The following is a 72,089-nucleotide window of genomic DNA, read 5'->3' on the forward strand; positions in this document are numbered from 1 at the left end:
TGTAAACACAAAGAAATTAGACTTAAAATCCATGTAAATATATACACGTAGGCAATGCACACATATATTTCTTACTCCTAGAGTATATTTATCCATTATAAAGCCTTATACCCCCTCTGTCAATTCTAAATCATATATTAATGCAAATGTAATCCTCCTCCCCCAAACATCAGGAAAATTAGAACTGTCATAAGCTGGGTATTAGACAATATAGTGCTGATTTCATTTATCTAAGAAGCACAGGTAAGGAGGAATACCTGAGTGTCAACTCTTACACTGAAAATGATACAAGATTTCCAATTTACATGTAAAACACCAGACTTGTTATGCATTTCAAACTTTGAGATTAAAGTATGCACTAGTTTAGCACACAGTTCTAAGAGTTTACTTCAATACTTGAGACAATTAGATAAACCTGCCTGGAACTGAGGATATGGCTCAGGAGTTAAAGGCTAAGCTTTCAAATACAACTACAAACCTGTGTGATAGATTATCCTTATCCTTGTCAGAAATGGATACTGTAAGTTTGACTCAGTAGGGTTTAAGTTAAAGCCACCACATGTTCATTATTATTTCATTATTAGCCACCCATATATTTAGTCACTTAATTTCTTTGTCATTGTATTTTTTAAAAAATGTTTTAGTATCTTGTTTTAAAATGCCTTTCACATAAATTAATCAAACAAACACTTGAGAGTTCACAATTTACTGTCCACAAATGTATTCATATGTTTTTTTAAAATAATTGTTTTATTTATATACATTCCAAATCCCCCCCCCCTTTCAGTCCCCCTTCCAGGTTCTTAACTGCATTCCTCCTCCAGTTGCCTCTGAGAAGGTGCTCACCACTCTATCCCCCCAACCGCCAAGCAAACTTCCCCTTTCCCTGGGCATCAAAACTCAACAGGATTAGGTTTGTCCCCTCTCACTGAGACCAGACAAGGCAGTCCTCTGCTAAATAATGCCAGGACCTCAGAACAGCCTGTCTTAGTAAGGGTTTCTATCCTGAACAAGCATCATGACCAAGAAGCACTTGGTGAAGAAAGGGTTTATTCAGCTTATTCTTCCACATAGCTGTTCATCACCAAAGGAAGTCAGGACTGGAACTCAAACAGTGTAGGCAGCTGATGCCTAAAAGATGGCGCTGGTTTCCAGTACACAGTGGCCATAAACAACACCACTGCGCAGGTGCTAGCCAGAATCTGGTGCCAACCCCTCCTGAGCAGGTGCATGCAAATTAAGGTGCCAGCAGACTGACCAATCCCAGGAGGACACAAAGCTTTTCCCTGTGCTAGGGTGTATAAAAGCATTCCTCCCTGGGTTCCTGGGGTCCCCATAGCAGCATTGAGGCGTTCATACAATAAAGCTGTTGAGAAGAATCCGACCAACTGTGTTGTGTCTTCCTTGCCGGACGAGGTGGGTGTGACAAAACAGGTTAGGAAGCAGGAGCTGATGCAGAGGCCATGGAGGGATGTTCTTTACTAGCTTGTATCCCCTGGCTTGCTAAGCCTGCTCTGTTATAGAACTCAAGACTACCAGCACAGGGATGGTCCCACCCACAAGGGGCCCTCCCCCCTTGAACACTAATTGAGAAAATGCCCCACAGATGTATCTCATGGAAGCACTTCCCTAACTGAAACTCGTTTCTCTGTGATAACTCCAGCTGTGTCAAGTTGGCACATAAAACCAACCAATACACAGCCCTTATATGATCTTTGATTGGTGGCTTTTCTCTGGGAGCCCCCACCAGTCCAGGATCTTGGACACTGTTGGTCTTCCTACAGGATTGCTATTACTTTAGGCTCCTTCAGGGCTTCCCTAATTCTTCCATAGGCATACCTGACCTCAGTCCAATGGCTGACTGTATCTGCATCTGCCTCAGTCAGTTTGTAGAGGTTCTCAGAGGACAGCCATGCTAGGCTCCTGTCTGCAAACACAATATTACAATATTACATCAGTGATAATATCAATATTAGGTGCCCATCCATGGAAGGGATCCCAAGTTGGCCTTTCTTTCAGTCTCTGCTCCATTTTTCTCCCTGTATTACTTTTAGATGGGAACAATCCTGTGTCAAAAATATGAAGTTAAGTTGGTGTCCCATCTCTCCACTGGGGACCCTGACAATCTACTGGAGGTGGTATATTCAGGTTTCATCTCTGCACTGTGGGACATTTTGACCAAGGTCACCCCCAATGAGTCCTGGGGACTTCTCACATCCCTGGTCTCAGAGACTTTCTAGAGGATCCCCTCGAACTCCCACAACCAGCAGCTGCATATTTCCATTCATTCAACAGACCCTCTGGGCTTCTCTCCTCTCTCTCCACCATACCTGGTCCACCCCTTCTTTCCTCTACCCCTCCCCTCACCCACCCAGGATCTTCATTCCTTTTGCCTCCTGTGATCATTTTGTTCCCCTTTATAAGTAAGTTTAAACCATTATCACTTTGGCCTTCCTTCTCATTAAACTTCTTACAGTCTTGGGTTCTTTAATGTTTATTCCGTACTTTTAGACTAATACAATGCATTTCATTATGCATCTGACACCTCAGTAAGTATGATAAATTTAGTCCCATCAATCAGCAAGCAAAATGCATGTGTCTGCCTTTTTTATAGCTGAATATTATTTCATTGTGTAAATGGATGACATTTTCTGTATCCATTCTTCAGTTGAGGGACATATGGATTGCTTCTAGTTTCTGGCTATTATAAATAAAGGGGCTATGAGCATAGTGGTGTACATGTCCTAACAGTATGGTTCAGCATCTTTTGATTCTTCTGTTGAGAATCAATGTTTAAGAGAATTCTCAAGGAGGAATCTTGAACAGCTGAGAAGCACTCAATATAGTACTCAAAGTCCTACACAGAGCAATTGGACAACAAAAAGAGGTCAAAGGGATATAAATTGGAAAGGAAGAAGTCAAAATATCAGTATTTGCAGATGATATGATAGTATACTTCAGTGACCCTAAAAATTCCACCAGAGAACTCCTAAACCTCATAAACAACTTCAGCAAAGAAGCTGTATATAAAATTAACTCAAACAAATCAGTGGCCTTCCTCTACTCAAAGAATAAACAGGCTGAGAAAGAAATTAGGGAAACAACACCCTTCACAATACTCACAAGTAACATAAAATACCTTGGTGTGACTATAAGCAAGTGACAGATCTGTATGACAAGAACTTCAAGTCTCTGAAGAAAGAACTAGAAGAAGATCTCAGAAGATGGAAAAATCTCCCATGCTCATGGATTGACAAGATTAATATAGTAAAAATGACCATCTTGCCTAAAGCAATCCCAATCAAAATTCCAACTCAATTCTTCAGAGTTAGAAAGAGCAATTTGCAAATTCATCTGGAATAACAAAAAAACGGATAGCAAAAAAAAATATTCTCAACAATAAAAGAACTTCTAGGAGAAGCACGTTCCCTGAACTCAAGCTGTACTACAGAGCAATTGTGATAAAAACTGCATTGTACTATTACAATGACAAGCCGGTCAATCAATGGAATAGAATTGAAGACCCAGAAATGAACCCACACACTTATGGTCACTTGATCTTTGACAAGGGAGCTAAAACCATCCAGTGCAAAAGGACAGCATTTTCAACAAATGGTGGTGGTTCAATTGGAAGTCAGCATGTAGAAAAATGCAAATTGATTCATTCTTATCTCTGTGTACAAAGCTCAAGCCCAAGTGGATCAAGGACCTCCATATAAAACCAGACACACTGAAACTAACAGAAAAGAAAGTGGGGAAGAGCCTCGAGCACATGAACTCAGAGAAACAATGCTGAGGTTCCACCTCACACCAGTCAGAATGGCTAAGATAAAAAACTCAAGTGACAGCAGATTCAGCCGAGGTTGTGGAGAAAGGAAAACACTCCTCCATTGCTGGTGGGATTGCAAGCTGGTACAACCACTCTGGAAATCAGATTGGGGGTTTCTCAGAAAATTTGACATAGTATTACTTGAGGATCCAGCAATACAACTCGTGGTATATTCACAGAAGATGATCCAACATGTAGTAAGGACACAAGCACCCTTGAGTTCATAGCACCCTCATTTGTAATAGCCAGGAGCTGTAAAGAACCCAGATGTCCCTCAACAGAGGAATGGATACAGAAAATGTGGTACATTTACACAATTGAGTACTACTCAGCTATTAAAAACAACGACTGCATGAAATTCTTAGGCAAATGGATGGAACTAGAAAATATCATGCTGACTGAGGTAACACAATCACACAATAACAGACATGATATGTGCTCACTGCTAAGTGAATATTAGCACAGAAGTCAGAATACCCAAGATACAATTCACAGACCACATGAAGCTGAAGAAGAAGGAAGACCAAAGTGTGCATACTTCAGTCCTTCTTATAATGAGAAACAAAATACCCATGGGAGGAGATACAGAGACAAAGGGTGAAGCAGTGACTGTAGGAAAGGCCATCCAGAGACTGCCCATCCTGGGGATCCATCTCATACACTATTGTGGATGCCAAAAGTGCTTGCTGACAGAAGCCTGATATAGGTGTCTCCTGAAAGACTACCAGTGCTTGACAAATACAGAGGTGGGTTCTCTCAGCCAACTGTTGGACTGAGCATAGGGTCTCCAATGGAGGAGCTAGAGAAAGGACTGAAGGAGCCATAGGAGCTTGTAGTCCTGTAGGAGGGACAACAATATAAACCCACCAGTACCCCTAAAGCTCTGAGGGACTAAACCACCAACAAAAGAGTACACATGGAAGGACTCAGGACTCCAGCTGTATATGTAGCAGTCAGTTATCAATACAAAGAGAGGCCCTGGGTCCTAGGAAGGCTCAATATCCCAGTGTAGGAGAATGCCAGGGCCAGTAAGCAGGAGTGGGTAGGTTGGTGAGCAAGGAGAAGGGAGAGAGAATATGGGTTTTTCAGAGGAGAAACCAGGAAAGAGGATAACATTTGAAATATAAATAAAGAAAATATCTAATAAAAAACAATTAATAAATTAAAAGAATGAAAAAAAGAAAAAAAGAAAAGTTCAACATTCTTAGTCATCAGAGAACTACAAATCAAAAGAATCCTGAGATTCGACCATACTCCAATCAGAATGACTAAGATCAAAAAACACAGGTGACAGCCAATATTGGGGAGGATGTGGGAAGAGAAACACTCTCCCATTGCTGGTGGGAGTGCAAGTTGGTACAACCAATCTGGAAATCTGTCTAGCGGTTTCTCAGAGCATTGGACATAGTATTACCTGAGGACCCAGCTATTCTACTCCTGGCATATTTTGTTTTCTAGTTGCTTTTACTAGTACTTCAATACTCTATTGAATTGATAGTGAGAGAGTGGACAGACTTGTCCCTGATTTTAGTAGGATTGCTTCAAATTCCTCTCCTTTTAATTTGATGTTAGCTGTTGGTTTGCTCTCTATTGCTTTTATCACTTTTAGTTATGTGTCATGAATTGCTGATCTCTTCAAGACTTTTAACATGAGGGGTTTTGTATTCTGTCAAAGACTTTCTTAGCATCTAATGAAATGATTATGTGCCTTTTTTCTTTGAGTTTGTTTATATTGTTGATTTATTTATTTATTTTTATTTTTTTAGATTTTTTTATATTGAACCACCCTGGCATCTCTGAGATAAAGCCTACTTGATCGGGATGAATGTTGTTTCTGAGGTGTTCTTTGATTTAGTTTGTGAGAATTTTATTTAGTATTCTTTCATTGATACCCATAAGTAAAACAGGTCTGAAGTTCTCTGTCTTTGTTGGGTCATTGTGTGTTTCAGTTATCAGAGTAACTAACTGTGGCTTCATAGAATGAATTAGGTAGTGTTCCTTTTATTTCTAATTTGTGGATTCGTTTGAGGAATAATTGTATGGAGTAATTGCATTAGCTTTTCATCGAAGGTCTGGTAGAATTCTGCACTAACAATATTTTGACCATCTTGACCTGGGCTAGCTTGCTAGTGCTCTCTCTCTCTTTCTCTCTCTCTCTCTCTCTCTCTCCCTCTCTCTCTCTCTCTCTCTCTCACACACACACACACACATTTTTAATGACTTTCTATTTTTTTGCAGGGTGGGGTGGGTTATGGTACTCTTTAGATAGTTTACCTGACATTGATTAAACTTTGGTCTTGGAATTATCTTTTCTTTTTAATAGATTCTCCAATTTTGTCAAGTATAGGTTTTTTTTTGTTTTTTTTTTTTTTAGTAAGGTAAGATAACTTGGTGAATTTCATCAGTTTCTGTTGTTTCGTTTAGTTTTTCAATTTTGATTTTGCTTTGGGATATTGTCTCTGTGCTCTTTAGTTAGTTTGGTTAAAGGTATTTGTATCTTGATTTTCTCAAGAAACAGCTGCTAGTTCGGTTGATTCTTTTATCTTTTTCTTTGTTTCTAGTTGGCTGATTTCAGCCCTGAGTTTGGCTATTGCCTTCTGTCTACTCTTGTGACTATTTGCTTCTTTTTGTTCTAGAGCTTGCAGGTGTGGTGTTAAGTTGTATAGGGTATCTCCAATTTCTTTATGAAGGCACTTAGTGGTATGAATTTTGCTCTTCACACTGCTTTCACTGCATCCCATAAATTTGGTAATCCTGTGCCATTATTTTCATTGAATTCTAAATAGTCTTTAATTTCTTTATGTTCTTCCTGACCAAGTTATCATTGAGTAGGGAGTTGTTGAGCTTCCATGAGTATTTGAGCTATCTGTCGTTTTTGCTGTTATTGAAGTCCAGCCTTAGTCTGTGGTGAACTAATACAATACATGGGATGATGTTAATCTTATTGTACCTGTTGAAACTTGTTTTCTTTCCATATGTTAGATTTTGGAGAAGGTTTCTGAGGTGCTGAGAAGGTTTAGTCTTTTGTTTGGGGGTAAAATGTTCTGGAGATATATGTTAATTTTTTTGTTTCAGAACTTCTACTAACTTTACTTTGTCTCTGTTTAGCTTTTGTTTCAATGACCTGTCAATTGAGAAACATGGGGTGTTGAAGTCTCCCTTTTATTGTGTTTGGTTGAATGTAGGTTTTGAGTTTTAGTAAAGTTTCTTTTACGACTCTGGGTACCTTTGCATTTGGGACATAGATGTTCAAAATTGAGACTTCATCTTGGAAGATTTTTCCTTTGATTAGTATGAAGTGTCCTTATCCACATCTTTTGATTACTTTTGGTTTTAAGTATATTTTATTGGTTATTTGAATGGCAACTTCAGCTTTCTTTGGGGGACCGTTTTCTTGGAAAACTTTTTTCTAACCCTGTGCTCTGAGGTAGTTGCTCTCTTTGTAACTGAGGTGTACTACTTGTATGCAGCAAAATGATACTTCCTGTTTTCTTATCCTTTCTGTTAGCCTTTTTTTTTTATTGGTGAATTGAGGCCATTGTTCTTGAGAGATAATAAAGATAAATGATTTTTTGTTTCTATTAGTTTTGTTGTTGAAGGTGGTATTGTGTGTGTGTGTTCATGAACATGTGTGCTCATGTGTGTGTGTTATTTCCTTCTTTTGAGTTTTCAGTGAGATGATTAATTTCTTGGTTTGTCCATGGGTATAGTTAGTCTCCTAGCATTGGAATTTTCCTTCTATTATTGTCTGTAGAGCTGGACTAATAGAAATATATTGTTTAAATTTGTGTCTGTCATGAATTATCTTGGTCTCTTCATCTATGATGATTGAGAGTTTGACAGGATATAATAGTCTAAGATGGCATCTGTCGTCTGTTAGGGTCCACATGATCTGTCTTTTAAAGTCTATTGAAAACTCTGGTACAGTTCTGATAGGTCAGCCTTTATGTTACTTGGCCTTTTCCCCTTACAGTTTTTAATATGCTTTCTTTGTTCTGTACATTTAACATTTTGATTATTATCTGCTGAAAATATTTTCTGATACAATCTATTTGGTGTTTCATTGGCTTTCTGTATGTTTATGGCCATCTCCTTCCTTAGGTTAGGGAAGTTTTCTTCCATGAGTTTGTTGAAGATGTTCTGGCCTTTTGAACTTGGAATCTTTACCCTTTTCTATTCCTACTATTCAAATATTTGGTGTTTTCATAGTATGCAAAATTTCCTAGATGATTTGAGTTAGGAACTTTTTATATTTGGCATTTTCTTTAACCAATGTATCAATTTTTTCTATGTTGTCTTCCACACTTGAGATTCTGTCTTCTATCTCTTATATTCTATTGGTGTTGCATTCATTTGTAGTTGCTGTTCTTTTTCCTAGGTTTTCCATTTCCAGGATTGCCTCATTTGTGGTTTTTAGGCATTTTTTATTTCTATTTTTATGTATTGGATCACTTTGTTCAATACTTTCACCTGTCTGATTTTATTTTCCTGTATTTCTTTAAGGTATTTATTTGTTTCCTCTTTAATAGCTTCTACCTGTTTGTCTGTGTTTTCCTCTATTTTTTTAAATATTTTTTATTACATATTTTCCTCAATTACATTTCCAATGCTATCCCAAATTCCCCCATACCCCCACCCCAGTTCCCTACCCACCCATTCCCATTTTTTTGGCCCTGGCGTTCCCTGTACTGGGGCATATAAAGTTTGCGTGTCCAATGGGCCTCTCTTTCCAGTGATGGCCGACTAGGCCATCTTTTGATACATATGCAGCTAGAGTCAAGAGCTCCGGGGTACTGGTTAGTTCATAATGTTGTTCCACCTTTAGGGTTACAGATCCCTTTAGCTCCTTGGGTACTTTCTCTAGCTCCTCCATTGGGATCCCTGTGAACCATCCACTAGCTGACTGTGAGCATCCACTTCCAGAAAATCAAATAACCCCATTAAAAATGGGGCTCAGAACAGAACAAAGAATTCTCACCTGAGGAATACCGAATGGCAGAGAAGCACCTGAAAAAATGTTCAACATCCTTAATCATCAGGGAAATGCAAATAAAAACAACCCTGAGATTCCACCTCACACCAGTTAGAATGGCTAAGATCAAAAATTCAGGTGACAGCAGATGCTGGTGAGGATGTGGAGAAAGAGGAACACTCCTCCATTGTTGGTGGGATTGCAAGCTTGTACAACCACTTTGGAAATCAGTCTGTTGGGTCTTTAGAAAATTGGACATAGTACTACCGGAGGATCCAGCAATACCTCTCTTGGGCATATATCCAGAAGATGTCCCAACCAGTAAGAAGGACAAATGCTCCACAATGTTCATAGCAGCCTTATTTATAATAGCCAGAAGCTGGAAAGAACCCAGATGCCCCTCAACAGAGGAATGGATACAGAAAATGTGGTACATTTACACAATGGAGTACTACTCAGCTATTAAAAAGAATGAATTTATGAAATTCCTAGGCAAATGAATGGACCTGGAGGGCATCATCCTGAGTGAGGTAACACAATCACAAAGGAACTCACACAATATGTACTCACTGATAAGTGGATATTAGCCCAAAACTTAGGATACCCAAGATATAAGATACAATTCCTCTATTTTTTTAAAGGAGTTATGTATACCCAACTTAAAGGCCTCTATCATCTTTATTAGATGGGATTTTATATCAGAAGTTTGTTCTTTGGGACTCTTAGTGTATCCAGGGATTGGTGTGGTAGGAAAACTGGGTTATGTTGGTGCCAAATCACATTGGCTTCCATCACTTATATCCTTGTACTTGCCTTTTGCCATCTGGTTATCTCTGGTGTTAATTGGTCTGGGGGTCTGTGAGTGGTGTACATCTCTTTGGAAGCAAGTACAGCTGTTTGACCTGAGTTAGAGCAGGCTGTCAAACAGTCAAGCTTTACAGGTTTGTCCTGGGAGTCAAACAGTGCCTTCTCTGCTTAGCCAGGCCTCCTGGATCTCTGGTTAGAGCAGGTCCTCTCTGTCACTGATTAGAGAATTCATCCTGTGTTCGTGGTTAAGGCAGACCTCCTTGGGAAATCAGCAAACTGAGTTCCATAACTCTACATATTGATTGGATATGATTTTCTGTGGTGGTTTCCAACTATGGCAAAGAGTTTTTCTTTATTACAGGTGAAAACTACATTTATCTGTGGGTATGAGAACACATATTTAAAATCTTGTAACAGATTATGCTGTTTTAGTGAAATGGTACTGTAGGTTATCCTCTAAAATCCATGTTTTCACTAACATTGAGTACTTAGTTATCTAAGTTTCCAGTGCAAGACATGATTTCCCTCTTGCTAGGGGGAGGGGCAATTTTAAGTCCAATTAAAGAACTTTTGGGTACTGGAAATGTATACATGCTACTACTCTACTCATAGAGTTACAATACTCTGTTGGTCATTGTTGTGGTTCAAGAAGGTTTGCTAGATAGAACTGTTGGTTTCTCTCATTCTTTGGAAACATGAATGGTGCCTTCTAGTACCATGAAAGATAGTCTTAAGTTTATATATTATTTTATAGATTTTTATAGCTATTTGTATATATTTAAGTTTAAAGAATATTGATATCTTATAAAATATTTATATATTTAAAACATTAAACATGGCTTTGAAAGTATTACTAAGTTTAGATAAAATTACAAACAAACAAAATATCACATGGGGCTTTGTTTCATCTAATTGTTTGATTTAGGCCTCCAGAGAAACTCTGCATTTGCATTCTCTAGGGTTCACATCCCCGAGGTATCTATGACATAAATGTGGGACACAGTTTGATGCTAAGGTTCTGGTTTTTTTATTACCCTTTCTTTCAAGTATCACTGAGATGTTTTCATAAAGGTTATGTAGTAGAAGTTATTTTTTTCTAAAGTATTCTTTGACATATACAGTAAAACCCATATTTCCCCACATTTTGTATTATATCCTTAAAAATAAATAAAATTTCTAGCAGAGGCAGTCCTAGAGCCTATCATTTTTATAAAAGTCTTAAATGAATACATCAGAAATTTCTGCTTTGTGGTGAGTTTATTCAACTCTTTTATTTTATTTTATTTTATTTTATTTTATTTTATTTTATAAGAAAAATAACATATGACCCTAATTTTCTCAGGCTTTAAATTTTAGCTGTAACTATAATTACTATGATGAGCATTTATGATAATCATCCTAACTAGATAAATTTACCATCATGTGTGCCACTGTATTTGTTATTATTATGTGGCCAATATTTCTAGTAAATAGGTACTTATGTATTTCTTCTTTATATATGCAGTCAGTTTTTATCAATTAAAAGTCATGTTGTATATGTTATCTCATAATAATCTCATAGAAAAACTAAGGATATAAATTATATTTTATAATTCTGTAGTTTCTAAAATACTCAGTATGGTATTTAAAACATAAAGGAAATGTAATGAGAAAAGCCAAGATGTAACTTATAAGAAATGAAAGAATGAATTTGTTTATTACAGATACATATGCACATTGTGTATGTAGGGTATTGAACCATCAACAACTGACAATAGATTACTGACATTTCCCAAGGCAAAATGATTGATAAGTGAGCCCTAAAGTTAAGTATGTTGAAAAGATGTGTCAGAACTTGCTGAAGCAATATTTGTTCTTGGTAGGATAATAATCAACCATACATTACTCAAATTTTATGAGAAAAAAAGGATAGGAGAAAGAACAGCGATTTGGGTCAAGTTTTTAAAAGTCTAACTATAAAATTTGGACTGAATATAATTTGCCTGAAATATGTAAGTGTATTCAGGATATAGTAAATTCAGTAGATAGAATGAATAAAATCTAAAGTAATAGTTGAAGAAAACTTGTACATATATGTTAATGTCATTTTTATATCAAGGACGCAAGTCTAGTATTACCTCAAAGAAGATAATCAAAATATAGTGAAAACTGTAGGGCTTTTAATCTTGGCACACAGACATATCATTCTTATCTTAAGTGTAATAGTGTTAATTTTATCTTGAGTAATAGTGTAATTTTATACTGAATTAGGGTCATTGAATAGTTTTAATGTACTTCTAAGGAAAACATAATTAGATAGTAGTAAGTAGTAGTTGAGACAATTTGGAAGAATGTAGCACATGCAGAAATAACTCATTCCATTTTTCATAATTAAAATTGCTTTGAATAATTAGAAAATTAGATGATATCAAGTATCACTGTGACTGCTGTTTTGTATAACTAAGATATATTTTTAGATTTACCAGTAGTTTCCACTATACCTGCTACAGCAGGGAATATCACATTCTATAATTTTATGATTAGATTTCATCTAATGCCTGTTTGTTTCACCTTCAATCTTGTGAACTGTATTTCATTGTAAAATACATAATAGTAAACAACAAATGATTTAAAAAACATTTATTATACTATGTCAATTTGTGTTTTGAATTTAAATTATTGAAACTACTGGAAAAAATATATATATAGTTCTTTATGAGTAATCTTTTAACCTCCAAATACTTTTTGTCAGCCTATTATTTGATTGCTTCTCTCAATTATTCTATTTCAACTCAGGGACCGAGAAAATCAGACTTATTCAGTGATCTTCATTCTGTTGGGCTTCTCTGAATACCCGGATCTGCAGCTGCCCCTGTTCTTCGTGTTTCTGACCATATACACAATCACTGTACTGGGAAACCTGGGTATGATTGGCATCATCAGGATCAATACAAAGCTCCGCAGTACCCCCATGTACTTTTTCCTTAGTCATCTTTCCTTTGTGGATTTCTGTTACTCTACTGTTGTATCACCCAAACTATTAGAAAACTTGATCATAGAAGACAGAACCATCTCTTTCTCAGGCTGTATTATACAGTTCTTCTTTGCATGTACATTTGTGGTGACCGAAACGTACATGCTGGCAGTGATGGCCTATGACAGATTTGTTGCAGTGTGTAATCCTCTGCTCTACACTGTTGCCATGTCTCCAAAGCTGTGTTCCATTTTAGTGGGTGCCTCATACTCTTGGGGTTTAATCTGTTCCTTGACACTTACTTACTTTTTGCTGAGATTATCCTTTCAAGGGATTAATATAATTAATAATTTTGTGTGTGAGCATGCTGCTATTGTGGCTGTATCCTGCAGTGACCCATACATTAGTCAGGAAATTATTTTTGTCTCTGCCTCATTTAATGAAATAAGCAGCCTAATTATTATTCTTACTTCCTATGTTTTCATCTTCATCACTGTCATGAAGATGTCTTCCACTGGAGGCCGTAGTAAAGCCTTCTCTACGTGTGCTTCCCACCTGACTGCCATTATTATTTTCCATGGAACAATTCTATTTCTCTACTGTGTACCTAACACAAAGAGTTCTTGGCTCATGGTCAAGGTGGCCTCAGTGTTCTATACCGTCTTCATCCCTATGTTAAACCCCTTGATCTATAGTCTCAGAAACAAAGATGTCAAGGAGTCAGTCAGAAAGTTGGTGACCAAAAGTTTATAATGCAATATATTGCCATATGGTTTGCTTACTCCTTCATATTCAGAAATAATTATGCAGAATTTCTAAGATATTAAAAATAACTGAGAAACTAAAACCAATCAACCACCAACAACAAGAACCTTTGTTTTAATTCCAATTTAGCTGATTATTCAAAATCTACTTAATCTGAGGTTGGGTATTAAACTATAAAATAATAAGCAAGGTAGTAATAACTTTCTGGATTAAAATATAGATTTTATACTTGAAATTCAACAAGCACATTTTTAAGTTAGCACACATTAATGAAGAGACAAATTTCTCTGTTCTCAATGCTTGGAAAATAGAGATATGCATGCATAGACTTGATTGGAAAATCTCTTTCTCATTGATAGTCTACTTAATTATCGTAACTAAATGATTATATTTTTCTACTATCACTTACTAATCATAATTCATATCTTTTGGGATATCAAAATCTTGGTAAAATGTAATGTACTGCAATTTGCATTCTACTACGAATTGTAAGTCTTAGTCTTTTTTCTTCTGAATTCTTGCTTCTTACTTCCAAAAGAAATGCTGCAATTTGTTTTTTAGTAATGATTTAATAACAAAGTGATGCAACTAGAACTTTCTAAGTTTTTAAAAAATAAACATTAATGTATCAAAAATCATGTACTTTAGATATAGCTACATATCACCTACTTAATATCTGGGAGTCTGTAAATCAGAGATGCTAATGCATTTGACTAAATGCTCTGCCAAATAATATATACATATAAATAAAATAATATTTTGAACAAGAAATAATGTTTTGGGTGGTGAAATAACAATAAAAATGAACTGTATTTACCACATAAGACCTTATATTTTGAAACCCCAAAATTTTAAAAGAGTAGCTAGTAGATATAGTGTAAATTATAATTCTGACACTGTAATTCATGGGTCTGTTATGTAGAAGAAGACAGAAATACACACATAACTATATTAGAGGTAATCCACCCCTATAGAATTAGATTTGGGATCCACTTTATAGGAAGGAATCCGTATCTGGTAATGTAAAACTTCCAAGCTGTGTCAGTGTATGGTATTGTATCTTTAGGGACATTTAATCCTGATGCTTAGCATGAAATCACCTTTTAAATATATATGTGTATATATATATATCTATACAGAATAATCACTAACAGTCTTATTCAGTGAAATATCTTTTTCTAATTAACTTCAGTAAAGGCTGTTTTACAGCTATAAAATGTACAGAAATAAGTGATGGTTTAATATTGACAACTAAAGTTATATGTATTTGAGGGTAGGTATCTCAAGGTATTTCATGAGGTATAAATTGAAATGAATGGTGATCTGCATTGAGAAATGGATAAGCAGATCTTCATATTAGAATATCTAATTTGTTGGTTCCCTTTAAATCCTCTGTGGTTTTAGTCCTTGTAATTACTATAATGTAAAATAATGTGATAATGATATGTTAATGAATGTAGTCTCTTACATTGATGAGATGACTTGATATGAAGCAATACCACAGTTACTATACAAATAAAAGTCCTAAAGTGCTATGCTACTACACCAATTGATTATCTTTCTTACATCCTTCGTTCTTCAGTTGTAGTCCATTGATAATCTGTTAAACAAAGACAGAGGATACCTTCTTCAAGCCTTGAAACTTCAGAAGGAAAACAGGATGGAAAAGACTGGTATTATGAAAATCCCAGAGACAATTAGGTGGCAGACCTGTGCACTGTGGTATACCTTTCTACCACTGAAATCAGGAGGATGATGATAAAAATAAAAACACAGGCTGGGAGAGAAAAAAATCAGGCAATGCATTTTATTCAAGATTTAGAAGGAAATAAAACATTCTACTGTGTCATGCCTTATTCAGAACAAGATATGGTAAAAGTGCCATCAAGCTTACAGTAGTATTTTGTGACTATAGTCCTGTGAGAGGATCATGTGAGCAAATAGCACATTGGTATTTAAGAATCAATAGTAGCTTAAGAGAGGGACACTGACAAAGAAGTCACTATAACTTTTTAGAAATGATGATTAAGGATCACCACAAATTAGCCATAGCTCAACTCTGTCAACATGTATGTACCTAGTAACTGACATATGTACCCAGAAACTAGAGAGATAGGATTAAGAACACATATTGCTCTTACAAAGGATGTGACTTTGTGCCCCAACACCCACACGGGGCAGCCCACAACTGACTGTAACTCAATTTCCAAAGTATCCAACAACATCTCTGACTTCCATGCCTAAACCCACACTGTGACATAATAAAGTAATTAAAGATAAAATATTCTTTAATAACATACATCCATTGAAGAAATGCTTGGTGCATCCATGTGAAGGAAATGGCTCCATACTCAAAATTAGATTTATTAGCAGTTTATGAAGAGTAACAGTAGAGGAAATAAATCAGAAGGAGACACTCATATGTCTTTGAAGTACTTCCAAAAGGAAATAGTACAAGAAAGCTTTAGTATAGATAGGTATGTATTAAAAGCCATATAAAGGGAAGTGGTGTTTCACATAACATAAATACTGCTCTGACAAAAATCTATAACATTTTGGCTAGCCTTAGTATGTAAAAAGCATGATGCTTTTGAATGTATAAGTTTCAGGTGTATAGGCAAAAATAACTTTTATAATCTCTGAACCAGAAGTTAGACACTGTGGTTGAATGAAAAGTTATAAATGCTATAATTCCCACGGTGTAGTTCTTTCTTAGTGAGGGAAGATAGAAAAATTGGCACTAAATCTGATCATGTGAACTTTGTTAAGTGTAACTGGAAGTAATATTTTTTTTATTGTTTGCTGGAGAAAGAAACAAAGGGAATTATCACCCATGTGTACTCTGATATGAATGTAACAGTATTTATGCTGTTACAATTACAAACAAGCAAACAAGAGAGATGAATATAAAGGATGGAGAAAGGAAAAGAATTATATAATAAGAAAAAAGAAAGGTAAAAGGTGAGTAAAAATGAAAGCGAAATACAAAATCTAATTAAATTAAATTGAACATCATCAGAGAACAATGATTTAGCCCTCTAAATGCAAAGATAACATCATCATTTCCATTCTCTATAAAGTTATTTATAGGGAATAATGTAACTATTATACACAAACACACACACACACACATATTCAAACACACACATTCCCACAGTTTCTAAAAATATTTTACTTTTTGTTTCATTATTTTAATATTAGGAATTCAATGCAAAAAGAAATTAAGAAAATTATTTTAGCGGTGTGTATAAGTGTAGTATGTGTATCTATAATGACTGAGAAAGGATTTTCATATGAATTAACTTCCTCACAGTCTCTTTTACATCCTTATTTCTTAGGCTGTAAATAAGAGGATTAAGCATAGGGATGACCATACTGTAAAACACAGTGACTATCTTAACAAGAAGCAGTGAGCTCTTTGACTTGAGCACACAGTATAGAAGGAGAATAAATCCATGGCAGAAAGAGATCGCAGTCAAGTGTGGGGCACAGGTGGACAAAGCTTTTTGTAGTGCTCCTTTAGTGGGAATCTTGATGACAGTGGTGAATATGACAACATATGAGACAATGATGATAAGGAGGCTACAAATCTCATTGAACATACAAATTAACAAGCATGCTATCTGGCTGAGAGAAGAATCAGAACAGGCTGCAGAAATTATGGCAGAGTACTCACAGCAAAAGTGGTTAATGATGGAAGATCCACAGTAAGATAATGCCAATAGAAAATATGTTAGTGTGGTGGCACAGAGCCCACCCCATAGGTAAGTTCCAGTTACTAAGAGAGCACAGAGTTTATGAGACATAGCCACTGTGTAGAGCAGAGGGTTACAAATGGCCACAAAGCGATCATAGGCCATTACTGCTAACATGAAGGTTTGGGTAACCACACAAGCACAGCCAAAGTAAAACTGGATTATGCATCCTTTGAGGGACATAGATCTGTCCTCTGTTATCAGAAGGTCTAACAGTTTTGGGGCAATCACAGTGGTATAACAAAGATCAACAATGGATAAATGGCTGAGGAAAAAGTACATAGGAGTATGGAGCTTAGCATTGATCCTGATGACCAAAATCATTCCTAGATTTTCCAAAACAGTGATGGTGTATATGATCAAAAATATCAGGAATAAAGGCACCTGTAAATTCGGATACTCTGAGAATCCCACGAAGACAAATACGACTCCAGTACTCTGATTCACTTGTAGCTGCATTTGGAACCTTTTATAGGGAAATCAGAGAGCCCATTCCAGGCAACAGGATATAGTGGAAGATGTGGATATTATGAAGGGAGACAGAAGAATATATCTTAATTTATGATATAGCATATGCCAACAGGTATTTCAAAAGAACATGGCTTGGTTTTTAATCACAGATTATTTCTTAGATCAGTAGGAGTAAAACATCATCTCACTTAAATACACTGAGAAGACATGTACAACCCTGTTAAAACACTTTAATTTTATCACTCAGCAATAGGCTACACTCCAAACTGCATAGAAATTCCATTTAGCCAACTAAGTCTTAAAACCACTTTCTCTGATGATATTGGCACAGTAATACAGCTTTTAAACTAAACTGTTAATATACAAATATTCACAATGATTTTAGAGCCTCAAATAACTCTTAAAGAATATTTCAGATTTTCCTGAAAATTTTAAAAATCCTTTTATTCGTAGTATGATGATTGAGTTTTACTGTCTACTTCTGTGTTTCTGTCTTCCTGAATCTATGTGGAAGCTTTTTAGATTGAAAGTGTATTCACTATTAGTTACAAACATTAAAACTCTAACTAAAAGAAAAGAAATTACATAGATTCTTGTACATCTTGTTAAAAGTATATGCATGGAAAGTGATATGGTATAGAATCTTAAATTGTTTTAAAGTATAACGATATAAACAAAATGCAAAAATACTGAAATTTGCAAATAAATCTAGTGCCATATGCAAAATTTTAACATCTTGAGACATAAAGACTAGTAACAATTTAGCCTATACTATAATAATCAATACTCCATGGTCTCTCTTAATGTAAGGTAGGTTTGCAAGGTTAAATCATTTTCAATACTCACTCATCTTTGCCAGAAATCATCAATACCAAGGTAGAGAGCCATATTTATCTTTACTTGCTTATATGATTGAACAAAATGGCTAGGCAGTTAAAGAATAGACTTACAACCAAAAATATAAGAGTTAATTTTTAAATATAAATGTTAATTTAAATTATTTAGGGAGACCTTACTGGTTTGGAAGACAGAGGTATAATATAAACCACCATTTTATACAATGCAAACCAAAGAGTCCTGTTTTTTTCTTTAGTGTATTAAGCCATATGCAGTGTTTTTTGTTTTTTGTTTTTTCCCCTTTCTTGTTTCTTGGATTAAAATTGCCTTCTGCAAGATTCGGCATGGTATGGAGTCTCCTGTTGGCAATGCTTAGACAAAGATCACTCATGAATGTGATATCTCATACCGTATTTTATCGTCAAGCACAAACTCTTATTTAATCATTTGCAATCTTAGAATATTTAGATTTCTTAGTACTTGCTAGCAAGGCTGAATCTCTAAAATTAGGTTACTTGTTATTTTTGGACTGGCTTTAAATGTCTCAGCATTTTACAGTGTTTGGAATTTGACATTTAGAAGTCAAATTACTTTTCTACAGCTTTTCCTTGTACTTCTGAAAAATCATAACATTTGTAGATAAACACTACATTTTCAACAGTACATACTATAGTACATACTATACTTTTCAATATGTAAATATTTTAAATTCATTCCTGTTTCATATATAATACATTTTGAGATCTTGGATATCTGAGCCATCTCTCTTCTTTTTGCATTAATTTGATATTTAATTAACTTGTTCTAGAACTAAGATCATTCTATCCAATAATCTTGTCTCTGTTATGTACATAATATGGCTTACCACTCAAGCTTTAATAATAGGCCATGTACTGAGTTGTTTTCTATGTACAGATAGGACTTCTGTAAGATCTTTGACTGGATTGAGTCAAAATGGATTAAAATTGTGCCTCAGTAAACTATTCATATTTAGCTCCAACAAGTTGTTTAAGGTCTGTGCCCCATTTCTTTGCACATGAAAATATAATGAGGAATTACTAGCTCAACATCATTGTTGTTACTGTTATTATGTTATGATGTATCTTAAATTTTTAATTGTAGAGCCATAAATATTGTATTACACATTTCAGTGAAATGGCCACAAAACATGAACTTTTTTTTTCTCTCTATGTCTTCATTTCCTGAGTTTGCTTAGAATTTGTAATACATGAGAAACCAATGTGGAACTATTAACAGTTATTAACTTATAAATACTGTTGGTACAATTAAGAAACCGGAAATGGAAGCACGCTGGCAGAGACACACTAAAAAGAATGTTTTCCATGCCTTTGTTATGATTATTCCTAAGCTCTCAGCTATAACTTACTGCAACATGTCATCTATTGCTCATTGTTTTTAATCTTTTCATTTTATCCCAGTAAGGGGAAATACAAGAATTACTCAACATGCACTCTTGAGTGGATTCTAACTTCACATAATTTTTATTTATCAAATTAGCAGTGTCTCTATGAGAATCATTTATGTGTTCATGCAGTTAAAGTATTTTAAAATTGAAAGTTTAATTAATATCATTTTAATTCCACCAATGGTGCATCAATAAAACTCATGGACCAAAATCAAGTCAAGATTCTTACAGATGCAATAAATAGTTCAGTACCTTGTATTATAAATCTCAGATGAATCATATGGCGTCACTGCCACTAGCTTCACAGAGCTCCTTCTCTAACAAAAATATACTTTCATCTTTGAGTTTCACATATCCATCCAAAACCAACAATATTCTGTAGGCTCATTTATCAATGGTTTCTGTAGACAGTCCAGTAAATTATAAAATCAATGAATTTTACAAAAGTTTGACTAAAGTCAACTAATTTGAAATTAAGCCATAAGAGTTTCCTATTTAAAATGTGTTACTAGAAAAGCCAAGAAAATTTTATTCATTATTAAAGAATAATAGTCAGCATAAAAATGTCCTCGATGTGAGTAAGGCTCTGAAGCCAAATTGGGAGATCAAAGAGTGTGTTTTAAGTCTGAATGCATGGCCTCAGGGAATCAAACAACAGCAATCTTGAGCAAATATTTACCATTAACTAGAAACAAGATTACTAAGAAAACACTTTTCCAATTATGAGCATAATTAATCTAAATCACCAAATCATATGGGACACTTTAATAGGTTGATTATCTTTAGTAGAAAAAGTCTACCAATTTATAGCAACCATTGTGCAGTTCAGTATAAATTTAGTGCTGAAAGTATGACACCTTAATTATATCTTGCATTATTTATCAGCTTGGTTTATTTTATTAAATTAATAACAAATTGCAGCATTATTTTCTCTTAACTTCTCAGTTCAAGCTAATTGTTCATCTTAATAAAGCTGCTTATCCATATACACATTTATCTGTCAATTAATAGATCTTTTCAAATATATTCTTTGTGTGTGTGTGTGTGTGTGTGTGTGTGAATACTTTTTTTAATTAGGTATTTATTTCATTTACATTTCCAATGCTATCCCAAAAGTCCCCCACCCACCCACTCCCGCTTCTTGTCCCTGGCGTTCCCCTGTACTGAGGCATATAAAGTTTGTACGACCAATGGGTCTCTCTTTCCACTGATGGCTGACTAGGCCATCTTCTGATACATATGCAGCTAGAGAAACGAGCTCCGGGTGGTACTGGTTAGTTCATATTGTTGTTCTTTGGGAAGCTTGTTAAATTGTGTTATTAAAAAACTAGCAGAAATTTTAAGGTTATATCCTTATAGTTTGTTGTCATTTACAGTACGTTTTAGGCATAACATGCCAAATCTTATTTTGTTAAATTATTGCCATAATGCATGTCTTGCATTGTGCTTTTATAAGACTTAAAACTTGGCTCCAGTATAGGGGAATGTCAGGACCAGGAATGGTAGGTTGGGGAGCAGGGGGAGGGGATAGGTATTCAAATATTAAACTCACCCCCCCCATCTATGAGATGAAGCCCACTTACTCGAGGTAATTGTTACTTTTGATATGCTCTTTGATTCAATTTGTAAAAATTTTATTGAGTATTCTAGTCGTTTCTGTTGATTATGTTCTTGCCCTTACCTTTTGCCATCTGGTTGTTTCTTAGGTTAGCTGCCATGGCAGTCCCTGGATATCCAGGGTTGGAGCAGGTCTTCCAGGTGACAGGCTGAGCTGTTGGGTGCACAGCCTGATCTGTGATTTCAGGTGAAGATACAGCCTGAAAGAAATTGGAGCTCTGATAGGGTGTGGCAGAACTAGCAGCTTCTGTAGTGCTGTGGTCCCAGCAGGCTTGTGGATAGGCCATGGTGGTCCCTTCTATTTGTCTCAGGTTGGAGCAGGCCTCCCAAGAAGCAGACAGAGCTATAGTGTGAAGAGTGGCCTACCCATCTGTGATTAAACATGGAGGTATGGACTGAAAGAAAAATGGAGCTCTAAAAATGCAGTACAGAGCTCCTGGCTGCTGGGCTTTCTGTGATCCCACCAGGTCAGGGGATTTGGGCATGTGTGTCTCCCCTGTTTCCTGAATTGGAGCTGGCCTCCTGGGAGACACTTGGAGCTGTGGGGTGTGGAGTGGTATGCCTATCTGAAAATTGTCCCTGAGGTCTTTTTTGACCTCTACTTATAACAGATCTAGTATTGAGATTTACTTTTTATATACAATATGCAACTATATATTTTTTTAAATTATGTATATGCTGAGTAAAATTTCCTGGGAAATGGTCAATAGTGTTTGTTTATCTCAGATTGGTCCCTGGGGAAAAAAAATAAATAAATAAAGGGAAAAAAAAGGAAAAAATTCTCTCATGTCTAGGTTGTTGAGCCAATGAGTTTACTGGCCTTTCTTAAAACTAGATGGTACAAGGGTTACTTATAATGCAATGAGTGGATTGAAATCATAATCAGAGCTCACTTGAGCCTGGAAGATGGTTCGCAAAAGCTGCTGTTTTGCAGATACCTGATGACCTTGTAAGCAGCTAAATGCATACAGGTCTTTTATTTATATTTAGAAGAAATTGGTTTCTCTTATTCCATTCAGAAGGCAAAAATAAAACAATAATAAAGCAAGCAAAAACCAAAAATAATAATTACAACAAAAATGTGTCTTTCTGAGGGAAAGCCTGTGGGCTCCTGTTCTACTGTCTTTTGTTTCCTTGTGAAGATTCCCTTACTCACTCTTAGATAAAATCTCCCCATAGTCACTGTTACTCATATGAATACATAAGTTTCCAAAAATATAAAATGAGAAAAAAAATCCATGATGCATATTGAGAAATTGTTTACATTATATCTTCAAATGACATTTCAAAGAGTTTTTAAGTCTTGTACTAGAAGAGATATACACAATCACTAACTCTACAAGAGACTTTATAGCATCAATAACATATGAGCCAAAAATAAACAATAGAAAGACATCATATATAGAGGGGCCATAGCATATTCTTTTCATAGAACAATATGAAGCAGTGAAATAGAGAGATAAACTACTAGATGGCAAGTTCAATACTTAATATCTATGAGTTTCAAATATAGACAAAATTAAATTTTTTATTTCCAAACATCATGTGTGTGTGTGTGTGTGTGTGTGTGTGTGTGTGTGTCTGTGTGTGTGTGTGTGTGTGTGTGTGTGTGTGTGTGTCTGTGTGTGTGTGTGTGTTTTGTAGTACAGTGCAACAAGTGAAGAATGTCACAGTTTTCACCATGGAGTTCATAAAGTTCCGACATTAGAAAAGTGTTAATGTGCTATGCACAAGTGAGAAATTTGAAAATGTGCTAATACAGAAGATTTTCATCGTTAAAGAAAAAAATGGAAAGGGAGAAGAGGATGAGAAGAATCTGAAAGGAGAGGAGAAAGAAAAGGGGAAAAAAGTATAAAACATCTAGTCAGGAAGAGTAAAAATATGTGAAAGTATTTTAAAAAGTGTTTAATGCATTCAATCGTTAGGTAAGTATGAACACTGTGACTGGAGTTACTAAGAGTCATACCTTGGTTATGACAGCTTCAATAAACCAGTTTCATCCATCCTCCTTTAATGTGACAATCAAAAATAGAATTATGAAACCAATAGGTGATACTGAGAAAAATTAAAAACATTATTATATTATGCTAGGTTAAATATTTTTTATTTAAAAAATTATTCAATATGCTCACACTGAAACAGTGAGAAGAGAACCAGTAACTCAATTCATGCATCTTTAGGATCTTAGCATGTGGTGTAGATTTTAAGGAGTATTATTCAAGGTGTAGTTCTACCCATGATTGACTCACAGCTCTCTTTTCTGCAGTATCTCCTTGTAGCACAATTGCTATTTTTTTTTCTATTAGATATATTCACCCCGAAACCCTGCTGGCTCCAGTGTCCTCTTTTGGTGTTGTCAGTCTGAAACTCCTGAAGATGATTACAATGTCTTGAGGGTATTTTCTTTTAATAGGTGGATAGAAGAATCATGAGTGTCTCTGTAGAATATATCTTTGCTTGTATGGATCATTGCAAAACTACTAAAGAGCAAACAGTTAGCTTGCTGTATCTACTTCCTAAACCATATTGGGACTTTCTCTTTTAAGGAAATGCGATTTAATAAAGTATAATCCGTATAGGTAATATTAAATATGTGTGTATTATCTATACACACACATATATATGCATATATATACACACACAAAATCATATATATAATTTTTTTCATATTTTTAATTGGGTATTTATTTCATTTACATTTCCAATGCTATCCCAAAAGTTCCCTACATGCTCCCCCACCCACATGCCTACCCACCCACACACACTTCTTGGCCCTGGCATTTCCTTGTACTGAGCTATATAAAGTTTGCACGAACAATGGGCCTCTCTTTCCAATGATGGCCGACTAGGCCATCTTCTGTTTCATATGCAGCTAGAGACACGAGCTCCGGGGGTGGTGGTGGTGGTAATTGGTTAGTTCATATTGTTGTTCCACCTAAAGGATTGCATTGGGGGCCCTGTGATTCATCCAATAGCTGACTGTGAGCATCCACTTCTGTGATTGCCAGGCCCCTGCATAGTCCCACAAGAGACAGCCATATCCGGGTCATTTTAGCAAAATCTTGCTAGTGTATGCAATGGTGTCAGCATTTGAAAGCTGATTATGGGATGGATCCCCGGATATGGCAGTTTCTAGATGGTCCATCATTTTGTCTCATCTCCAAACTTTGTCTCTGTAACTTCTTCCATGGGTGTTTTGCTCCCAATTCTAAGAAGGGGCAAAGTGTCCACACTTCGGTCTTTGTTCTTCTTGAGTTTCATGCTTTTAGCAAGTTGCATCTTATATCTTAGATATTCTAAATTTCTGGGATAATATCCACTTATCAGTGAGTACATATTGTGGGAGTTCTTTTGTGATTGGGTTACCTCAGTCAGGATGATGCCCTCCAGGTCCATCTATTTGCCTAGGAATTTCATAAATTCATTCTTTTTAATAGCTGAGTAGTACTCCATTGTGTAAATGTACCACATTTTCTGTATCCATTCCTCTGTTGAGGGGCATCTGGGTTCTTTCCAGCTTCTGGCTATTATAAATATGCTGCTATAAACATAGTGGAGCATGTGTCCTCCTCACCGGTTGGAACATCTTCTGGATATATGCCCAGGAGAGGTATTGCGGGATCCTCTGGTAGTACTATGTCCAATTTTCTGAGGAACCACCAGACTGATTTCCAGAGTGGTTGTACAAGCTTGCAATCCCACCAACAATGGAGGAGTGTTCTTCTTTCTCCACATCCTCGCCAACATCTGCTGTCACCTGAATTTTTGATCTTAGCTATTCTGACTGGTGTGAGGTGGAATCTCAGGGTTGTTTTGATTTTCATTTCCTTGATGATTAAGAATGTTGAACATTTTTTCAGGTGTTTCTCTGCCATTCAGTATTCCTCAGGTGAGAATTCTTTGTTTAGCTCTGAGCCCCATTTTTTAATGGGGTTATTAGATTTTCTGGAGTCCACCTTCTTGAGTTCTTTATATATATTGGATATTAGTCCCCTATCTAATTTAGGTTAGGTAAAGATCCTTTCCCAATCTGTTGGTGGCCTTTTTGTCTTATTGACAGTGTTTTTTACCTTGCAGAAGCTTTGCAATTTTATGAGGTCCCATTTGTCGATTCTCGATCTTACAGCACATGCCATTGCTGTTCTATTCAGGAATTTTTCCCCTGTACCCATATTTTCAAGGCTTTTCCCTACATTCTCTTCTATAAGTTTCAATGTCTCTGGTTTTATGTGGAGTTCCTTAATCCACTTAGATTTGACCTTAGTACAAGGAGATAGGAATGGATCAATTCGCATTCTTCTACAAGATAACTGCCAGTTGTGTCAGCACCATTTGTTGAAAATGCTGTCTTTTTTATACTGGATGGTTTTTGCTCCCTTGTCAAAGATCAAGTGACCATAGGTGTATGGGTTCATTTCTGGGTCTTCAATTCTATTCCATTGGTCTACTTGTCTGTCACTATACCAGTACCATGCAGTTTTTATCACAATTGCTCTGCAGTACTGCTTTAGGTTACACATGGTGATTCCACCAGAGGTTCTTTTATCCTTGAGAAGAGTTTTTGCTATCCTAGGTTTTTTGTTATTCCAGATGAATTTGCAGATTTCTCTTTCTAATTTGTTGAAGAATTGAGTTAGAATTTTGATGGGGATTGCATTGAATCTGTAGATTGCTTTTGGCAAGATAGCCATTTTAACTATATTGATACTGCCAATCCATGAGCATGGGAGATCTTTCCATCTTCTGAGATCTTCTTTAATTTTTCTTCAGAGACTTGAAGTTCTTATCATACAGATCTTTCATTTCCTTAGTTAGAGTCATGCCAAGGTATTTTATATTATTTGTGACTATTGAGATGGTTATTTATTCCCTAATTTCTTTCTCAGCCTGTTTATCCTTTGTGTACAGGAAGGCCATTGACTTGTTTGAGTTAATCTTATATCCAGCTACTTCATTGAAGCTGTTTATCAGGCTTAGGAGTTCTCTGGTGGAATTTTTAGGATCACTTATATATACTATCATATCATCTGCAAAAGGTGATATTTTGACTTCTTCCTTTCCAACTTGTACCCCTTGATCTCCTTTTGTTGTCAAATTGCTCTGGCTTGGACTTCCAGTACAATGTTGAATAGGTAGGGAGAAAGTGGGCAGCTTTGTCTAGTCCCCGATTTTAGTGGGATTGCTTCCAGCTTCTCACCATTTACTTTGCTGTTCGCTACTGGTTTGCTGTAGATTGCTTTTATCATGTTTAGGTATGGGACTTGAATTACTGATCTTTCTAAGACTTTTATCATGAATGGGTGTTGGATTTTTTCAAATGCTTTCTCTGCATCTAACGAGATGATCATGTGGTTTTTGACTCTTTTTAACTTCTCCATTTCTTGCAAACTCTTAACCTCTAAGGAAGCTAAGAAACTTGATTTCCTCCCATTATGAATAGAAACCTCCGGATACATAGAGTGTTTCTGAAGGGGAAGCAGACTCAAAGGACAAATTTAACTGCCATATTTTTTTATTTTACAAATAACTGCATGATCAGAAAGGAATGAAACCCCTGGGTCTTTTGGTAGCTGAAAACAAGGTAATTAAACAAAGTTCTCATCCTAATTTAGCCAATAATAACTTTTAAAACATCAAATCATATGGGGAAATTCAAGTCACTCATAGTCTGCCATTATGAAAATAAACTTGTCTACAAGAGACTATCTAGTTATTAGTAGCATCCTGTCTTCATTCGTAAAAGCATAATGCTTTTTGAAATGAATTCAATAAATCATGTGCTATTTTTTGCATAGGATTTGAGATTTATCTTTTTAGTGTTGTTTTATAAATGACACTGTCATCCTCTACTTAAATATTTGTAGTTTCTTGATATTTTTATTTTACTAGTTATTTTATTTATTTATATTTCAAATGTTATCCCATTCCCAATTAAAACCCCCATCCCCTCCAACACACCCCTGCTTCTATGAGCCTTTTCTCCCACTCCCCCACCCCCTCTAGCCTCAGTGCCCTAGCATTCCAGTACTCTGAGACATCAAGCCACCACAAGATCAAGTGACTTGATTTAAATATATATATACATATACATATATATATATATTATAATATATATTCATATACTGTCTTTATATATATTATATATATAATACACACACATATATATATAATAATATATATATATAACTAATATATATATAGTCTTCCCTTTAAACTCCCCTGTCCTTAATAGCCATTACTATTTCTTATGCACCACAAACTGACTACACTTCCAGAGGAGAGACATGAGATAATACTGTTTTCTTTCTTCTTGACTGTCAGGTGCTACATGACTGCCAACATGCATGAGTGGCACAATTTGGGCTGTGGGGGCATCATCAACCTGAATAATACATCTCTGGCTTTCTAGTATACAGATGGTGTTGCTCTTTCTCTGTACTGTATTTGTCCCTACATAGAACTGACATAGTTAGATGGAGTTTTTCATGAAAAATAATAGGGTTCAGGAAAATAATGAAGAGGTTTTTGATTATGTATAATTGTATGGAAGGAAGTGTGCAGCCAATGAAAGACCAAGGTGACCTTAAAACCAGAAAGAGAGAGGGTGGGGGCTAATAACCCAAATGACCGCTATGCTCTAAGTGTGATTAAGAACACACCAGACCCTTTCCTAGTAATTAATACATCTAGCCTATCTCTACAAACCATCATCCTGAAAAAAGTGACATGTACTTTGATTTGGGTTTAAATGAAATTATGCATCCTTACAAATAAGGGATTTTATTACATTAGGATTTTTCCCAAATTGTATTATGCTTAAATATTCTTGAAGTAAATGGGTCATGGTTAGAATCTAGAAGTTTGAACCAACAGAGGCCCCACTGGGAGCTTTCCCTTCTATATCAAGAAAAGGAAGGGTTATGGATGAGGAGATGTGAGGGTGAGACGGGGAGGAGAGGAGTGGAGGCTGTGCTAGAGATGTAAAGTGAATAAATAATAAAAAGAGTTATCTTAAAAACCTTATTATTGAGATGCATAGACAAATAGAGATCATGTAAGAGGTATAATAGACTTACTGTGTGTTATCAGAGACTTATTTGAGTTTATTATGTTTAAAATATTTTTAAAGGGGCACCATCTTGGTTCCCAGACTTCGCTGAATTTAGGAACTTAGTCTGCACAGGTGAGAGTATGCACCACAGAAGCAGACAGCTTCTGGGACAGGTGGGAGCCACAGAGCCTCTGAGGCAGCACCTTTTCGGGCCACAGACATCCAGCCACCCTCCAGGCCAGAGGACAGGTGTCTGTCCGGCCTGAGAGCCCTCTGCCTCAGGAGCTGTGGGCGCCATTTTGGTTCCTTGACTCCACCGAATTTAGGAACTTAATCTGCACAGGTGAGAGTGTGCACCACAGAAGCTGACAGCTTCTGGGACAGGCAGGAGCCACAGAGCCTCTGAGGCAGCATCCTTTTCGGGCCACAGACATCCGGCCACCCTCCAGGCCAGTGGACAGGTGTCTGCCCTGCCTGGTTGCTCTCTGCCTCAGGAGCAGCGGGCGCCATCTTGGTTCCGGGACTCAGCCGAACTTAGGAACTTAATCTGCACAGGTGAGAGTGTGCACCACAGAAGAGGACAGCTTCTGGGACCTGCCAAAGCAATACAGCTTCTGGGAAAGATCCTGTGTTGGGACTTCTTCTTCGGCCAGGAGGAAGTCCAAACTCAAGAGATCTGTGCACCCTCCCTGTAAGAGGAGAGCTTGCCAGCAGAGAGGGTTCTGACCACTGAAACTCAGAGGAGAGAGCCTGTCTCCCAGGTCTGCTGATAGACAGTAACAGAATCACCAGAAGAACAATATCTAAACAGAGTCAACTATAACAACTAACTCCAGAGATTACCAGAAGGCAAAAGGTAAAGGTAAGAATCTTACTAACAGGAACCAAGACCACTCACCATCATCAGAACCCAGCACTCCCACTTCGCCCAGTCCAGGGCACCCCAACACACTCAAAAAGCTAGACCTGGATTTAAAAGTATATCTCATGATGATGGTAGAGGACATCAAGAAGGACTTTAATAACTCACTTAAAGAAATACAGGAGAACACTACTAAAGAGTTACAAGTCCTTAAAAAAAAAAAAAAAAAAAACAGGAAAGCTGGGCGTGGTGGCGCACGCCTTTAATCCCAGCACTCGGGAGGCAGAGGCAGGCGGATTTCTGAGTTCGAGGCCAGCCTGGTCTACAGAGTGAGCTCCAGGACAGCCAGAGCTATAAAGAGAAACCCTGTCTCGAAAAACCAAAAAAAAAAAAAAAAAAAAAAAAAAACAGGAAAACACAACCAAACAGGTAGAAGTCCTTAAAGAAAAACAGGAAAACACATCCAAACAGGTGATGGAAATGAACAAAACCATACTAGACCTAAACAGGGAAGTAGACACAATAAAGAAAACTCAAAGTGAGGCAACACTGGAGATAGAAACCCTAGGAAAGAAATCTGGAAACAGATACGAGCATCAGCAACATAATACAAGAGATGGAAGAGAGAATCTCAGGTGCAGAAGATTCCATAGAGAACATTGGCACAACAATCAAAGAAAATGGAAAATGCAAAAAGATCCTAACTCAAAACATCCAGGAAATCCAGGACACACTGAGAAGACCAAACCTATGGAAAATAGGAGTGGATGAGAATGAAGATTTTCAACTCAAAGGACCAGCAAATATCTTCAACAAAATTATAGAAGAAAACTTCCCAAATCTAAAGAAAGAGATGCCCATGAACATACAAGAAGCCTACAGAAATCCAAATACACTGGACCAGAAAAGAAATTCCACCCGACATGTAATAATCAGAACAACAAATGCACTATATAAAAATAGAATACTAAAAGCAGTAAGGGAAAAAGGTCAAGTAACATATAAAGGCAAGCCTATCAGAATTACACCAGATTTTTCACCAGAGACTATGAAAGCCAGAAGAGCCTTGACAGATGTTATATAGACACTAAGAGAACACAAAAGCCAGTCCAGGCTACTATACCCAGCCAAACCCAATTACCATAGATGGAGAAACCAAAGTATTCCACGACAAAACCAAATTCACACATTACCTTTCCACGAATCCAGCCCTTCAAAGGATTATAACAGAAAAAAAAAATACAGGGACAGGAACCACGCTCTAGAAAAAACAAGAAGGTAAGCCCTCAAAAAACCTAAAAGAAGACAGCCACAAGAATAGAATGCCAACTTTAACAACAAAAATAACAGTAACTGACAATTACTTTTCCTTAATATCAATGGACTCAACTCCCCAATAAAAAGACATAGACTAACAAACTGGCTACACAAACAAGACCCAACATTTTGCTGCTTACAGGAAACTCATCTCAGGGAAAAAGATAGACACTACCTCAGAATGAAAGGCTGGAAAACAATTTTCCAAGCAAAGGGTATGAAGAAACAACCTGGAGTAGCCATTCTAATATCTAATAAAATTGACTTCCAAGCCAAAGTCATCAAAAAAGACAAGGAGGTGCACTTCATACTCATCAAAGGTAAAATCCTAAAAGAGGAACTATCAATTCTGAATATCTATGCCCCAAATACAAGGGCAGCCACATTCATTAAAGAAACTTTAGTAAAGCTGAAAGCACACATTGTACCTCACACAATGATAGTGGGAGACTTCAACACACCACTTTCACCAATGGACAGATCATGGAAACAGAAACTAAACAGGGACACAGCAATTCATGCTCATGGGTTGGCAGGATCAACATTGTAAAAATGGCTACCTTGCCAAAAGCAATCTCGATATTCAATGCAATCCCCATCAAAATTCCAACTCAATTCTTCAATGATTTAGAATGGGCAATCTGCATATTCATCTGGAATAACAAAAAACCTAGGATAGCAAAAACTCTTCTCAAGGATTAAATAACCTCTGGTGGAATCACCATGCCTGACCTAAAGCTCTACTAAGAGCAATTGTGATAAAAAAAACTGCATGGTACTGGTATAGTGACAGACAAGTAGACCAATGGAATAGAATTGAAGACCCTGAGATGAACCCAGACACCTATGGTCACTTGGTCTTTGACAGGGGAGCTAAAACCATCCAGTGGAAAAAAGACAGCATTTTCAACAAATGGTCCTGGCACAACTGGCTGTTATCATGTAGAAGATTTGCGAATTGATCCATTCCTATCTCCTTGTACTAAGGTCAAATCTAAGTGGACTAAGGAACTTCACATATAACCAGAGACATTGAAACATATAGAAGAGAATGTAGGGAAAAGCCTTGAAGATATGGGTACAGGGGCAAAATTCCTGAATAGAACAGCAATGGCTTGTGCTGTAAGATCGAGAATTGATAAATGGGACCTCATAAAATTGCAAATCTTCTGCAAGGCAAAAGACACTGTCAATAAGAAAAAAAGACGACCAACAAATTGGGAAAGGATGTTTACCTATTCCAAATCAGATAGGGGACTAATATCCGATATATATAAAGAACTCAAGAAGGTGGACTCCATAAAATCAAATAACCCCATTAAAAAATGGGGCTCAGAACAGAACAAAGAATTCTCACCTGAGGAATACCGAATGGCAGAGAAGCACCTGAAAAAATGTTCCTTAATTATCACGGAAATTCAAATCAAAACAACCCTGAGATCCCACCTCACACCAGTCAGAATGGCTAAGATCAAAAATTCAGGTGACAGCAGATGCTGTTGAGGATGTGGAGAAAGAGGAACACTCCTCCATTGTTGGTGGGATTGCAAGCTTGTACAACCACTCTGGAAATCATTCTGGTGGTTCCTCAGAAAATTGGATATAGTACTACCAGAGGATCCCGCAATACCTCTCCTGGGCATATATCCAGAAGATGTCCTAACCGGTAAGAAGGACACATGCTCCACTAATTTCATAGCAGCCTTATTTATAATAGCCAGAAGCTGAAAAGAACCCAGATGCCCCTCAACAGAGGAATGGATACAGAAAATGTGGTACATTTACACAATGGAGTACTACTCAGCTATTAAAAGGAATGAATTTATGAAATTCCTAGGCAAATGGATGGACCTGGAGGGCATCATCCTGAGTGAGGTAACACACTCACAAAGGAACTCACACAATATGTACTCACTGATAAGTGGATATTAGCCCAGAACCTTAGGATACCCAAGATATAAGATACAATTTGCTAAATGCATTAAACTCAAGAGAAAGAAGACCAAAGTGTGGACACCTTGCCCCTTCTTAGAATTGGGAACAAAACTCCCATGGAAGGAGTCACAGAGAAAAAATTTGGAGCTGTGAGGAAAGGGATTGCCATATCCAGAGATCTATCCCATGATCAGCTTCCAAACGCTGACACTATTGCATACACTAGTAAGATTTTGCTGAAAGGACCCAGATATAGCTGTCTCTTGTGAGACTATGCCGGGGCCTAGCAAACACAGAAGTGGATGCTCACAGTCAGCTATTGAATGGATCACAGGGCCCCCAGTGGAGGAGCTAGAGTAAGCACCCAAGGAACTAAAGGGAACTGCAACCCTATAGGTGGAACAACTATATGAACTAACCAGTACCCTGGAGCTCTTGTCTCTAGCTGCATATGTATCAAAAGATGGCCTAATAGGCCATCCCTTGAAAGAGAGGCCCATTGGACTTGCAAACTTTATATTCCCCAGTACAGGGGAACGCCAGGGCCAAACAGGGGGAGGGGGTGGGTAGGGCAGTGGGGGGGTGGGTATGGGGGACTTGTGGTATAGCATTGGAAATGTAAATGAGCTAAATACCTAATAAAAAATGGAAAAAAAATTACAAAACCTATAAGAAAAGGATGGAATTCTTTACATTTATAATTTACACTCATTGAATCATAAAATATATAAATCTTTGGTAATCTTATGAAAAGTAACAAAGTAAAGCAAAAGTCTTTCTAAACTAAAGAAATAAGCAAAATTGAATATTTATTCTGGTAGCTCATTTGCTGCCAGCATGATACTATAGTTGTACATATGTATTTTCTAAATATTCATGACAGAGAACCCACAAAATCATGTGAGTTACGATGTAAAGCCAACAGAAGAGAACCAAAATATATTTACTGTAATTATGAATTAGTAAAGTTTATTATGAAAATACACGAGCTGGGTGGTGGTGGCTCACACCTTTAGTCCCAGCACTTGGGAGGCAGAGGCAGGCAGATTTCTGAGTTCGTGGCCAGCATGGTCTACAAAGTGAGTTCCAGGACAGCCAGGGCTACACAGAGAAACCCTGTCTCGAAAAAACCTAAAGAAAGAGAGAGAGAGAAAGAAAGAAAGAAAGAAAGAAAGAAAGAAAGAAAGAAAGAAAGAAAGAAAGAAAGAAAGAAAGAAAGGAAGGAAGGAAGGAAGGAAGGAAGGAAGGAAGGAAGGAAGGAAGGAAGGAAGGAAGGAAGGAAGGAAGGAAGGAAGGACGAATAAAAGAGAATACACAATTATGAAAATACACCAGGGCTTTAGAAATGTAACATATAGTCAAGATATCACATGGGAAGTTATTGTTCCTAGTTGCTCAAACTCTAGTCTGCCTGGCAATTTTCAGTGATATTTCCTAGTTGTTATGCCCATGATGTCTTGAAGACATATATTTCTTACATAATTGGTTACCCTGATTTAATTCTTAGACACAATGTTTGGTCTCATATTCTAAATACCAAACATTACATGATATAAGCCTAAACAAATGCCAGTGGTTGGTCTCTTATATTTGAATACCAAATATTTTATCTAGTTCACTATGGTCTCTGAGGGCATCAATACTGAAATGCATAAAATATTCCTATCAGACACATACATACATGCAGAAAAGGGTGGGAGGAAGGCTAGAGGGGTGGCTCAGTGGTTAAGATCACTAGTTGCTCTTGTTGAGGATCCAGGTTCAATTCCCAGTGCCCACATGGCAGTTCACAGTCACTTGCAATTCCAGTATCAAAGCATATCTAGCTCTCATTTAATTTCAGTGGCTACCAGCATACATATGGTGCACAAACAAATATGTAGATAAAACACTCAATCACACAAATATTTAAATAAGTCAAATTTTAAAAAGAAATAGGATCATGTCATTAAAATTTGACATTTGTTGTCTTAATATCTGTATATCTTCAGGAGAATTTAGTAAGATTATTTCAGGAGATATAAAAAACATATCCATATATAAAGCACAGCTTAATGTATTATATATACATTATATATTACACTCAAAATATATCTAATTAATTAATAAATATAAAATATATTATTCACATATTTTTCCTATATAACTGGACTAATATCACTCAATTTTTATTTTTTTCTGCATTTTATTTCTATTAAAGTAAATACATATTCATTATGTTTACAAAATACAGCTGATAGTATGAATGTCCTAGGGTTCAAACATGTAATATACAATCACATGAAACAGTGTTACATTTAATTGTTCAAATTGTAGACTTTTTCAGTGATAATCCCTAATGTCCTGGTCCCCAATGTCTTGTTTACCTATTTGTGCCAAATTTAGAAACCTTTTAAGTTTTTTTCCCCCTTGTTAATTAAATGTGATGATTGGTCTGGTGTTTTGAAATTTTCTCAAAGGGTGTCTCAATTTCCTTTATAATACTCAGAAAATATACTGCTAATGAACATTCTTCCCGGGGTATTTGTGTTGATTAATTACTAAACAAGATTTTGGTAGCTCATTAGTCATAACGAACAACTTCTTAAGTAAATGTATCACTCAGGACCTTCTGTGTTTGGGTGAGTTGATCCAGTTATATTATTTCATTTAAAGGAGAGAATGAGAACCTTAGTGTTCTTTACAATGGAAAGCCAAACTTGTGGATTCCAACAGCCTTAAATCCCTCTTCCTTCCCTAAGAAAGAATCTTTAGTAATCTTGAATAATTCCTTCATGGCTCTCTATTGGATATTTTCTCTGTATCACTCAATGACAAAAAAAATTAGCAAAAATAATAAAATCAAATTTACCATAACTCTCTGGAGGTAAGTGAGACGAAAAATGTTCTTTGTAAAACTAAGATTACAAGGGTATTATGGTGTCATAAGATAATACCCTCAGCACTTGGAAGGTAGAGGCTGGAAGATCAACATTACAAAGCCATTCTTAACTATGTTGTAACTTTCAGTAAGCTGTGATTTCATAGGTATTTGAAGGCCAGACTGGACACATATGATAATGTTCTAAGAAAACCAAAAAGAAATCACGAGTCAATACTTTTTGGTAATGGAGAGATAGATATATTTTGTTTGACTATATATGGAGATGAATAAACTGGTAATACCTATCACAAAGAGTGATTCAATAATGCATGAGAGAATTTGGAAAAATATGGAGAGATTGGAAATATGGAGAAAAGAGAAAATTCAGTGTCTTCAGATGAATATATTCAATATAATAGGCTATCAAATATCCCAGGAATTGAGATGTATGTATCAGTTATAATGAGATTGACTGTGTAGAGTTTGGTGATTGCAAAAATTTAGAACAATGTCTATTTCATGTTTCATTCCCCAAATATTTAGAATCCTTAAATTCACAACTGTCAGAGTAGCATTATTATAGACACTAACTTCAAAATGTCACATAAACTAATTTTTCTGGTTAAGGTGATTCTATGACAATATGCATAGGTATAGTGCATGCTGTTTACTCCCCCGACCCATGATCTCTGATATTAAACTTATCTCTAACATTACCACAAGTTCTTGTTCCAACTTCTTCGGGGGGGGGGTGAAGTTTTAGTGTGTTTGTGTTGTCTTTGTTTTGTTTTCTGTCCTTCTGCTCTTAATATCTTTCATAAAATAATGACTTGCAACTATTCACTGGAGCCTGATGGGCTCATTGTTTGCTGTCGAACTGAAGCCAATGAAAACTTTTGCACTAGAATCCAACAATTGCTGATAATTACGCAAGGAATTGAGCTCTATGAAACTTTATCTGATCCATGAGTATTGTGATCTTCTGTTTGTGTGGAGTGAGCACAAACAACTGTAACTGTTGACCATAGCTATGCCATGCCCTGAAGATAACATTTCCCATCCCTTCTACTTGTCTTTTGGCTCTGTTCCTTTTTCCACAATGTTTCCTGATCCTTTCAGATTGTGCTTTCAATAACATATGCATGCATCACAGTCAGTCTATTATTCTCAGCATTATTTAAAGCACTATTGTTCACTTCAAAGACTTCTATGATTGAGGAGAATAGTAGCATTTAATAGAGTGTTTCAGTTAGTAGTTATATGGCTTGGAAATGTGGCAAGACCATTCTCCTTGTGTTGAAAGTAGCTCATGAATCTTATCAATGGTGAGTTGCTATCCAGGAGTTGCTTTTGTTGTTCTGCTGTTCATGTGAGTAGGAAGCTGCTGTATTATTTGAAAGTATGATGTAAATATAAAAGAGAAGAGGACATTTTCTTCATTGATTTAGTTTCTAAATAATACACTGAAGCATCTACACCATAGTTCAGGAAGACATTTTTCAAAACCTTTATTCCTAAGGGTGCATATCTGTGTATAATTTTCAGGATGCCTGATTATCATAAGATCTTTACCACTTAATCTGTTATCTCCTGTAAACATATTCCATTTCCCTTAAGTTCATTACACATTTGCCTTCTGACTTATTTCTTTTTAAGATGTATTATATGTTGTTGTTCCATGACACGTATATTTGTGTTTTCATTAATACGCATTTCAGGTGAGTGAGAGTGACTATGCAAGACAAGAGAAGGGGTCCCTGGAGCTAAAGTTCTTGGGAGATCAGAGAATCTATGCATGGTTGCTGAGAACTGAATATGGTTCCTTTGAAAGAGCAGAAAGTGTCTTGATCACTGAGGTATTTCTCCAGTCCAGCTTTTCTTTCAAAGTCTGATGTTAAAAAATCTTTTTACTATTGAAGAAATGAATAACAACACTTTAGACTCTTAGGCATCATTTTTAGGAGGCCTTCTTTTTGACAGTTATTTTGAGCAATGCTTTAAAACTCATTTAAAACTCTTAAAATCCTCTGTGTGTGTGCCTTAATTGATTTTTTATGTGTTAGTCATAACACAAACACATTTTACTGAAAAAGAAAATTTCTTTTCACTGTCACTCTTTGCCCATTTCCCCCACAATGGAACGAGCAACATTTTTCTTTGATAACATTATAATGAATAGCATAAAAGCACTTAAAGAATTAATCTTTAATATTCATATCAGGTCATTATAACTCAAACATATTAAAATTCCATAATATGTTTTGGGCTTATGTTATTTGAACTCTAAAATACTTCAAAAGGTTGAAGGAATAGAGAAAAAGAAACCAGCAACAAATACATTATGAGAAATTTTAAATGTTTACTTTTTCTTTTCTTTTTTCTTCTTTTTAATTTATTTTTTTAAATTGTTAAAGACAGGGTTTTTCTGTGTAGCCCTGGCTGTCCTGGAACTCACTTTGTAGACCAAGCTGACCTCGAACTCAGAAATCTGCCTGCCTCTGCCTTCCGAGTGCTGGGATTAAAGGCTTGTGCCACCAAGCCCGGCTTAAATGTTCACTATTATATGATCTTTTTTCCTGAGAGATAGTCTCATATAACCTTCTTCTTTTAGTAGCACCTTTCTAAATTTAAAGAGAAAAGCTGCCATATTCTTTTACCAAAGCTCTGACTTATTTGAATGACAAAGTAGTAAATAATTTGCAGCCAATGGCATTGTCTATTTATTATCAATGAACAATTGTCTTACATTCGGATTCATGTAAGTGATTGATTAGAGGGGACATTATCAGGAAAATTGCTGTCTTTGAAAGTAGAAGCATGTATTTTTAATTAAAATGTTACTTGGTAAATCTGGACTTCTTTTTACACAATTATCCTTTTAATATTTTAAGCTGAAGATTAATGTCATTATATAGATATTATATAGTAAAACTTTGTAACAATAACTCATCAAACTGCTCAGTATCTTTTTATCACTCTTCTCTAATAGAAATAATATTTCTCCAATTAACAGATCACCCTTTCCTTTATTTTCCATAGTAACTATGAAAACCAGAGTTCTGCAGTGACCTTCATCCTGGTGGGCTTCTCAGAATTCCCAGACATCCAGTTGCCCTTGTTCCTCCTGTTCCTGACCATATACACAATCACTGTGCTGGGGAACCTGGGCATGATTGCCGTCATTAGACTTAGCCCTAAGCTCCACACTCCCATGTACTTTTTTCTTAGTCATCTCTCCTTTGTAGATTTTTGTTACTCCACTGTTGTTTCACCAAAGCTCTTAGAAAACTTGATTGTGGAAGACAGAAGGATCTCCTTTACAGGCTGTGTCATGCAATTCTTCTTTGCATGCATATTTGTGGTCACAGAAACATTCATGTTGGCAGTGATGGCCTATGACAGATTTGTGGCAGTATGCAACCCCCTCCTCTACACAGTGGCTATGTCTCAGAAGTTCTGCTGGTCCCTGGTAGCTGCATCATATTCCTGGGGTATAATCTGTTCCTTTGTATTCATACATTTTATGTTGACCTTGGTCTTCTGTGGGACCAAGTTCATAAATAACTTTGTGTGCGAGCATGATGCCATTGTTGCTGTATCCTGCTCTGACCCCTACATTAGTCAGAAGGTCATTTTCATCTTTGCAACTTTCAATGAGCTAAGCAGTCTGATGATCATTCTCACCTCTTATGTTTTCATTGTCATCACTGTCATGAAAATGCCTACCACTGGAGGTCGCTACAAAGTCTTCTCAACTTGTGCCTCCCATCTCACTACCATCACCATTTACCATAGCATCATCATCTGTCTCTACTGTGTTCCCACCACCAAAAGTTCTTGGCTTCTGGTCAAGGTGGCTTCAGTCTTCTACACAGTTGTCATCCCCATGCTGAACCCACTTATATACAGTCTCAGGAACAAGGATGTGAAGGATGCAGTTAAGAAATTATTGTGTTCTTCTTTGTCATCATAAAATGTGTTTCCTGACCAGTTAGGTATTTATTTTAGAGTATTGTTTTTTGTTCTGAAAAGCAGATAGATCTCTTTTTTAGGGTGTTTTGTTTGTTTTTGTTTTTAGTTTTCTTTTTATTTTATATTTAATTTATTTCTTACACTCAATATTCCATCCCCTGCTCCCCCTATCCACCCTATGACTGCTCCATATCTCACACCTCCTCCCCACCTCATACCATCTCCCTGTCTCCATGTACATGCCCCCAACCCCATGCCACCTGACCTCTAAACTCCCTGGGGCCTCCAGTCTCTTAAAGGTTAGGTGTATCTTCTCTGAATGAACAGAGACCTGAAAGTCCTCTACTGTATGTGTGTTGGGGAATTCATATCAGCTGGTATATGCTGCCTTTTTGGTGGTCCTGTGCTAGAGAGATCTAGGGCGTCCAGATTAATTGAGACTGTTGGTCCTCCTACAGGATGGGCCTTCTCCTCAGCTTCTTTCAGCCTTGTCTAATTCAATAGCAGTCTGCTGCTTCTGTCCATTGGTTGGGTGCAAATATCTGCATCTGACTCTTTCAGCTGCTTGTTGAGTCTTTTGGGTGTCAGTCATGATAGATCCCTTTTTGTGAGTGCTTGATAGCCACAGTAAGAAGCCCTGAGGGCCTGCAGAAATAATGTAAACAGGCAAGTTCAGGAATTAGGAGGTTGGGGGACACCCCCCCCACCTCAGAATGCACCAGAGACCTACCTGGTAGGTGAGAGACTCCCAGGACTCAAAGGGAGAGACATTATATGAAATGCCCTACAGTAGGAAGTGGAAACGTATGGAGTCTACCTGTAGCAGGAAGACAGGGCATCAAGTGTGGGATGGGGTTGCCATCCCATAGTCACATCTCTGACCCATAGTTGTTCCTGTCTGAAAGAATTACAGGGATGGAAGTGGAGAGGAACCCGAGGAAAAGAAGGTCCAATGACAGACCCAAAGTGGGAACCAGCTCCTCCAGGGGAGGTCCCCATGCCTGACACTACTTTTTTTTTCCCCAAGCATTACAGTGTTATAGCGTTCCCATGTTTAGTATCATAACTATTATAGATTTCTGCCCCTAATATTTAAATTCAAAAGTCATGCAGTTATTTTAACAAATATATTAAGGTGTTAAGGAAGATTTAATTATAAATTATACATCACAATATTTTAGATGATATGTATAATTTTATCAAGAAATATTTCTGAAGTTTGAGCTTGAAAAGTATTGAATAGTAAATACTGATAATGAATGTTTTTTTAATTGAACAATATGGGCTATTTTTGTGTGAAAATCTTCTACTGTAACAAACATAAAACTATCATTCCTCTTGTCGTCTTTGTTTTCCTGTTTGGAACAGCATTTCATTATAGCGAGGTAGCTCTGTAGTCTCAGATTCCCTATTTCCATCCCTGCTTTGCAGCTACTGAAATTAAAATTATCCATCACTATACACATTTTTTTTCTTATAGAGGTTTGAAACTCTCAAAGATACATTTGATATAACTTGTATAAACACTTGCTAACAAACATATATCTTAACCCATATACATTTAATATTTTTAGTCAATATTTCTATGTAGCTTTATCTCTGTAATTGCTAATTGAAATTCTTATTTGAATAGTTTCTAATAAGTATTTAAGGAAGTCTAAATCATTCTATTCCAGTAAAACATAACAGCCACCATGTTAATATAACTAATACAAATTGGCATGCTTTATTCACTGATTAAAAAAAAATACTGAACAATAATATTAACAGACCAGTAATAAATTAGTAGCAAATTGCTGAGGTTTCCTTGACATTGACTTTTGAGCAGCTTGGAGTATTGTATGGGGCCAGTTTGACAATATTTTTCAATCTTGGTTCTTCACTGAAACATGTGACTACTGGTTTGTTAGATGCAGAATCATATTAGTTAAATGTATTCTAAAATCAAAGAACAATTTCCTGTTAGATTTTTGTGAACTATTGTAGTACTCAACATAAATCATGTGTCAGGGACAGTGTAAGAATATTACCTACAATCTGTTATACTTCTGCATTCTAAATCAGCGACTCAGAATAGAATGTGAAGTGACACATTAAATTGAAACCATTTTATTATACATAAAATACACTTATTCCTTTAATCTTTTCATTGATAATAATAGCAATATATAGCTCTTCCTGGCAGAAAAGCACGGGGCAGCTAGGGCGCAGGGTCGGCTGACACTCGCCAGCTACCCACAACACCCGCCACAGGATCTTAAGACTTCTGGTGAGTGGAACACAGCTTCTGCTCCAATCCAATTGCACGCGGGACCTGAGACTGCATTAGTTAGGGAAGCAGAACCCGGCCTGAGTAGGGCCACAGGCCTCATCCGGCCGGATCAGCACAGGGTTAGCTTGAGCACAGGGTCGCCTGACACCCGCCAGCTACCCACGACCCCCGCCACAGGATTTTGAGACTGCTGGTGAGTGGAACACAGCTTCTGCTCCAGTCCAATCACGCAGGACCTGAGACTGCTTTGGTTGGGGAGGCAGAAATCAGGCCTACGTAGGCCACAAGCCTCTTCCGGTCAGAAAAGCACCAGGGTAGCTAGGGCGCAGGGTCGGCTGACACTCGCCAGCTACCCACAACACCCGCCACAGGATCTTAAGACTTCTGGTGAGTGGAACACAGCTTCTGCTCCAATCCAATTGCGCGCGGGACCAGAGACTGCATTAGTTAGGGAAGCAGAAAACCAGCCTGAGTAGGACCACAGGCCTCTTCCGGCTGGACCAGCACCGGGGTACCGCCAGCTACCCACGACCCCCGCCACAGGATTTTGAGACTGCTGGTGAGTGGAACACAGCTTCTGCTCCAATCTTTAAACAGTGACAACGATAACAACTAACCCCAGAGATTACCAGATGGCGAAACGTAAACGTAATAATCTTACTAACAGAAACCAAGACCACTCACCATCATCAGAACCCAGCACCCCCACTTCGCCCAGTCCAGGGCACCCCAACACACCGGAAAAGCTAGACACGGATCTAAAAGCATATCTCCTGATGATGGTAGAGTACTTCAAGAAGGACTTTAATAACACACTTAAAGAAATACAGGAGAACATGGCTAAAGAGTTACAAGTCCTTAAAGAAAAACAGGATAACACAATCAAACAGGTAGAAGTCCTTAAAGAAAAACAGGATAACACAATCAAACAGGTAGAAGTCCTTATAGAAAAACAGGAAAACACATCCAAACAGATGATGGAAATGAACAAAACCATATTAGACCTAAAAAGGGAAGTAGACACAATAAAGAAAACCCAAAATGAGGCAACACTGGAGATAGAAACCCTAGGAAAGAAATCTGGAACCATAGATACCAGCATCAGCAACAGAATACAAGAGATGGAAGAGAGAATCTAAGGTGCAGAAGATTCCATAGAGAACATCGGCACAACAATCAAGGAAAATGTAAAATGCAAAAAGATCCTAACTCAAAACATCCAAGAAATACAGGACACAATGAGAAGACCAAACCTACGGATAATAGGAGTGGATGAGAATAAAGATTTTCAACTCAAAGGACCAGCAAACATCTTCAACAAAATTATAGAAGAAAACTTCCCAAATCTAAAGAAAGAGATGCCCATGAACATACAAGAAGCCTACAGAACTCCAAATAGACTGGACCAGAAAAGAAATACCTCCCGACACATAATAATCAGAACAACAAATGCTCTAAATAAAGATAGAATACTAAAAGCAGTAAGAGAAAAAGGCCAAGTAACATATAAAGGCAAGCCTATCAGAATTACACCAGATTTTTCACCAGAGACTATGAAAGCCAGAAGATCCTGGACGGATGTTATACAGACACTAAAAGAACACAAATTCCAGCCCAGGCTACTATACCCAGCCAAACTCTCAATTAACATAGATGGAGAAACCAAAGTATTCCACGACAAAACCAAATTCACACATTATCTCTCCACGAATCCAGCCCTTCAAAGGATAATAACAGAAAAAAACCAATACAAGGACAGGAACCATGCCCTAGAAACAACAAGAAGGTAATCCCTCAACAAACCTAAAAGAAGACAGCCACAAGAACAGAATGCCAACTTTAACAACAAAAATAACAGGAAACAACAATTACTTTTCCTTAATATCTCTTAATATCAATGGACTCAATTCCCCGATAAAAAGACATAGACTAACAAACTGGCTACACAAACAAGACCCAACATTTTGCTGCTTACAGGAAACTCATCTCAGAGAAAAAGATAGACACTACCTCAGAATGAAAGGCTGGAAAACAATCTTCCAAGCAAATGGTATGAAGAAACAAGCTGGAGTAGCCATTCTAATATCTGATAAGATTGACGTTCAACCCAAAGTCATTAAAAAAGACAGGGAAGGACACTTCATACTCATCAAAGGTAAAATCCTCCAAGAGGAACTATCAGTCCTGAATATCTATGCTCCAAATACAAAGGCAGCCACATTCATTAAAGAAACTTTAGTAAATCTCAAAGCACACATTGCACCTCATACAATAATAGTGGGAGACTTCAACACACCACTTTCACCAATGGACAGATCATGGAAACAAAAACTAAACAGGGACACAGAGAAACTAAGAGAAATTATGAATCAAATGGATCTGGCAGATATCTACAGAACATTCTATCCTAAAACAAAAGGATATACCTTCTTTTCAGCACCTCATGGCACCTTCTCCAAAATTGACCACATAATTGGTCACAAAACAGGCCTCAAGAGATACAAAAATATTGAAATTGTCCCATGCATCCTATCAGATCACCATGGACTAAAGCTGATCTTCAATAACAAAATAAATAATAGAAAGCCAACCTTCACGTGGAAACTGAACAACACTCTTCTCAATGATACCTTGGTCAAGGAAGGAATAAAGAAAGAAATTAAGGACTTTTTAGAGTTCAATGAAAATGAAGCCACAACATACCCAAACTTATGGGACGCAATGAAAGCATTTCTATGAGGAAAACTCATAGCTCTGAGTGCCTCTAAAAGGAAACTAGAGAGAGCACACATTAGCAGCTTGACAACACACCTAAAAGCACTAGAACAAAAGGAAGCAAATTCACCCAAGAGGAGTAGACGGCAGGAAATAATCAAACTCAGGGGTGAAATCAACCAAGTGGAAACAAGAAAAACTATTCAACGAATCAACCAATCAAGGAGCTGGTTCTTTGAGAAAATCAACAAGATAGATAAACCCTTAGCCAGACTCACTAGAGGGCACAGGGAAAGCATCCTAATTAACAAAATCAGAAATGAAAAAGGAGACATAACAACAGATCCTGAAGACATCCAAAACACCATCAGATCCTTCTACCAAAGGCTATACTCAACAAAACTGGAGAACCTGGATGAAATGGAGAAGTTCCTAGACAGATACCAGGTACAAAAGTTGAATCAAGATCAGGTTAATGATCTAAACAGCCCTATATCCCCCAAAGAAATAGAAGCAGTCATTAATAGTCTCCCAACTAAAAAAAGCCCAGGACCAGATGGGTTTAGTGCAGAGTTCTATCAGACCTTCAAAGAAGATCTAATCCCAGTTCTTCACAAACTATTCCACAAAATAGAAACAGAAGGTACTCTATCCAACTCATTCTATGAAGCCACAATTACTCTGATACCTAAACCACAAAAAGACCCAAGAAAGATAGAAAACTTCAGACCAATATCCCTTATGAATATTGATGCAAAAATCCTCAATAAAGTTCTTGCTAACCGAATCCAAGAACACATCAAAACAATCATCCATCCTGACCAAGTAGGTTTCATCCCAGGGATGCAGGGATGGTTCAATATACAGAAATCCATCAACATAATCCAGTATATAAACAAACTCAAAGACAAAAAACACATGGTCATCTCGTTAGATACGGAAAAAGCATTTGACAACATCCAACACCCATTCATGATAAAAGTCTTGGAAAGATCAGGAATTCAAGGCAAATACCTAAACATGATAAAAGCAATCTACAGCAAACCAGTAGCCAACATCAAAGTAAATGGTGAGAAGCTTGAAGCAATCCCTCTAAAATCAGGCACTAGACAAGGCTATCCACTTTCTCCATACCTATTCAACATTGTACTTGAAGTCCTAGCCAGAGCAATTCGACAACAAAAGGAGATCAAAGGGATACAAATTGGAAAAGATGAAGTCAAAATATCACTTTTTGCAGATGATATGATAGTATATATAAGTGACCCTAAAAATTCCACCAGAGAACTCCTAAGCCTGATAAACAGCTTCGGTGAAGTAGCTGGATATAAAATTAACTCAAACAAATCAATGGCCTTTCTCTACACAAAGAATAAACAGGCTGAGAAAGAACACCCTTCTCAGGTGGGAAACAACACCCTTCTCAATAGTCACAAATAATATAAAATATCTTGGCGTGACTCTAACTAAGGAGTGAAAGATCTGTATGATAAAAACTTCAAGTCTCTGAAGAAAGAAATTATAGAAGATCTCAGAAGATGGAAAGATCTCCCATGCTCATGGATTGGCAGGATCAACATTGTAAAAATGGCTATCTTGCCCAAAGCAATCTACAGATTCAATGCAATCCCCATCAAAATTCCAAATCAATTCTTCAACGAATTAGAAAGTGCAATCTGCAAATTCATCTGGAATAACAAAAAACCTAGGATAGCAAAAACTCTTCTCAAGGATAAAAGAACCTCTGGTGGAATCTCCATGCCGGACCTAAAGCTCTACTACAGAGCAATTGTGATAAAAACTGCATGGTACTGGTATAGTGACAGACAAATAGACCAATGGAATAGAATTGAAGACCCAGAAATGAACCCACACACCTACGGTCACTTGATCTTCGACAAGGGAGCTAAAAACATCCAGTGGAAGAAAGACAGCATTTTCAACAAATGGTGCTGGCACAACTGGTTGTTAACATGTAGAAGAATTCGAATCGATCCATTCCTATCTCCTTGTACTAAGGTCAAGTCTAAGTGGATCAAGGAACTTCACATAAAACCAGAGACACTGAAACTTATAGAGGAGAAAGTGGGGAAAAGCCTTGAAGATATGGGCACAGGGGAAAAATTCCTGAATAGAACAGTAATGGCTTGTGCTGTAAGATCGAGAATTGACAAGTGGGACCTCATGAAACTACAAAGCTTCTGCAAGGCTAAAGACACCATCAATAAGACAAAAAAACCACCAACAAATTGGGAAAGTATCTTCACCTATCCTAAATCAGATAAGGGTCTAATATCCAATATATATAAAGAACTCAAGAAGGTGGACTCCAGAAAGTCAAATAACCCCATTAAAAAATGGGGCTCAGAACTGAACAAAGAATTCTCACCTGAGGAATACCGAATGGCAGAGAAACACCTGAAAAAATGTTCAACATCCTTAATCATCAGGGAAATGCAAATCAAAACAACCCTGAGATTCCACCTCACACCAGTCAGAATGGCTAAGATCAAAAATTCAGGTGACAGCAGATGCTGGTGAGGATGTGGAGAAAGAGGAACACTCCTCCATTGTTGGTGGGATTGCAAGCTTGTACAACCACTCTGGAAATCAGTCTGGCGGTTCCTCAGAAAATTGGACATAGTACTACTGGAAGATCCAGCAATACCTCTCCTGGGCATATATCCAGAAGATGTCCCAACCGGTAAAAAGGACACATGCTCCACTATGTTCATAGCAGCCCTATTTATAATAGCCAGAAGCTGGAAAGAACCCAGATGTCCCTCAACAGAGGAATGGATACAGAAATTATGGTACATTTACACAATGGAGTACTACTCAGCTATTAAAAAGAGTGAATTTATGAAATTCCTAGCCAAATGGATGGACCTGGAGGGCATCATCTTGAGTGAAGTAACACAATCACAAAAGAACTCACACAATATGTATTCACTGATAAGTGGATATTAGCCCAAAACTTAGGATACCCAAGATATAAGATACAATTTGCTAAATGCATGAAACTCAAGAAGAATGAAGACCAAAGTGTGGACACTGTGCACCTTCTTAGAATTGGGAACAAAACACCCAGGGAAGGAGTTACAGAGACAAAGTTCGTAGCTGTGATGAAAGGATGGACCATTTAGAGACTGCCGTATCCAGGGATCCATCACATAATCAGCTTCTAAACGCTGACACCATTGCATACACTAGCAAGATTTTGCTGAAAGGACCCAAATATAGCTGTCTCTTGTGAGACAATGCAGGGGCCTAGCAAACACAGGAGTGGATGTTCACAGTCAGCTATTGGATGGATCACAGGGCTCCCAATGGAGAAGCTAGAGAAAGTAACCAAGGAGCTAAAGGGATCTGCAACCCTATTGTTGGAACAACATGATGTACTAACCAGAACCCCGGAGCTCTTGTCTCTAGCTGCATATGTATCGAAAGATGGCCTAGTCGGCCATCAATGGAAAGAGAGGCCCATTGGACTTGCAAACTTTATATGCCCCAATATAGGGGAATGCCAGGGCCAAAAGAATGGGAATGGGTGGGTAGGGAAGTGGGGGGCACTATGTGGGACTTTTGGGATAGCATTGGAAATGTAATTGAGGAAAATATGTAATAAAAATATTAAAAATCAAAAAAAATAAAAATAAAGGTGCCACATTCCTTCAAAAAAATAGCAATATATAACATAGAAATGACAATGTTCAATGATTTTCTAAACCCTTTAAATGACTGACTGCCAGGAGGCAAGAAGGAGAAGGTAAAAACTAGCAGGTGATCTTCCTGAGATGGGCATGCCTTTGATATAAATATACAGTACATTTGTTTCTGTAGTGAAGGCCCAGGAGAATTTCATTATAGGAAAGATTCCTGCTATCAATATGCTTTTTCCATTATTATTAAATATATATAGCAATCCATGGGTATTAACCCACCCTTTTGAGCAGAATTCTGCAGAACAATCAAGTATACTGTCTTGTAGTGATTCTATATAAAGAAATATGTGACTTTTAATTCTTAAATGGTGATACTATAATAATTCTTAAAATTATATTAGTAATTAGTAAGCTGCTTTTAGGTTCTGATAATCAAATATGCAATGAGAAGTCTGCCTGAGTTCAAGTGTCATGAGTTAATTGCTCCTGAGGTAGCAAGTAGGCATCTACTACTCAGAGCACATTCCAAGAGGTTGTAAAACCATTAAACAAAGGTTATAAAAAGTGAACTAACAATTCACCATAGGTACAAGGACAGAAAATAAAATAATGACTGGGATTATCTATACAAAACTTCACTAATTGCTTATTTACAAAAGTTATGTTTTTTAATCCTTCAGGCATCTGTTGAGCTTGGAACAGGTGATAAATGTTTAGTCAGATAATTACTCCTAATGGATGTGCATGTAAGCATTCTCAGTTGTAAAGTTTTTATTCAATTTGTTTCAATTTATGTGTAAACTTCTGGTGATCTTTTTACCATGTGATCATCTATTCAAAAAAGATGTATAAATGTGGACAAAGAGAATAGAAATCTCTAATCCCTCTTTTCTTGAATGTCCTTTTCTCCCTTTTCTTAGACAACTTTCATTGGAAATCTTTTAGAAAGAATTTAGAAATAAAGACTAGAATCACTTTTCTAAGTATCATTTCTTCTTGCAACTTTAACTAGGAGGATAGATAGAACAGAAGTGACTTTACTTAGTCCTCTGCTGCTTTAGGATGAGGTGCTGATCATTCTCTTGTCAGAGGAACTCAGAAGGCAGATCATCTACTGAAACATAGTAACTTATACTTAAGATAGTTAAAAGTTTTATTATTAAAGAGCAATCATACATATCTTGTAAGACCACATCTTAGCCCCATGAACCCTCTTACTCTTCCACTGCTTCAAGGACAACCAACAAGAAAGAAGAACAGTCAACACTGGCTACCAGAAATTTACATTTATTTTAATGGTATAAACATTTTGGTATTGGTTAGTCCAATATAGTTGCATATGTAGCAGAGGATCGCCTATTTGACCATCAATGGGAAGAGGGGCACTTGGTCTTTCGAAGATTATATGCCCCAGTACAAGGGAATGCCAGTGCCTGGAAGCAAGACTGGGTGTGTTAGTGTGATGGTTTGTATATTCTTGGATCAGGGAGTGGCACCATTTGGAGGTGGGGCCTTGTTGGAATAGGTGTGACCTGGTTGGAGTGGGTGTGTCACTGTGGGTGTGGGCTTAAGACTCTTACCCCAGTTTCCTGGAAGTCGGTCCACTAATAGCCTTTGGATGAAGACATAGAACTCTCAGCTCTGCCTGCACCACGACAGCCTGGATCCTGCCATGCTCCCACCTTGATGATAATGGACTGAACCTCAGAACCTGTAAGTTATCTCCAATTAAATGTTTTTTTTTTTTTTTTGTTTTTTGTTTTTTTTTTTTTTTTATAAGACTTGTCTTGGTCATGGTGTCTGTTCACAGCAGTAAAACTGTAACTAAGACAGAAGTTGGTACCAGGGACTGGGTTATTGCTGTGAAAGGCCTGACCATGCTTTTATTTGAAAGAATGTGGACTTTTGGACTTTGGATTTGGAACTCAGTGGAATGCTTTAAATGGTGCTTAATGGGTCATCCTTCTAGGAATATGGAAGACTGTTGCTGGGAGTAATTTGAACTGTGTTGACCTGGCCCAAGTGATTTCAAAGGAGAAGAATTTCAATATGTGGCATAAAGACTGTTTTTGTGGTATTTTAGTGAATAATGTGGCTACTTTTTGCCTTTGACTGAAAAGTCTGTCTGAGGCTAAGGTGAAGAGACTTGGATTAGTTGCATTAACATTGACAAAGGAAGTTTCAAAAAAGCCCAGCAGAGACTTTGTTCTCTGGTTAAGTCTCATGAAGAGAAGTTTGAACAAGCATAGCAAGATTAGAAAGGCAAAATATAAAATATATGGTTCGAGTATTAAAGGCATACCAGGAAGTGAAATGGAGCAAAATCCTGTGTTCTAGGAAATAACACATTGAGGGAGTGGGTCCTTGGAGCAAGATTCTACCCAGCTGAATGTAGATCCAGGCATAGTGGTACACACCTTTAATCCCATGAGACAGACATGCTGATCTCTGCATTCAAGGTCAATCTACAGAGCAAGAACCAGGATAACCAAGCTTAGGCAGTGAAGGGTTTAGAAAACATAAAACCAGTGATAATGTAATAGTACAAGGGGATCATGTCTAGTTCCTGTAAGCAGCATAACTCGGCAGCTTCAACCATGTGGCTCTGGCTATAGAGTTAAGAATGGAAGGAAATACTGGTACAATTGTTGCTGGTTAGCCGGAGCTAAGACATTAGCAATGATTAAGAAGAGACCAGCATCACTGAGTTGAAATCTGGGATTTGTTTTCTGGGAGCACAAAGAAGCTGTGTTCCAGAGATAGCCAAGGTTCTACCTCATGCTGCAGCTGGACTTGGTAATGTCTAAGAGTTACCCAGGTGATACTGGTTTTGAAGGCATGAAGGTGTCATGAAAAACACCTGAGGCTTGGCACTGGGAGAGGTCATGGAAGGCCATTGCAGAAGGTGTAGTCTCAGCTGTAGTTGATGGCTCAGGACTGAAGGGGTCAGGCAAAGGATGTGATGCTTGGCACCATGAAGAGATCCTATGAGAGGCTATTGGTGAAGCCTAGTTGGAGTGGAACACCCCAATGTATTAGAGAAGTCAGTACCATGGGATGATGACCAAGAATAGCAGCCATAGTGGAGTGGATCAATATGAGTTTAGAGTGCTACAGAAGGCTCAGCTGGAGAAGTGATGCCAGGCATTAGGAGGAGTCCAGAGATCAAATGGAATCCCAGACACTGAAACAAGAAGCTGTAACATTGAAATTGCCTTGGAAACTCAAATATGTTAAAGATGCCTGAGCTATGGGATACATGCTGAGGAAAGCTGCTAACAGGGAGTGGAACCAGCCCAGGAGAAAGCAGTCTGTTGCAGTCAACAAAGATGAAAAAGGAATGGAGATATGAAGACCACTTTGACATCAGCCATGGAGATGCAGAGTTTTGAGTTTGCCTAGCTGGTTTCTTGCCCTTTTTTGGAGATTACAGTTCGTTGGATGAATCTCTGAAGAGCCTGTGAACTTTGGACTTTTAACATTGTTGGGACTGCTATAGACTATAAGGACTTTGAAAGTTGGACTAAATGCATTTGCATTATGCTATGGCCCCCATAGACTCATGTTTTTGAACAAGTCTATGAGGGCCAAAGAGTGAATGAGATGGTTTGTATATTCTTGGACCAGGGAGTGCCACCATTTGGAGGTGTGGCCTTGTTGGAATAGGTGTGACCTGGTTGGAGTAGGTGTATCACTGTGGGTGTGGGCTTAAGACTCTCACCCCAGTTGCCTGGAAGTCAGTCTTCCACTAGCAGCTGTTGGATGAAGACATAGAACTCTCAGCCTGCACCACAACAGCCTGGATCCTGCCATGCTCCAACCTTGATGATAATGGACTGAATCTCTGAACCTGTAAGCTATCCCCAATTAAATGTTGTTTTTTTTATAAGACTTGCCTTGGTCTTGGTGTCTGTTCACAGCAGTAAAGCCCTAACTAAGACAGTTGGGGAGCAGGGTGAGGGGAGGGTATAGGGGACTTTCAGAGAGGAAATTAGGAAAGGGGGTAGCATTGAAATGTAAATGAATAAAATATCTAATAATTTTTTTCAAAAAAAAAGCATTTGGATATTTTCAATTAAGTGTGAAACTTATCATTAGACCTTCTGTACATTTCCAGTCATCATAAGTTTACAAGCTGATTTTACAGATATTTTCTTTTTTGTATGAGGAGTTAAGATAGAATTTCTCTGTGTATTCTTGGGTGTATTCTGGCACTTGTTCTGTAGACTATGCCGAACTTACAAATATCCACATGCTCCGTCTTCAGGTACCAGTATTAAAGCCTTTGCCAACACAACTGGTGGGTTTTCTTATGCTTCTACTAATTCAAATATTAAATACTGTCCCACAAGATCTGGTTGCCTCTGGTAAGGAGATCCTCATGTATACCAAGTGATGCTTTGAAGACTCTGCTCCCCAGTTTAAAATTAATTGGCTAATAAACAGCTACAAACTGTGATTATTCAGTATAGATAGGACTTGATAATCAAGTTAGGGGTCTCAAGAGAGACCAGGGATAAGAAAAAAAGAGACAAAGGGAGGAGGCTGTCATTGAGAAGAGATAGATCTTGAACCAGGATAAACAAATAACAATGGACATATGGGTTGGGATGTAAATTAATAGAACGAAAAACCACTCAATATAGCTTGTAAGTAAAACATCTGAATTGAGTGTCTTTCATAATGGCTAACTAGAATATGCTAATTCTTTTACATATAGCTCTGCTACAGATTTTGAAATATTGTACATTTAAACCTATTAAATATCATTTATAAATTACCCAGATTAAATTCTATTTTCACTTACAAATGGCAATTTTGAATGGAGTATAACCAGCATAATATAATTTTAGGTAGTTTGGCTAGTCACTGCCTAATGTACTCTGGGGAGGAAGGAACTCAGAGAATAAAGGTTTAATAATTGTCTCTGACTAACATACATCTGAGAGAAGATTAATATCTAGAACATAAAATAAACTGAAGAAACGCTCTTCAGTGGAGGTTTTCCAAAAAACAAACAAACAAACAAACAAAACAAAACCAAGGAAACAAAACTGAACACATCAATATTAGGACAGCTAAAACAATCATGAACAAATAAAAAATCTTGGATCCATCACCATCCCTGATTTAAAGTTGTACTACAGAGATATAGTAAGTGGTTAGTTTGTATATTTTCCCCTGAACTACATTTCTGACCACTTTTCTTTGTGTAATTTTTATTCATATCCATTAAAATTACATACATATGCATATATACTGCATAAATACTTTGTTATTATTATTCATGATAACTACAGAATACAGTTGATTGGTTAAATGTCCCCAGGCTTTAGATATTTATCACATGGGATCATGTTAACTCTAATTGTTCAAATTATAGTCTCCTAGATAATTTTTCAGTAAAAACCTCTAATATCCTGGTTCCCAAAGCCCGGAGCACATAAATTTGTGTCAAATTTAGAACCAGTGTTTAACTTTTCAATGTGATGTTCGGTGTGGTATTTTGTGTTCGTCTAAGAGAGTGACTAAACTTCATCTAATAAATAAGAACAATATAGTCTTCATGTTTCATTCCAAGAAAAAAAAATGAAGTTCTTTAAGTCTTGATTGTCAGACAAGCATGCTTATGCACATTACCCTCGAAATTTCACAGGAAACATTTTTGCTGGCTAAGGGTTTTCTTTGACAATATCACACATGTACAGTGCCTCTGTTCACTTTTACCACTCATCCAGTCTGACCTCAATCTCATCCCAGTCACTGGGCTCCTTTGGATGAGTTTATTTTTTCACTTTCCAGAATTTTTATTTTATTTTACAATATTCTGTATACCCATGAGCTTGGAACTATACACTAGACCCTGAATGGCTACTTATTTTGTACCAAATTGAAGCAAATGGTTACCTTTAACCCCACCCCCAAATCCATGTATAATTCTGCAAGAAGTTGAGCTGTATGGACTTTCATCTGATCCATGAATGCTGACAGCTTCAGTTTGTGCAATAGCAGTGCAATTAACTGTGGCTTTGTTTGCCAGAGCTGTGCCATGCTCAGGAGAGGATTTTAACCCCATCTTACAGTGTTTCTTACAGTCTTTCTGTTCTTTCTTCCATAATGTTTCCTGATACTTCCAATATGTGCTATCAATAACATGTTTAGGTGTCAGCAGTTATTAGTCCATTAATCTCAGAATCTTGAGAAGGCATGAGTCTCTTAATTTATTCACTATTGTTCACCACAGTGGCTTCTATGCTCAAGGAAGAATGCACTATTTGGTAGAATACTTTAAGTAGTGTGGATGTGCCTGTGAAATGGGGCAGGAATGAAGAGCTGGTTTGAGACCTGATGTCTGCTATAGAGTAGGACTACTCAGAAATTGCTGTTTATTTTCAACATTGTTTTTTTGTTTTGTTTTGTTTTGTTTTGTTTTGTTTTTCGAGACAGAGTTTCTCTGTAGCCCTGGCTGTCCTGGAACTCACTTTGTAGACCAGGCTGGCCTCGAACTCTCTCTGGGTTGGAGGTTGTTGATGCTATGTTTTTTTTGTTTTGTTTTGTTTTGTTTTTTGTTTTTTGAGTATCTAGATAATATCCTGTGGCATCTACACCAAAGTTCATGAGGAAACATTTTGTCTATATGTTTTCTAAGTGTGTAGATTTGTGGATAAATATCTGTAGGTTTTATTATCAGAGATGTTTACTAAAACTTTGCATCTCCTGTGTACCATACTTCAACTTACTCATTTTAAGTGCATAACAAACTTGCCTTATACTTATTTATTTTTAAGGTTTATTTTATTTCACAAATATGTATATTTTGTTTTTGAAAATTTATAGAATGTTTTGAGTATGATTCTGGATAAAAATTAAGGGTATCCTCTTCCCTGGAGCTAAAGTTACATGGAGATGTGAGATTCAAGTCACTGGTGTTTAGAACAGATATGCAGTCCTCTGAAAGCACAGAAAGTCTTTTAATCACTTCTATGTCTCTACAGATACATTTTATTTTGCATGTTAGTAAATTATCCTTTTTTACTATTGAAGAAATGACTAGTATATTTTAGAAGTACTATACATTAATTTTAGAAGTTCTATGCTTAGAGAATTATCGTGGGAAATTGGAAATTCTTTAAACATTAAAAGATGTTAAAGCCACTACAAGAAAATCTACAGAATCAGCTAACTTAGGCACATAGGTGCTCACAGAAACGGAACCACAAACCATGTATGCATGGCATAGAAGTAGATTTCTTACACATTTGTAACATATGCAGAGCTTGAACCTCGTGGGACATAAAGGGCTGTGTTGGCTTTGTTACCTGACTTTGTATTCATTTCCTCTACATGGGTGGCTTTCTTTGGCCTCCATAGAAGATGTGCCTCGTCCTACTACTACTTGATATGCCAAAGCTGTTGATATCCATGGGAGTTCTCTCCTTCTCTATGGAGAAAGGGAGGGGACATAGGTGATGGAAAGGTAAGAGCAGGAACTGGAAGAAGAGAAGATAAAGGATGCTTCAGTAAAGATTTAAACAAAATAAATGAATTAATTAATTACTGGGAAAAATGTAAAGAAATACTACTATAGCTCAAACCACAAGTCGATCCCCATACATTGATAGTGAAAGATGTCAATACCCAACTCACCCATGGACAGGTCATCTTGACAATAACTAAACAGAGAAATACTGGAGCTAACAAATGTTATAAACCAAATGATCCAAACATAAACATACAGAACATTTCGTCCCCTCACACTTCATGGTACTTTCACAAAAATCCACCAAATACTCAAACATGAAGCAACTATAGAGAAATACAAGAAAATTGAAATAACTCTCTGTGTCCTGTTAGACCATAATGGATTGATTCAGGATACCAACAACTACAGAAACAAAAGAAATATTAGGAACTTATGGAAACTGAACAACTCTTTTAAATTAAAAGTGTGTCAAAACAGAATTGAAGAAAAAATTAAAGTCTGTCTAGAGTTTAATGACAATAAATAGACCAAATACCCAAACTTATGGAACACAATGAAAGCAGTACTATAAGGAAAATTCATAGCACTACATGCATACATAAAAAAAGGAGACATCTCATACAAACAACTTAACAGAACACCTGAAAGACAGAACAAAAACAAGTAAGCATACCCAAGAAGAGCAGATGGCAGAAAATGATCAAGTTTAGTGATGAAATCAATAAAATACAAATAAATGGAACAAAAAATAATCAATGAAAGTTGTTTCTTTGAAGAAGAAAATAAAAACAAGATAGACAAAGGTTCATCTAGAAAACTGAAAAGACTGAGAGAGAAATTAAAGTTAGCGAAGTCAGAAATGAAAAGGGAGTTATAGCAACAGACATTAAAAAATACAAAAAAAAATTCATAAGGACATATCTCAAAAACCTTAACCCTACCAATTTGGAAACTCTAAAGATATAGATATTTTTCTCAATATGAACCACTTACCAATGTTAAATAGATCAGATAACTTACAATTTCCTATACTATTAGTAAAACAGAAGCAGTTAATTTGAGTCTCTAAATAATAAATTCTGCTGGTCAAAATGGTTTTAGTGAAAAATTCTAAAATATCTTCCAAAAAGACTTAAAGCCAACACTCCTCAGTTTATTCTGCAAAATAGGAAAAGAAGGAACATTACCAAATTTATTGTATGTGGGCATAGGTAAGCTGATACCCAAACCACATAAAAGCTTAATAAAAAAGAGAATTATAGACAATTTTTCTTTATGACTATTGTGCAAACATACTAAATACAACATCTGCAAACTGAATCCACAACACATAAAAAGTATTATCCATTATGTTTAAGTGGGTGTTGTTCTAAATATAAAGGGATGGTACCACATAAGAAAATCAGTCACTGTAATCCAAACTGTAAATAAGTTGAAGGTAAATATATATATATATATATATATATATATATATATATATATATATATATATACATCTGTAAAGAAGTTGAAGATATATATATATATATATATATATATATATATATATATATCCATCTAATTAGATGCAGAAAAGACCCTTCACAAAATCTAATATCTCTTCATGATAAAAAGCACTGAAATAATGAGGGATATAGGGGATATATCTAATTATTATATATAGGAAGGATATAGCCAACACCAAATTAAAAGCAGTAAAACTCCAAAGCAATTTCACTAAAATCAGGAACAAAAGGAGGTTGTCCATTTTCTCTGTAGTGAATTGCTATTATACTTGACGTTTTGGTACAGAATAAATACAACAGAAGATAAGGGTCATTTCTGCAAAATCTTGCTAGTGTATGCAATGGTGTTAGCATTTGGAGGCTGAATTATGGGATGGATTCCCGGGTATGGCAGTCTCTAGATGGTCCATATTTTGTCTCAGCTCCTAATTTTGTCTCTGTAACTCTTTCCATGGGTGTTTTGTTCCCAATTCTAAGACGGGGCAAAGTGTCCACACTTTGGTCTTCGTTCTTCTTGAGTTTCATGTGTTTTAAAACTTGTATCTTATATCTTGGGTATTCTAAGTTTCTGGGCTAATATCCACTTATCAGTGAGTACATATCATGTGAGTTCTTTTGTGATTGTGTTACCTCATTCAGGATGATGCCCTCCAGATCCATCCATTTGCCTAGGACTTTCATAAATTCATTCTTTTTAATAGCTGAGTATTACTCCATTTTGTAAATATACCATATTTTCTGGATCCACCCCTCTGTTGAGGGACATCTGGGTTCTTTCCAGCTTCTGGCTATTTTAAATAAGGCTGTTATGAACTTAGTGGAGCATGTGTCCTTCTTACTGGTTGAAACATTTTCTGGATATATGCCCAGGAGAGGTATTGCTGGATCCTCAGGTATACTATGTCCAATTTTCTGAGGAACCACCAGACTGATTTCCAGAGTGGTTTTACAAGCTTGCAATCACACCAGCAATGGAGGAGTGTTCCTCTTTCTCCACAGTTTTTGATCTTAGCCATTCTGACTGTTGTGAGGTGGAATCTCAGAGTTGTTTTGATTTGAATTTCCCTGATGATTAAGGATGCTGAACATTTTTTCAGGTGCTTCTCAGCCATTTGGTATTCCTCAGGCAAGAATTCTCTGTTTAGCTCTGAGCCCCATTTTTTTGCTGAAAGGACTCAGATATAGCTGTCTCTTCTGAGGCTATGCTGGAGATTATCAAACACAAAAGTGGATGCTCACAGTCAGCCATTGGATGGATCACAGGGCCCCCAATTGAAGAGGTAGAGAAAGTACCCAAGGAGCTCAAGGGGTCTGCAACCCTATAGGTGGAAGAACAATATGAACTAACCAGTATCCCCCAGAGCTCGTGTCTCTAGCTGCATATGTATTAGAAGATGGCCTAGTTGGCCATCATTGGAAAGAGAGGCCCATTGGTCTTGCACACTTTATATGCCTCAGTACAGGGGAATGCCAGGGTCAAGAAGTGGGAGTGGGTGGGTAGGAGAGTGTGGGGGGGGAGGGTATGGGGGACTTTTAGGATAGCATTGAAAATGTAAATGAAGAAAATACCTAATTAAAAAAATATTCACTAACCAAAAAAAAAAAAAAAAAAAAAAAGAAGAAGAAGAAGAAGAAGAAGATAAGGGTATACATATTGTAAAGAGAGAAGACAAATTATCATTATCTACAAATAATATTGTAGTATATATAACTCTAATATTTTTAAAGGGAACATCAACCAAGGAAAAACTCTTTCAATAAAGTGTACGGATACAGGATTAACTCAAAATATTTAGTAGTATTCCCACTTAAAAAAGGCTAATGAATTGGGAAAGAATGAAGCCACATTTTTTGCTTTAGTTTCAAGTTATATAAAATGTCTTTAGGCAACTCTAACAAATCAAGTAAAAGAATTGTATGATAGAAATATCAATCCTTTGTAAAAGAATTTGAGGAGCTATCAGAAAATTGAAAGATCTATCTTGCTTACAGATCAGAATAATTAATATAGTAATAATATCCATTCAATCAAAAAAGTCTATTGATTTGATGCAATCCCCATCAAAATCTCAACACAATTTCTCACATAACTTATAAAGATAATTTCAAACTTCATACAAAAACAATAGCAACAATAATAAAATCAGAACAAAACAAAATAAAGTCAACCAGGCAATCAAACAATCAACAAAAGAACAACAAAACAAAACAAAACAAAAATAATAGCTAAAACAATGGTGAACTATCAAAATACTGCTAGAGATATCACCGTCCTTGATTTCAAGTTGAACTAAAGATATAGAGTAATAAAATCCAGTTTGAGGGTTTAAAACAAAGATAGCTTGATCAATGTAATAGAATAGCAGTCTCAAACATAAATACAAATACAATACCTGATTGTTGGTAGGAAATATAAACCAGAAATAAAAAGAAAAAAAAATGGCTGAATCTTCATCAAATAGAGCTGGTCAAACTGGATATCTGGCTATAGAGGAATGCAAATAGATCCATATTTATTACTTAGCATAAAAATCTTGAAAAAGTTGATTAAAGTACTTAACATTAAACCAGAATCATTAAAATTGATAGAAGTAAAATTATGGAATAGCTTTGAATACAGTGGCACAGAAATCATTTTAGGAAAAGAATACTGATAAGGTAGGCACTAAGATAATTAATAAATGTTACCTCATAAAATTGAAAAGGGTCTACAAGGCAAAAGACACCACAGAATCCTTCAGAAGAGTAAAATATTTTGACCCACTTCACAACTGTTAGAGGTGTAATAGCAAAATATGGAAACAACACAAGAAACTAGATAAGAAAATCTAAATAATCCATTTAAAATATGAAGTACACATCTAAATGGGAAATTGTCCACTGAGGAAACTTGAGTAGCTTAGAAACTCCAAAATAAATGTTCAACATCCTTATCTATTAGGTAAATGCAAGTTAAAATGACTTTGATATTTTATCTTACTACCATCAGAATGGGCAGAATTAATAACATGAATGACCACCCATGTACACTAGAATTTGGAGCAAGAGAAATATCTCTCCACTGCTGGCGGTAATGTGAGCATGTACAACCACTATTGATTTCAATAGAGCAGTTCCTCAGCACATTGAGAAAACATCTCCCTAAAAACCTAGCTATACCACATTTGGACATATATTCAAAGGAAGCTTCTTATTACATGGACATTTGTTCACCTCGAATGAGCTTACATTATAAAATGTGTTTTGATATAGATGTGGTATTAATGTTGATATCTTGTGGTCTCTTACAAAACTCGAACAGAATCTTCATGTTCAACTTCTTTCCATAAATTATTCTCTTATCAATTCACAGAGATAGAGATTACAATAACATCAAAACTCTAATAATATTTCAGACTGAAATAATATTCATTTTATTAAAAGTTCATCCATATATTTTAGGTAAAATGATTTCATTTTTGTTTGCATGATTGATTAATATAATACTGCTCAGGAAAATGTTTATTTATAATTTATATATTAAAAATTTATTTAAGTTATATATTAAAAATAAGATGTTTTGCATCAGGCCCGCTGAACAAGAGACCCCCAGGTCATATCTCTTAATACCCTTTCTCCTGCTTCTCCTCAGATGCATGCTAAACTGTCCTAAGACACCTTCAGGATGTACCCAGGAACTCGCATTTTCTGGTTCCTGCTCTGCTGGCCTCCATCAAACGTGCGGAACCATGATCATCCAGGCCTGCTCTACAAAGAATGAACATTTCAAGAATGCCCATGGGAGTTCTGCTAAATGGGGTATATTCAGATTAAGCCTGCCTTTCTGGATACCTGCTATGTTAAGAACATTCAGAAACAACCAGATTACTCAAGATCAGCAGAAGAACAATAAACAACAAGAAACAGGGCAAACCAGCACCTTCAGAGCAAAGCTACCCCACTATAGCAAGCCTTGGATATCCTAACACAACCAAAAATGATAGATCCCTGAGGAACTGAATAAACCCCACAAAGAAATAAAGGGAACTATATCAAACAAGAAGAGCCCTTTAAAGAAGAGATTAATAAATCCCTTAAAGAAATGCAGGAAAATAAAATTAAACAGGGGGAGGAAATCGATAAACCTGTTGATCCTGAAAATTGAAGTAGAAGCAATAAATTAAACACAATCTGAGGGAATTGTGGGTATGGGAAACCTTGCAAAGAGAACAGGAACAACAAATGCAAGCATCACCAAAAAGAAGAAAGAATTTTAGTAATAGAATATACAATGGAAAAAATTATACATAGCCAATACTATGTTAAATTTAAATTATTCCTGACACAAAAATCCAGGGTACTATGGTATACTATGAAAATACCTAACATAAGAATAATAGGGATAGAAGAAGGGAAAGAGTCCAGGCTGCAAGCACCGGAAAATTCTTTCAACAAAATTATAGAAGAAAATTTCCCCCAACTTAAAGAAAGAGATGCCTATAAACATATAAGAACCTGACAGAATACCAATTAGATTGGACCAGAAAAGAAAATCCTGCTGCTACATAATAATCAAAACATAAAATATATAATACAAAGAAAGAATATTAAAAGATGCAAGGGGAAAATACCCGTCAACATATAAAGGCAGACTTATCAGAATTATACCGAATTCCTCAACAGAGATTCTAACAATTAGAAGAGCTTGAAAAGATGTCTTGCAGCCTCAAAGAATCCACAGATACCAACCTAGACTACTATACCCAGCAAAGGTCTCAATCACCATAGGTGGAGAAAATAAGATATTCCAAGAGGAAACCAAATTTTAACAATATTTATTCACAAATGCAGCCCTACAGAAAATACTTGAAAACAAAACAAAACAACACCAACCTAACATAAACAGCCAAAAACAACCCTCCAAATCAAGGAAGTTAAATTCACATAATAAAACACAGAAAATACTAATTCCATACAAGTAGGAGAAAAAAGGGAAGCACATAAATACACACACACACCACCACCACCACCACCACCACCACCACCAAAATAACAGGTATTGGCAATCATTGATCTTTAATATCTATATCAAAATCACTGCACTCAGTTCCCTAAGAAAAAAAGACGCAGGGTAACAGAATGGATGTAAAATCAAGATCCATCATTCTGTTGCATAGAAAAAAATATAACACAATAACAAAGGTAGACATTACATCAGAGTAAAGGGCTAAAAAAAAGTCTTCTTGGCAAACTAACCAAAGAAGCAAGGTAGAGTAGACATTCTAATTTCTAATAAATTAGATTTGCAAACAAAATTATTTGAAGTACAAGTGTTTTAAGAGGTTTCTACAGCAAACACAAACAATATTGTTTATATCTATCTACAAATCACAAATATCCATCAAATTATTAGTTTATGGTCAGATTTAACAATGAGATAATGGGGGAAGAAAGTTGGCTCTGTGTTAGTTGCAAATCCTACAGTTTCAAAAGACACAACAGAAATCTTAGGTAAGAAATCAGGAACCATAGATGCGAGCATCAGCAACAGAATGCAAGAGATAGAAGAAAGAATCTCAAGTGCGGAAGATTCCATAGAAAACATGGACACAACAATCAACGAAATTTAAAATGCAAAAAGATCCTAACTCAAAGCATCCAGGAAATCCAGGGCACAATGAGAAGACCAAACCTAAGGATAATAGGTATAGATGAGAATGATGATTTTCAACTTAAAGGAACAGTAAATATCTTCAACAAAATTATAGAAGAAAACTTCCCTAACTAAAGAAAGAGATGCCCATGAACAAACAAGAAGCCTACAGAACTCCAAATAGACTGGACCAGAAAAGAAATTCCTCCAAACACATAATAGTCAGAACAACAAATGCAGTAAATAAAGATAAATATTAAAAGCAGTAAGGGAAAAATGGTCAATTAACATATAAAGGCAGGTCTATTTGAATCACAACAGATTCCTCATCAGAGACTTCATAGTCTTTCATAAGCCAGAAGATCCTGGACAGATGTTATACAGACCCTAAAAGAACAAAAATGCCAGCCAAGGCTACAATACCCAGGAAACCTCTTGATTACCATAGATGGAGAAACAAAAGTATTCCATGACAAAACCAAATTCACACAATATCTTTCCACAAATCTAGCCCTTCAAAGGATTATAAAGGGATAACTCCAACACAAGGACAGAAACTATGCCCTAGAAAAAGCAAGAAAGTAATCCTTCAACGAACCTAAAAGAAGACAGCCTCAAGAACAGAATTCCAACTTTAACAACAAAAATAACAGGAAGCAATAATTACTTTTCCTTAATATCTCTTAACATCAATGAACTCAGTTCCTCAATAAAAAGACATAGACTAACACACTGGCTACATAAACAGGACCCAACATTTTGCTACATATAGGAAACAAACCTCAGGGACAAAGACAGATACTACCTCTGAGTAAAAGGGTGGAAAACAATTTTCCAAGCAAATGGTCCAAGAAACAAGCCAGAGTAACCATTCTATTATGGAATAAAATCGGCTTCCAACCCAAAGTTATCAAAAAAGACAAGGAGGGGCACTTTATACTCATCAAATGTAGAATTTTCCAAAATGAACTCTCAATTCTGAATATCTATGCTCCAAATCCAAGGGCATCCATATTCATTAAAGATACTATGGTAAGGCTCAAAGAACACATTGCACCACACACAATAATATTGGGAGATTTCAACACCCTACTCTCATCAATGGACAGATCCTGGACACAGAAGCTAAACAGAGACACAGTGAGACTAACAGAAGTTATAAAACAAATGGATTTAAGAGATATCTACAGAACACTTTTTCTTGAACAAAAGGATGCACCTTCTTCTCATAGCTCTGAGTGCCTCCAAAAAGAAACTAGAGAGAGCACACACTAGCAGCTTGACAGCACAACTAAAAATTCTAGAACAAAAGAAAGCAAATACACCCAAGATGACTATATGGAAGGAACAAATCAAATTCACAGCTGAAATCAACTAAGTGGAAACAAAAAGAACTAGTCAAAGAATCAACCAAACCAGGAGCTGGTTCTTTGAGAAAATCAACAAGATAGATAAACCCTTAGCCAGACTAACTAAAGGGCACAGGAGCAGTATCTTAATTAACAAAATCCGAGATGAAAAGGGAGACATAACAACAGAACCTGAGGAAATCCAAAACATCATCAGATCCTAGTACAAAAGGCTATGCTAAACAAAACTGGAAAACCAGGAGGAAAAGGACAATTTTATAGACAGATATCAGGTACCACAGTTAAATCAGGATCAGATTAATGATCTAAACAATCCCAAAACCCCTAAAGAAAGAGGAGTCATTAATAGTCTCCCTGTTGCGGCCCGCCCGCGGTCCACAACACGAACGGTTCAACTGAAAATGGCAGTTCAGGCTGAAAGAGAGGTAACTAGACGGGGCGGAAGAAAAGAATGAAGCCAGGACAACAAGTTCTGATCAAGGCTCAATTTAATATTTCCAGACACCCAGTTTATAAAGGAAGGGGGAGGGAACCCAATTTCCCGCCAAGTAACTCGGGGTCCAGTAGCAGGATGAACACGTGTGTGCCTCCAGACGGCAAAGGCAGGTTCCAGCAGTAGGTAGGCGTGGCAGGACGAATGAGCCGGTAGCTCCACCCTTGAGCAGGCAGGTTCCAGGCTGGGGGAAGGGAGGCCACATTTCCCCCCATTAGATAACAAAACAAAAATAAAAAGGGGGTGGCCTGTGGCAGAAAAATTATCTATGTTCAATAATTCTGCCTGAGTTCCTAGGGCTAAAGAAAAAACTTATTTCCGTGGGATTCCCTAACTTTTCTAATGGTAAACTGTATCTGGCTAAGACTGTCTTTAAGGCACTGACTGAATAGCAGCGCTGGGCTGTAGGCTCTGACTTTATAATGCTAATTAGTGCTGAATAGGTAGCTACCTGTTTACATTTTAAGTAGGGCGTTGGAACCCTGGCTGAGTTTAACTAAACAATTTTAGAATAACACTGAGCTGAAAATTATCCACAATTTTGGGTGAAAGGCAGGGGGACAGGGAGAAGGGGTTAAGACTGGCTGGCTCCTAGTACAAGGCCAATTGGCTTTTTTATTTTTTGGGTGGGAGGCAGTGAAGGGCCTGCTCTTACAACAGCAAGGTCTCCAATCTCTCCCCCCCCCCTATTAATTAAGTTTAAATAGGCAATGCTTAACAGAGGTGATCAAATGATTTTCTCATCCGTAGATGAGTGGGCCTTTAACCTTGACTTGGGTGGACATTGGCCTGATTCCTCCCGTGAGCATTGTAACAACTCACATCTGTGGCTCTTGGTATCTTTTGGGGAGGGGAGGCAGAGCCTTAAGTATTTTTGGTTTTTAGCTGGAGTCAGATACCAACCTCCTTCAAATCAGGTGTATCGCACAGGGAACTCAGAAACGGTCAAACTGGACCTTCCCTCCGCAGTAATCTCCTGCGCCAAGCGGTACCCATACCGTATTCATATGATTATGAATCAGTAGTGCAATTCTGAGTTATTGCGAGGTCTCTATATGAGACTTGTCAACCTCAGATTTAGCAAGGCCTAGACAAGAATTATGTCAGTATTAACACCATTAATTTTTGGTTAAAATAGGAGCTGAAAGTCTTTCCTCTTCATCCCTGTTATTCCCAGTAGCCTGAGGAACTAAGGACACCTTGCAGTAACAGCAAGGGTGAAAAGCCAGAGGCCAGCTAAGGGACTAAGCCTATATCTATCAAAATAAGAACTAATCTTTGTAAATATATATGAAAATTTTTACTTCCCTAGCTCTCCTGTTAAATCTAAATCTTCTCTTAGACTGAAAAGCCACATGCTGGGATGTCCCTGGAAGGGAGATTAGCAATACCACCTGTTTGCTCGTAGGGGCGGAGAACCAGAGAATGTAGATTGACCTGCTTGAGAGAAGGAAGAATTCTAAACAATGAGAGTGTAGCAATGTAAATTTTCTGTTCGGAGAAGTCAAGGTACTTTATTTAGATGCAAATTGTAAAGCTAAAGCTAGTCTCCGGCCTCCTGTAGGGGATTTGGCTCAGAGGAAAACAATTTTTTCTGAGAGCTTCCACTCCCAGCACAAGAGGAATTTTAGTCTTTAGAATGATACTTACGAGGAGAGACAGAATCTGTGTTTACCTGACGAATTAATCTCTCTGGTAGCCACCGTGCTTCATCTTCATCTCATGAAAAAACACAAACCGAGCCTCTTCCCCAGATTAGAACTGGATCTGGACCCTTTCATTTATTAGTCAGGGCGTCCTTCCATTTTACCAATGCATAAGAATTAGAAGTAACTGGATGCCAGTGGTGTTCCGCTGCAGACTGACCTTTAATGTCAGTTTGCAAAAAGTTTAGGACAAATAAGGTAAAGGCAAGATGAGCCTTTGGTGACCTTGGGGGAAACGCTCTGAATTAACTTTGCTAGGTAATTTAGAATATAGGAATCTCTAATAATTGAACTGAATATTAGACCAGTCTAAGATTGAGTTAGAATGGCTGGTCACACTGAAGAAGAGTGAAAAATCATTATGACTCTATAAATGACTAATTTTACTAAGTCTGAATATACAGTCTCTGATGTACTATTGCCATAAAGTTAAAAGGCTAGAAGCTAGTCTAAACTGGAAAAATGACAAGCAAGGATGGATCTAAAACATGAATTTAATCTTTTAGTCCTTTTAATCAGGACACTGAGTTAACTTACCTGTCAGCTCAGCACACGAATTACCAATATGCTTCTGTAGAGTTCTGTGGAGAGAACCTGTTTTTCCCTTTCCTAATAAGGTAGCTGTTTTAGGATCAATTTATAAGCCAATAAGTAGATCCTTTTAAGATACTAAAAAGCATTTATTAAATTTGACATTTTAATCTCAAATTTTGAAAATAAAGGTATGTTTTAAATAGTGTGCATGGAAATGCACTAAATAGTATATATGGGGATACAATTTCTCTCTTTTGTCTTTTAAGAGGTTAAAGTTTAAAATTTTACAATATCTAACCTTTTGAATTAATAACTTTTTGGACAAAACATTTTAAATATTTGGCTGTAAAGGGGCAGTGACTGATTGCACTTTCAATCATTTTTCTTAAGGAACGGTTGTAACTAGAAGGCTAGAAAAGTTATTAAGAGTCACACGTGCATAATTTATTTATTTATTAACTAGAAATATGTATAAGCAATTGTAAATTTGAGAATTAATAGTATCTGAGGGACGAACAATTTTAAGTAATTATGAGCTCAGAGATATAGCATTGACTATTAATATATAAATTAAGGTTTGATTGTTCAGCATTTTAAAACACCATCTACAGCACACAACCAGGTTATTTGTGCTGGAATAGGGGCGACTGTGTGTCTTAAGACTCCGCCCCACAGCAGCTAGTTGGGCCCACGTGGGCCAAACGATCGGCTGGGAGGATGAGAAAAATGACTTTACAATAATGTTTTTTCTGGCCAAAGAATTGTCTTGGGCACAACTAATTTTTAATTACCAATTAACAACAATTATAAAAGCTTTTTTTTTTTTGTAAAACCTTTTGTAGTAAACTAAAACACTAAGTAATAAAAGGATACTGTCTCTGAATCTTTTGGGTGAGAGCAAGGATTTAAGGTAAACTTCCCTTGAGAAGCATTAGTTAATAAAGTACTTTTCACTTAGGAAACAATATATACTGAAAGATTAAAACTTTTGGCTTCTTGTAAAGAAGCAGAAACAATAAACATTTTTCTTACATAATGTAAAGCTATATTAGCCATACGTAGAGGCAAAATTTTCTAGTGATTACCAGTTTACTAGAAGCAAAAATCTTTGAATTTAAGCATTATTTTAAACATCTGAATAGATCTGTAACACTGTTAAAAAGAAATTTTCTTGAACACAGGGAAAAACTTTTTTAGGCATTGTTTGCAAAACAAAAGAAAGGGCCACAAGCCGCTCTGGGACTGCCCAGAGCCCTGTATTGACTCAAAGGTAAAATACTTTTTAATCTGAGCATTAATCTTAAATTTGCAATCAAACTGCAAGCTGCAGTCAATGGAACAATGGCAGTTTTAACCATAATTTTTAAGTTTTTGTGCAAGGTTAGGATAATACCTACAACTTTGGGAAAGCAAAACCTATGTTTAAAACAATTTATCACTGTTAAAATCAATATTAGAAGCATTACTATCATATTACGAAGTTTGGATATCAATTAATACCTATGAATACCTATTAAAGCAAGCTTTAACGCTTTAATAAAGAGGCATTGCTTTATATCTTATCTTAAATTTTACTATTTAGGATAGGAACCACATTTATCATTATCTAAACTAGAAATATCTTAAGAGACTCAGCCTCTGAAGCTTAATCTCAAACTTTAACTCGCTTCAGGGCCTCACCAACTTTCTCCCAGGTTCCGCAATCTATCGTTTCTTCTTCTTTGAACCATGGACAACAGCTATCTATCTTATCTAAAAGATTTCTGACTTTGAACCCTTCCTTCTTCCACCTAAGCAGCTTTCTAAAAAGCTGCGGCACACCGCCTGTCTCCGTATCTAGTTCCGATTAATGAACTACTGACCCCAAGCAGAAACAGTGTTGGGTCAGCACTGGTTCAAACTTGATTCGTATCCTACCGCATCCTCAGCAACACTTTACAAAACTGAAATTTTTTAGGCTAGCGCTAGCATGTGTACCTGTCCGTTGCTCCGATGCTCCTCCGATACGAAGATTCTTTCCTTTCTTGTGGAGCTCCACACAGCAGTTGTTTCTCTTAACATCCCTCTGCCATTCTTCAGGTCCCAGTTCTGGCGCCAACTGTTGCGGCCCGCCCGCGGTCCACAACACGAATGGTTCAACTGAAAATGGCAGTTCAGGCTGAAAGAGAGGTAACTAGACGGGGCGGAAGAAAAGAATGAAGCCAGGACAACAAGTTCTGATCGAGGCTCAATTTAATATTTCCAGACACCCAGTTTATAAAGGAAGGGGGAGGGAACCCAATTTCCCCGCCAAGTAGCTCAGGGTCCAGTAGCAGGATGAACACGTGTGTGCCTCCAGACGGCAAAGGCAGGTTCCAGCAGTAGGTAGGCGTGGCAGGACGAATGAGCCGGTAGCTCCACCCTTGAGCAGGCAGGTTCCAGGCTGGGGGAAGGGAGGCCACATCTCCCAACCAAAAAAAAAAAAAAAAAAGCAAAAGAAAAAAACCTCAGGAACAGATGGCAGATGGGTTTAGTGTAGAGTACTATCAGACCTTTAAGGAGACCTAATTCAAATTCTCCTCATACTATTCCACAAATTAGAAACAGAAAGTACTCTACCCAATTCATTCTATGAAGCCACAATTACTCTGATACCTAAACCACACAAAGACCCAACAAAGAAAGAGAACTTTAGACCAATTTCCCTTATGAATATTCATGCAAAATACTCAAAAAAATCTCACAAAACAAATCCAAGAACACATTAAAATGAACATCCATCATGATCAATTAGGCTTCATCCCAGTGATGCAGGGATGATTTAATATATGCAGATACATCAACAAATCCACTACATAAACAAATGCAAAGACAAACTATTATCTCGTTAGATGCTGAGAAATCATTTGATAAAATCCAACACCCATTCATGATTAAAGTCTTAGAAAGATCAAGAATTCAAGGCCCATAACTAAACATAATAAAATCATTATACAGCAAACCATTAGCCAACATCAAACTAAATGGAGAGAAAGTTGAAGCAATCCCACTAAGATCAGGAACTAGACAAGGCTATTCACTTTTTCCCTACCTATTCAATATAGTAACTGAAGTCCTAGCCAGAGCAATTAGACAACAAAAGGAGATCAAGGAGATACAAATTGGAAAGGAAGAAGTCAAAATGTCACTATTTGCAGATGATATGATAGTATATATAAGTGACCCTAAGAATTCCATCACAGAACTCCTAAACCTGATAAACAGCTTCAGTTCAGTAGCAGGATATAAAATTAACTCAAACAAATCAGTGGCCTTTCTCTACAGAAAGGATAAACAGGCTGAGAAAGAATTAGGGAACCAACACCCTTCACAATAGTCACAAATAATATAAAATACCTTAGTGTGACTCTTAACTAAGAAAGTGAAAGATCTGTATGATAAGAACTTCAAGTCTCTGAAGAATGAAATGGAAGAAGATCTCAGAAGATGGAATGATCTCCCAGGCTCATAGACTGGAGGATTAATATAGTAAAAATGGCTATCTTGTAGATAGCAATCTACAAATTCAATGCAATCCCTATCATAATTCCAACTCAATTCTTCGCAGAGTTAGAAAGGACAATTAGCAAATTCATCTAGAATAATAAAAAACCTAGGATATCAAAAATTAGTCTCAACAATAAAAGAACCTCTGGGAGAATCACCATCTGTGACCTCAAACTGTATTACAGAGAAATTGTGATAGCAACTGCATGGTATTCGTACAGTGACAGACAGGTAGGTCAATGAAATAGAATTAAAGACCCAGAAATGAACCCACACACCTGTGGTCACTTTATCTTTTTAAAGGGGCTAAAGCCATTCAGTGTAAAAAATACAACATGTTCAACAAATGGTGCTGGCTTAACTGGCAGTTATCATGTAGAAGAAAGCAAATTGATCCATTCTTATCTTCTTGTACAAAGCTCATGTCAAAATGGATCAAGGAACTTCCCTTAAAACCAGAGACTCTGAAATGTATTCAGGAAAAAGTGGGAAAAACCTTGAAGATATGGGCCCAGGGGAAAAATTCCTGAACAGAAAGCAATGGCTTGTGCTGTAAGATCAAGAATCAACAAATGGAATTTTATAAAATTGCAAGCTTCTGTAAGGCAAAAGACACTGTCAATAAGACAATATTTTACTTTCACCTACACATTGTGAAAGGATCTTTACCAATCCCAAATATGATAGAGCACTAATACTCAACATATACAAAGAACTCAAAAATCTAGACTCCAGAAAATCAAATAACCCTATTAAATATTGTGGTACAGAGCTAAACAAAGAATTCTCAACTGAGGAATACCGAATGGCTGGAAAGTACCTGAAAAAAAAATATGTTCAACATCCTTAATCATCAGGGAAATGCAAATCAAAATAACTAAAAGATTCCAACTCACAGCAGTTTAAAATGGATAAGATAAAAACCTCAGATGACAGCAGATGTTGGAGAGGATGTGGAGAAAGAGGAACACTTCTCCATTGGTAGTGAGATTGCAGGATGATATAAACTGTCTGGAAATCAGTTTGGTGGTTCCTCAGAAAATTGGACATACTACTTCTGGAATATCCAGCAATAGCTCTCCTGGGCATATAACCAGAAGATGCTCCAACTTGTATTAAGGACACATGCTCCACTATGTTCATAGCAGCCTTCTTTATAATAGCCAGAAGCTGGAAAGAACCCAGATGTCCCTCAACAGAGGAATGGACACAGACAATGTGGTACATTTGCCCAATGGAGTAATAATACTCAGGGATTAAAACAAGGGATTTATGAATTTTTTAGGCAAATGGATGGATCTGGAGGATATCATCCTGAGTGAGGTAACCCAATAACAAAAGAACACACAAGATATGCACTCACTAATAAGTGGATATTACCCCAGAAACTTAGAATACCCGAGATATAAGTTGCAAAACACATGAAACTCAAGAAGAAGGAAGACCAAAATTTGGATACTTCACTCCTTCTTAGAATAGGGAACAAAATGCTCATGGAAGGAGTGACAGAGACAATGTTTGGAATTGAGAGGGAAGGAAGGCCATCCAGAGACTGCCCCACCTACAGACCTATCCCACAAATAATCCACAACCCCCCACAATATTGTATATGCCAACAAGATTGGTCTTACAGGACCCTGATATAGCAATCTCTTGTGAGGCTATGCCAGTGCCTGGAAAATACAGAATTGGATGCTCATAGTCATTTATTGTACAGAACACAGGGCCCCCAATGAAGGAGCTAGAAAAAGTACCCA

General features: G+C 36.8%; 3 protein-coding genes across 4 annotated transcripts; 2 read left to right on the forward strand and 1 right to left on the reverse strand.

Moving 5' to 3' along the window:
• Positions 1-10,830: 10,830 nt before the first annotated feature.
• On the forward strand, positions 10,831-13,314 carry LOC110306539 (olfactory receptor 5D3-like). Its single transcript, XM_085830022.1, has 2 exons — positions 10,831-10,859; positions 12,384-13,314. The coding sequence occupies exons 1-2, from the start codon at positions 10,831-10,833 to the stop codon at positions 13,312-13,314; spliced, it is 960 nt and encodes a 319-aa protein (XP_085686148.1).
• Positions 13,315-16,592: 3,278 nt separating this feature from the next.
• Positions 16,593-18,107, reverse strand: LOC110289050 (olfactory receptor 1165-like). 2 transcript variants are annotated; one of them, XM_085830025.1, is made up of 2 exons: positions 18,092-18,107; positions 16,593-17,527 (listed from the first exon to the last, which is right to left on the reverse strand). In XM_085830025.1, exons 1-2 carry the CDS (start codon positions 18,105-18,107, stop codon positions 16,593-16,595), a joined length of 951 nt encoding a protein of 316 aa, XP_085686151.1. The 2 variants fall into 2 exon arrangements, with proteins under 2 accessions (XP_085686151.1, XP_021010916.1); XM_021155257.1 differs by lacking the exon at positions 18,092-18,107 and having other exon boundaries at positions 16,593-17,540.
• A 3,707-nt stretch (positions 18,108-21,814) lies between these two features.
• On the forward strand, positions 21,815-49,040 carry LOC110306528 (olfactory receptor 5D3-like). The gene is made up of 5 exons (XM_085828314.1): positions 21,815-21,820; positions 37,179-37,316; positions 38,474-39,411; positions 46,555-46,573; positions 49,005-49,040. Exons 1-5 carry the CDS (start codon positions 21,815-21,817, stop codon positions 49,038-49,040), a joined length of 1,137 nt encoding a protein of 378 aa, XP_085684440.1.
• The last annotated feature ends 23,049 nt before the right edge of the window (positions 49,041-72,089 follow it).

This window comes from Mus caroli, unplaced genomic scaffold (assembly GCF_978045245.1).
Source record: "Mus caroli unplaced genomic scaffold, Mus_caroli_1 scaffold_2, whole genome shotgun sequence".
Classification (NCBI taxonomy): domain Eukaryota; kingdom Metazoa; phylum Chordata; class Mammalia; order Rodentia; family Muridae; genus Mus; species Mus caroli.

What these genes read in the sequence shown, in the direction of transcription:
- LOC110306539 (XM_085830022.1), top strand. Translation starts at nt 10,831, where the DNA reads ATGAATACATCAGAAATTTCTGCTTTGTG. An exon ending in TCAGAAATTTCTGCTTTGTG is followed by an intron (nt 10,860 to 12,383) that starts GTGAGTTTATTC and finishes ATTTCAACTCAG; the next exon opens with GGACCGAGAAAATCAGACTT.
- LOC110306528 (XM_085828314.1), top strand. An exon ending in AAAGTGTCTTGATCACTGAG is followed by an intron (nt 37,317 to 38,473) that starts GTATTTCTCCAG and finishes TCCAATTAACAG; the next exon opens with ATCACCCTTTCCTTTATTTT.